This window comes from Camellia sinensis, chromosome 8, assembly GCF_055761805.1.
Source record: "Camellia sinensis isolate YWXY chromosome 8, ASM5576180v1, whole genome shotgun sequence".
Classification (NCBI taxonomy): domain Eukaryota; kingdom Viridiplantae; phylum Streptophyta; class Magnoliopsida; order Ericales; family Theaceae; genus Camellia; species Camellia sinensis.
Genome location: NC_138968.1, coordinates 160659568 through 160731307, shown reverse-complemented (window position 1 = coordinate 160731307; position 71740 = coordinate 160659568). Strand labels below are relative to the sequence as shown.

Genomic DNA, 71740 nt, shown 5'->3' with positions numbered 1-71740 from the left:
ACTTTAAATGCTAAAGGTCTTCTCCTTTGATCTGCATAGCTTTTCTGCCTACTCTGAGCGGTCTCAAGCCTTTGCCTAATTAGTTTCACCTTCTTGGTAGTTTCTTGAACTAACTCTGGCCCTAAAAGAGGTGCTTCTCCGACTTCTGTCCAACATATTGGTGATCAGCAAGGCCGTCCGTACAAAGCTTCATACGATGCCATACCAATACTTGCTTGAAAACTGTTATTGTAAGAGAATTCGACTAGTGGTAAATATTTCTCCCAACTACCTTTAAAGTCCATCACACAAGCTCGAAGTATGTCTTATACAGTCTGAATTGTTCTTTCTGATTGACCGTCAGTTTGAGGGTGAAAAGCTGTACTAAAACACAACTCTGTACCTAAGGCCTTTTGCAGACTTTGCCAGAACTGTGACGTAAAACGAGAATCACGATCTGACACTATTGAGACTGGTACTCCATGCAATCTAATGATTTCTCGAATAAATAATCGGCTTAAAGATTCGAGTGTGCCTGCTGGTCCTATTGGTAGGAAATGTGCCGTCTTAGTTAATCGATCAACCACCACCCAAATGGCATCATGGCCTTGCGGCGACCGGGGTAATCTCGTTACAAAATCCATTGTTATGTGTTCCCATTTCCACTTAGGTATTGGTAAAGGTTGGAGTTTCCCTGCCGGTCATTGATGTTTTGTCTTTACTTGCTGACACGTCAAACACTTAGATACGAATTGAGCAACATCCTTCTTCATTCCACTCCACCAATACTGTCGCTTAAGATCCTGGTACATCTTATTTCCTCCCGGATGAACCGCAAAAATCGAATGGTAAAATTCTTTAAGTACTTCCTCTCTTAATTGTTCGATGTTTGGCACAAAAATTCTACCTAAATACCTTAAACTACCATCTTGATGGAGTGTCCAATCCGGTGAAGATTCCTCGGTCACTAATCGGGCCTTGATGAAATCGGTCTCTTGATCAAATCTTTGGGCTTCCAACACTTTGGTAAGAAGTTGGGGTGTTGTAAATTGTAAACAACTTACCCTTCCCATTCTGAGTCTCTGGTTGTAACTTAAACCCATTCACAGTGCTTACCATTTCCCATTCTTTAATTGATATGTTGGCTACAATCTCCCTTGTCTTTCGACTTAGTGCATCTGCTACAATATTAGCCTTTCCGGGATGATAAGACAAGGTAAATTGGTAATCTTCAAGGTACTCCATCCAGCGTCTCTGCCTCATGTTCAAATCTCTTTGTGTGAACAAGTACTTCAAGCTTTTGTGATCGGTAAATATCTCAAATTTTTCGCCATAAAGGTAATGTCGCCAAGTCTTAAGTGCATAGACCATAGCTGCCAACTCCAGATCGTGAGTAGGATAATTTTTCTCATGATTCTTCAATTGTCTTGATCCGTAAGCCGCTACCTTCCCGTTTTGCATTAACACACTACCTAACCCTTCTTTAGAGGCATCACAGTAAACAGTGTACCCAACGTCGCGTTCGGGTATGATTAATATTGGAGCGCTTGTCAGTCTCTTCTTGAGTTCTTGAAATGACTGCTCACACGCTTCGTTCCATTCAAACTTTACTCCTTTTTGCGTTAGGCGTGTCATTGGCTTGGCTAATTTGGAGAAATCCTGAATGAATCTCCTATAATAACCTGCTAATCCCAAGAAACTACGAATCTCAAACGTATTCTTAGGTTGTTTCCACCCCATTACTGCTTCTACTTTAGCAGGATCCACTGATATCCCTGATTCAGACACAACATGACCTAAGAACGTTACTTCCTTCAACCAAAATTCACATTTGCTAGCTTTAGCATACAATTGGTTTTCTCTTAGAATTTGCAAAACGGTTCTCAGATGTTGCTCGTGGTCTTCCTCCGATCGTGAGTATATCAAAATATCATCAATGAATACTACCACAAATTGGTCTAAATAGGGGGTAAAAATTTTGTTCATTAAACTCATGAATACCCCAGGAGCATTTATCAAACCAAATGGCATTACCACAAACTCATAGTGGCCATAACGGGCTCGAAACGCAATTTTGGGTATATCTTCTCCTCTGACACGAAGTTGGTGATATCCCGACCTAAGGTCAATTTTGGAAAAACATTTTGAACCTCTTAATTGATCGAACAAGTCATCAATTCTGGGTAAAGGATATCGATTTTTAATGGTGGCTCGATTTAGTTGTCGATAATCGATGCACAATCTTAAGGTTCCATCCTTCTTCTTCGCGAATAATGCTGGCGCTCCCCAAGTAGACGTACTTGGTCTGATGAACTTTTTATTCAACAGTTCTTGCAACTGCTCCTTCAATTCTCGAAGTTCATCTGGCGCCATACGATGTGGTGCTATTGAAATCGGCGAAGTCCCAGGTTGAAGCTCAATCGTGAAATCTACATCTCGTTTTGGGGGTAATCCCGGCAATTCATCAGGGAAAACGTCAACGTACTCGCACACCACATGGGGTAATTCTGGATCCTCTCGATTTTCGTCTTCCAAAATTAGGCTCGCCAACCATCCGGTTAGTTGATCATGCCATCGCGACTTGCGACACGTTGGAGTTAGAGAATCTTGTCTATCCCCTTTAAATTGAACTTTCGTGCCGTTAAGGGAGGATGCTGTCACGGTCTTACAGTAACAATCAATAATGGCTCGATGAACTGACAACCAGTCCATTCCTAGGATGACGTCAAAATCAGACATATCCATAACTCTTAGATCACAGATCAAATGTGAACCGGAGATTTCTAGCTCACAAGATTTACATACTAGATTTACTCGGGTTTGACCTCCTAAGGGTGAAGCGACACTCATAGCTATCTCTAACGCTTCTAGTTCTAAACCCAAACTTGTCGCACATGCAGTGGATATAAAAGAATGCGAAGCTCCAGAATCAAACAATACTTTAACCCAAGAATTCATAAGGATTAACATACCTTGAATTACTGATGGGTTATTAACATCTTCTTCTTCTTGGAGAGCATACATTCTCCCTACTGCCTGTTGGTTAGTCTCTCTTGGTTTCTTTCCATTTCCAGCTCCTTGTGGTTGTGTTCTTGGTCGGCTTGCATTCTTAGAGGCTTGTGCCTGCCCCTTGTTGGTCTGAGTAGTTTGAGTAGGCTTAGAACCTTGCCCAGGTTGGCATCTGCTGTATTGTTGTGCCCCTCGCTGATCCATAAAATACTCTCCACCTTGAGGACACTCACTTCGACGATGCCCCTGTTGACCACATCTGAAACATCTTCCTTTCCACTCATTTACAAAGTTTCCTCCTTGCTGGTTTCCTCGATTCTGCCTTTGTTGCTGTTGCATTCCTCCGGCATAGGGTGCTGGCGCAGGATGGTTTCTAGTGTTGCGGACTGGGCCTCCTCCGCGTGGTTGGTTGTTGTTCCTTGATCGCTGATTTCGAGTGCGTTCGGAATCTGCTAACTCTCATTCCACAATTAAAGCTCGATCCACCATCTGGGCATAGGTGGAGAGTTGCACTACGATCAATCTTCCTCTAATGTCTGTGTCCAAGCCCCATTCAAATCGCCTAACCTTATCCTCTTCATTTGCTACTATGGCTGAAGCGTACCGTGAAAGAGCTTCAAAATGGTTCGCATATTGAGCGACTGACATTTTTCCTTGTTTCAGTTGGAGGAACTCTTGAATCATTTCTTGTTTTAGCGAGTTAGGAAAATACTTTTCCATGAACAGGTCTTCGAACTGTCTCCAAGTTAATGTCTCTACTTGTCGAGTACTTTTGATCATTTCCCACCAATGATCTGCTTCCCCTTCAATTTGAAATGCCGCCATGGTCACTCTATCTTGTTCATTTCGGATGTCGGAAGTATCTAGCAACTTCTTAATTTGTCTTAACCAAGCTTTAGCTTCATGGGGGTTTGATCCACCAAGGAATTTGTGGGGACGCAGCTTTTCAAATTTTGTTATCATCTCCGATTTGTTTTGATCTTGGTTTCGGGGTGGTATATTGCCTACCCTATCAGTAATCGCGCGTATAATTCGAGCAACCTCGCCATCAGGCACTCCATCACCATTACCGTTGTTATTATTTCTTGTTCGTCTAGCCATTTTGCATGATGGGATTTTCTTGTGATTTATTCATTTATTTATTATCATATTATTATTATTATTATATTTATGTGCAAGGATAGTTAAAAAAAAGACTTCATTAATTAGATTAGGTAAGCTACAATTAGCAAAATACAAATAAAACAAAGGAAAAGATTAAATAACATACTACGGGCAAGAGATAGCCCCTACAATTCGAGTTAACTCCTACACTCACAATTCTAAACTAGGCAATTTTTTTTTTTTTACATGTGAGCATACAAAACAATCAGTTAGCCTAGTTTATAGTTCCCTTAAAACCCCTTAAAATAGCCAAGGAAAGTCTCTCCATACCAGGGCTTCCAGCTCCCATGTGGCTTGGAAAAGTCCCATGAATCGCCACAGCACCCTTACGAAGATAGCAGTTTCGCACACACGATGCCCTAGCATCAGCACTGGCTCCTCCCAATAAGTCCTCCAGTCCCTGAAGTTCACTGACCCATCTCTCCTCACAATTCTGCTTGGGTCGGGCATGATACAATGAAGGCTCAAAAAGTCAAAAAGGTCACCCACCCTATCAGTGAAACCATCCGGGAAAGGGCCTAATTGATATACCCAGGGAGTCTTTTGTCCTAGAATCTGGACAGGTCCGATATAGGTACCCACCTAACTCTCAGCTTTCCAAGCACAACCTCCTAGGAGATAAAGTCTGACATATACAAAAGAGCCAATCTGCAACCCGTTTCGCACATCCCAACCCTCAAACGTGGCTCCTATATCTCCAGTGTTCTCCTCGGTATTGCCTTCCATAGACTCATCTTCAGTGTCTGACTCAATCACAATAACCTCCGGGGGGTTGTATATTGGTACAACTTCTTCAACTTCATCAGACTCAGACTCAGGCTCAAGTCCAGGATCAGGTTCAGGGTCAAGCTCAAGCTCAATTTCATAGTCTTCTATAGGCATCTCCACTTCTTCACTTGGGTCAGATTCTATGTCATAGTTTTCCACCGAATTTTCCTCGTTAGAGTTAATGTCTGATGACCCTGGCATCCTACAAACAAAAAGGTTCTAACTTAGCCAAGTCACCTCAAAATACAAATTAACGTAAGGTTTTCTTAAAAACAAACTTCTACCCATGGCCCAAAGGTTTAAACCTAGGCTCTGATACCAAGCTGTGACACCCCAAAATTTTTTTTTTGAAACGTCATAAGATTTAAATGACGATAACTTGCTAGATAAAGTTTTAACTACTAATTAGGAACTTTTAAGTTCTTACATAGTCAAAGTCCAACGAAAAAATAAAACTACAAGTTCACACACAACGTCACAACATAGTTAAATTCTAATACAAGGGATAACAGGATTTTATTTTGATAAAATCTTGACTCTAAGTCAGCCAAGGTTCGATATTGGCAGCAGCTCCAATTTCAGCCTCAGTCCCTTCTTCGACATAATCTGGCATGAAATGCCAGGGCAACAAAAGATATGCCATGAGTTTTGCAACACAGTAAGAAAACGTAACCAACCTACCATTCTTTTTAAGAAAAAAATAATAATATTCTAAACATGAGATAACAATATAATTATACACAGAATTTACAATCATTAGAATAATTTCAGTAATTTTTATAAATTAGGTGACACTCGAAATCTCACCAAAGAGATTTAACTTACCAACTACTAAGCATGGCAACGGTTAATTTGAAACCCTCCCTTGATCAAATATTTAAGTGTTACCAACCGTAACTACCAGGGATGCCCACGTTCGGAGTTATATACCCAAGTAGTGGCATCCGCGGTCTGCCCCAAGGAAACGGTCTGCCAGGGGTAAGTAACCTCCTTGTGTGCCACCTACACATTCATCCTTATTCCAAAACCGAATACCGAAAAGGGTTCAAATAAGTCCCGTGCCATCTTAGAGTTTCGCAACACAATTTACGTGAGAATTCTCAAAACCAGGGCTCACCCTGAACAACCGGTGTTAACCGTCAACCCTTAATTCCGTACAGTCTTTAAACCAAGGCTCACCCCGAACAACTGGTATTAACCGTCAATTGTTAACTTTGTATATGCCGTTAATCATTTCAGTTAATTTTGATATTAATCACAAATAATTCCAAATTTTTAATCACAAGTAATGCTATACCAACTCATTAAAATTCCCAATCATAAAATATTGCATGTGTCACACAATACTAAATAAAAGTACAGAATTTAAATAAACAATTTATTTAAACCATGGTATGAAATAATAACTTAGATACAAGAATTAAACCATAAATACACACATGCACAAATTTTTGATTTACAAAATTAGACTAGCATAATATTAAAGTGGTGATTTTATCCTGTCTAGAAAAACTTTCAGAGTATATATCTTGCAAATAAAATTATAAATACATTACTTATACAACTCTAAAATTCATATCAATCTACAGGATACTCAATAAACATGTTATGGTTATTTTTCAGAAAGTATTTTCCAAAAATAACTTATAAATAATTCTAAACAAATTCCAAGGGTGTTTATGACACAGATTTGTCACATTTCCTTACATTAATTCCATGCTTAAATTTATAGATCAAACCCATAATCTAAAACTTTATCATGAAACTAGACTTCTCAAATTTCATATTTTAGTTAGAAATCACCAGATTTGGCTTAGTATAGAATTTTAAATAAATTTTCAAATACATGGTAAAATGTGTCTCACAGTTTCAGATTTAGTTAGAAATTTGTATAAATTCGTAGAAAGCTCAAAAATTGTTACCAAAATTCCTGGACGAACTAGACATCATTATCAACAATATTGTAGAAGAAATCATCTCAAAATTTTGAGTATAAAAGTGTCTAAAAATTCGAGTGACATTCTGGCAGATTCAAAATAGACTATTTTCATCACAGTTTCAGATTTAGTTAAAATTTTGTATAAATTCGTAGAAAGCTCAAAAATTGTTACCAAAATTTTCTAGATAAACTAGACATCATTATCAATAACTTTGTAGAAGAAATCATCTCGAAATTTTGAGTATAAAATTATCTAAAAATTCAGGTAACATGCTGACAGATTCAAAACAGATTATCCTCAACACAGTTTAGACAATGTATCATATGTATACAATCTGAAAATTTCAATTATGTAAAAAAAATGATAGGATTGAGAGGGTCTTCTTACCTAGTAGTAGGATTGAAATGGGTGATGAAATGATAGAAGAATTTGCTTCCTAAACCTTCTTCTCTTCTTCTCCTTCTGCTGAATTCTTCTTCCCTATTTCTTCCTCACCCGTCAAAAGGAATACATGCATGCAAACACTGAAACCTACCCTTCTATGCATGACTATTATCTGCATTATATAGACCTCCGAGGCTAGCTCCCTCTCTCTCTCTCTCTCTCCCCCTTTCTCTCTCTCTCTCTGCCATTACCTTTCTCCAAGTTCTAAGAATAAGCTTTCCCTAAATTTTATGGTTTCCTAATTTCTAAGAGATGGTGGGTTTGGTAGGAACTGTGGGTTGTTTGCCCACAGTTTGTCTGTTTGTATACATACATACATATATATATATATTATTTTATTTTATTTATTTATTTGTTTATTTATTTATTTATTTATTTATTTATTTTTTAACAATAATTATTGAACATGCACAACATTTTTATTCTTAATAGGGTCTTTGTTAGCGATAGAATTGAGTTAATTTAAAAAAACTAATAATTTAATTAATTTATTTATTTATTTTCTTTCAAGAATAATTTAAATATGGATTTTCACAGTACCCTCGGGTGGCGAACCACCACTGGAGTCTTCTCTTTCTGTTGCAGGTTAGTCAGGTGCCATTTATTCTGCCGGTGCTCTCCAGCTGGATACTAAGATTGCAGTGTGGTCAGATTTTCACCCACACAATTTGGCGTCGTTTGTGGGAACGAAAGGAGAATAGATGGCCAACGACAGACCGAAAGAGAAGGTTGGGGACAACACCCCTACTGAGAGTGGGAACATATTGACCTTGGCATCGAAGAAAACAACTACAACGAAGAAACTCGTGATAAGAATCACGGAGAAGAGGACGTCGGCCAGGAGGGCGACGTGCCGAAGAAATCAAACCGAAGCAAGTATTATAACGAGGACGACCTCCAAGAATGGAAAGAAAGATACTTATGAAGGGATGACGAGATGAAAGAAATGGCGAACAAATTGGCGAACCTGCAAACGGTTGTCAATTTCATGATACAGAACAACGTCATGCAGCCATCGTTCCCGTCACAAGATACGCCAATTCCAGCAGCCAAGAAAGATGCCCAGGTAGGGGGCAAAAGACAACTCTTACGACTCCTCAGCACGATAGGACCAAGGAACACTCTCACTGGCCTTCAAGAGAGGTCGGACGAGGAGAATCAAGAAGGGGAGATTCACAGAGGACACATCGCACCAAGGAAACTGACTCCAAAGAACATCGGCATGTTCATGGGGAAGGACCTCTATTTCGACACGACCAATGGAGGGAGGTCCAAAAGGACTCGCAATGACACAGGAAGTAGTGTACCAAAGAGGCTGAAATCCGGAGATAGCCGAGCTCCTGGACGAACCAAGGAGGATCTGAGGGATTATCTCTAGAGAAAGCGACAAGATGCCGAGGTGACCTCACCTGTCAAGCCGAGATAACACTGGATATAAGAAGACAAGAGCTCAGCCCAAGTAAGCCGATCCCGGATTCCAGATCTCGAATCCCAGATCCCAGAAGACAAGATCTCGGCCTAAGATAATTAAGTCCGAGAAGAGAAGAGCTTGTCGAGATTATGTTTAACATTTGTTGAAATTTGTAGCAATTTACAAGTTGAAGTTAAACCGAGATTATATTTAACACTTGTTGAAATTTGTAGCAATTTACAAGTTGAAGTTAAACCGAGATTATATTTAACACTTGTTAAAATTTGTAGCAATTTACAAGTTGAAGTTAAACCGAAATCATTGTTTAACACTTGTTGAAATTTGTGGGCAATTTACAAGTTGAAGTTAAACCGAGATTATTGTTTAACACTTGTTGAAATTTGTAGCAATTTACAAGTTGAAGTTAAACCGAGATTATTGTTTAACACTTATTAAAATTTGTAGCAATTTACAAGTTGAAATTAAACCGAGATCATTGTTTAACACTTGTTGAAACTTGAGAAAAGTTTACAAGTTGAAGTTAAACCGAGATTATGTTTAACACTTGTTGAAACTTGAGAAAAGTTTACAAGTTGAAGTTAAACCGGGGTCATGATTAAGGAAGGAATGATGTAGGTTCCATCACCTCAGGATGCCGAGGTAATAGAACCTAGGGGGCAGTTATGGGGACATATTTTTTGAATGATGACACGTGGCCGAGGTGTCACCGGAGTGCCAGCCGAGGTTCCACGTGTCATGGCCATGATGCCGAGATGATCTTGGCTACGCCGAGGTTATCTCCGAAGATGTCGGAATCCGAGATAAGCGAATAAGGGACAAGAGTCCTAGAATGGGATGAGACTTCAGTTTGGGTAAAGATGAAACTCTTAGAGAGCTTATCCTGATCCTATTGGGAATCCAAGATTAGCAGTAATCCTGAGTCCATTGGAGTTAGGCTTTCATTGGGACTATGATTGAGTTGGCTATAAAAGAGAGGCACCCCCATGGGTCTAAGGTATGTCTTTTTATGCTCAAGCTAGTGAGTTTAGCATTATTGGTTATCTTTGAGAGATATTGAGTACTGACTTGATTGTTGGAGTACCCCTGGGTGGACGAACCACCGCCGGAGTCTCTTCTTTCTGTTGCAGGTCAGCCAGGTGTCATCTATTCTGCCAGTGCTTTCCAGTTGAAAACTGAGTTGGCAGTGTAGTCGAAAATCAACACCCACAATTTGGCGCTGTCTGCGGGAATGAAAGGAGAATAGATGGCCAACGACAGACCGAAAGAGAAGGTTGGGGACGACACCCCTACTGAGAGTGGGAAACATATTGACCTTGGCGTCGAAGACGACAACTACAACGAAGAAACTCGTGATAAGAATCACGGAGAAGAGGACTTCAGCCAAGAGGGCGACGTGCCGAAAAAATCAGACCGAAGCGAGCATTATAAACGAGGACGACTTCCAGGTATAGAAAGAAAGATGCTTATGAACGGACGACGAGATGAAGGAAATGACGCACAAATTGGCGGACCTGCAAACGGTTGTCAATTTCATGATACAGAACAACGTCATGTAGCCACCATTCCCGTTACAAGATACGCCGATTCCAACAGCCAAGAAAGATGCCCAGGCAGGGGGGCAGAAAACGGTTCTTGTAGTCCCTCAACATGGCGGGACCAAGGGACATTCTCACCGGCCTTCGCGGGAGGTCGGGCATGGAGAATCCCAGAAGACACAATCTCGGCCTAGATGATTAGGTCCGAGAAGAGAAGAGCCCAGCCTAAAGTGAGCAAATCCCAGATTCCAGAAGACAAGATCTCGACCTAGATGATTAGGTCCGAGAAGAGAAGAGCTCAGCCTAAAGTGAGCAGATCCCAGATTCCAACAAACAAGAGACCGAAATCATTGTTTAACACTTGTTGAAATTTGTGGACAATTTACAAGTTGAAGTTAAACCGAAATCATTGTTTAACACTTGTTGAAATTTGTGGACAATTTACAAGTTGAAGTTAAACCGATATCATTGTTTAACACTTGTTGAAATTTGTGGACAATTTACAAGTTGAAGTTAAACCGAAATCATTATTTAACACTTGTTGAAATTTGTGGACAATTTACAAGTTGAAGTTAAACCGAGAGCATTGTTTAACACTTGTTGAAATTTGTGGACAATTTATAAGTAGAAGTTAAACCGAAAGCATTGTTTAACACTTGTTGAAATTTGTGGACAATTTACAAATTGAAGTTAAACCGAAAGCATTTTTTAACACTTGTTGAAATTTGTGTGAACAATTTACAAGTTGAAGTTAAACCGAAATCATTGTTTAACACTTGTTGAAATTTGTGGACAATTTACAAGTTGAAGTTAAACCGAGATCATTATTTAACACTGATTGAAACTTGAGAAAAGTTTACAAGTTGAAGTAAGACAAAGGATATGTCTTGTACTTGTTGAAATTTGTGATAAATTTACAAGTCAGGGCTAAGGTTATATCAAATTAAGTACTTGGGTACTTGCCGAGGTAAAACATCAGTTTGTATAACCGAGATGTATCACCCTGAGATGGTTGCAAAGAAGGACGGTTTCGGCTGAGAAACTTGAACGAACTTGGTCGTTGGTTCTAATGCATTGATGAAAGCAGACTATAGGTCTTGGTCATATTGAGCCGACGTGTTCTGACTTCGGCAATAGATGATGAAGCGAGTTTAGCCGACGTACTAAATGGAAGAAATGATATAGGTTCCATCACCTCAGAATGCCAAGGTAATAGAACCTATAGGGTAGTTGTGGGGATATATTTTCTGAGTACCAACACGTGGCCAGGGTGACGCCGACGTGTCAGCCGAGGTGCCACGTGTCCTGGTCATGACGCCGAGGTGATCTCGGCAAGGCCGAGATTATCTCCAAAGATACCGGAATCCGAGATAAGCGGATAAGGGACAAAGTCCTAGAATGAGAGAAGACTTCAGTATTGGGTAAAGACGAGACTCTTAGAGAGTTTATCCTAGTTCTACTGGGCGTCCAAGATTAGCAGTAATCCTAAGTCCATTAGAGCTAGGCTTCTATTGGGACTAGGATTGTGTTGGCTATAAAAGGGAGGCACCCCCATGGGTCTAAGGTATGCTTTTGATATTCTGTCTAGTGAGTTAAGCACTATTAGTTATCTTTGAGAGATATTGAGTACTGACTTGATGTCGGAGTGCCCCCAGGTGGACGAACCACCGCCGGGATCTTCTCTTTCTGTTGTAGGTCAGTCAAGTGCCATCTATTCTGCCAGTGCTCTTTAGCTGGGTACCTGGTTGGCAGTGTGGTCGGAAATTGACACACACATTACTCATATCTCTTTTCTGTTTTCTTATCAAATATTTATTATTTAGGGGAAAAAAAGATAAAATACTTATAAAATGGGTTTAAAATATAAATTATTTTTATAATTTTAAAAATTATGAATAATTTATAAATTTTTTATTTAATAGGATTAATAAAAAATAATATTTTTAACTGTTTATATTTATAATAATAAAATAAAGGAAAAATTAGTCTAAGATCCCTCTCCCATTTTTAGTAATGGAAGAGACCCACAATATTATTTTATGATATCTAAGGTCCCTCAACTCCCACACCCATATATCACAGAGAAATTTGACTGAAATCAAACCTCAGTTTCCCACTTCTCTCTCTCTCTCTCTAGAATACATACACAAATATATATATATATATATATAGCTTCAATGGCAGTGGAGCTGGATTGAAAAACATGAAATTTGTACTCCGCCATTATCCCCGCCGTCGCCTTTCGCAAGATGGCTGCGCAGCTCGAGAACTTCGTCGACAACGTCTCCTGGCTCCTCCTCGTCTCTGCCTCCGATAACGCTCTTCATCTATTGCATGTTGAAAAAGGAAACATAAAGACTAGAATAAGAGCCGAAGTTTTTGCATGCACAATCGGACTTATTGATGATAAGAAATTATCAAACCTTCAATTGAAACATTATTTCAGCAACACTGTCTTTTGATGTTGCTTCTGCGATAGTTGTTTTCAATTTTGCCGTTTCTTGGAAGTCTTCCCTCTTAATTGCATATTCTAGTTGAAACTGTAAGAGCATAGAAACGAATCAGAAACATTCAATAAACTTAGAGAAAACTTTGTCATCTTTTCTTGTTAAACTACATGCAACGAAGGAGGACAAACTCAGGTATGGACATCCAAGAAACTATGAACCCATGGTTGCATTACTTGCGCATTTTATACAAAATCAAAGGAAAACATCCTTTGAACTGAAATTTCTCTGGGTTGGTCCAGAAAAATTCTCTGATTTGGATTGAAATTTTCTCTAGATTGGTCCTTGGTATTAAGATTTTTCAGCATAGAGTTTGTCATTTATCTTATTTCCATCGTCAACCTCTATGTCATGGAACTGTGTTTTGTTGGATTTGCGAATCCACGAAGCTCCTGAATATGGACGAATCTGCAATGCTTTGTCCTTGTTTTACTTGATTCTCCCCATCATCATACAAGCATTCAGTCTTTGTATTTTCCCACCTTGCCATAAAACATCAATATCGTTTCAGAGAAATTCAAAATTTCTTTGGAGTTAAATTTAGAATTTCTTTGGAGATAAGTTTACTTAGGAGTGTTTATTTTCTCTTCCTTTCTCAAATCAGAGAAATTTAAAAGTAGCTGGACTAATTTTCTCTGGATCAACTTGAGGAACCTTACACATTATGAAAATATTGAGTGTCCTTTATGCTGTAAAATCTTAATACCAGGGATCTTAAAAAAAATTCTCCTAAAATAAATGTCAATTAACTTAATAATTTATTAATGAAATAAAATAATTTATTATAAAATTATAAACTTAAAAAAAGGATGAAATTTTAAGAATCCACTCGGATGTATTTGTAATTTCTTTATAGAGAAAAATTAATAATTGGGCCACCATAACAAGTCCAAACCCAAGCTCGTTCTATTTTGGGCCCACCCATAAAACAGGAAGAGTTTCAGGGCTCGGGCGTAGAACAGAGTGGTGTAATTGGGCTGAGTTAGGATTTGAAATCCGTTAAACCTGAGTAACATTGGGGTCTGGAGCCAACCGGGCAAAAATCTATCTCAAGTGGATTCGGGCCGGTTGAAGGATCTGTTAGGCCTCGTTTGGCATGAGTTATTTTAGTTAAATTAGGTAATAAAGACAAAATATGTTAAAATAGTCAATAAGAATATCAATTTCAACCGATAATCATTTCACTTTCGACAATGCTAGAGACATTAAAAGTTTTATCAAATTTACTACCAAATGTCTTTTATGGGAGTAGGACCCACATAACCCACGTGTGAGATATTTGGTAAAAATTTTGAGATCTCTAATATTTTTTTTAATTTTTTTTTACAATTACAAAAAAAATTAAAAAATAAAATAAAATTAGCTCATTCCAAACGAGGGCTTAGATTAAAAAGATCTATCCAAACCTAATTTTAAACCCTGACTTTTTGTCTAAATTTATTGTTTAAGTCTGAGCACGAGTTTAATTCAAAGAATTGGGACAGGCTTGAGTTGTTGAGTTGCCCAAATTTGAAATAATTTTTTTTTAAAATTTTTTTTATGTTATATAGGATTTTCTGGACCAACTTACGGGTACCAGACTAAGTTCATACAACCCGAACAACTCTTTTGAAACAAGACTTACAAAACAATATAATATATTACATAACAATATAATTTAATCAAATGGTGTGAAAATAATATTTAACTTATCATATTTCATGTTTATTATACATAATTTATATATATTAACAATGGAATTTGGGTTATTTAGTTTGACAAATTTTAGTTTTGGTCCTGTCAAGTTTGAAGTTATATTGCCTAAGCTTTATAAGTTGACAATTTAACAATAGAATTCAGGTTTTTTAAGTTGACAAATTTTAGTTTTGGCCCTCCTCAAGTTTGAAATTATATTGCCTAAGGTTTATAATTTTTTAGGTTGACAAATTTAACAATAGAATTCAGGTTGTTTAGGTTGACAAATTTTAGTTTTGGCCCTCATCAAGTTCAAAATTATACTGCCTAAGTTTTGTAATTTTTTGAGTTGGGCTTGGATTGTTTGAATTAAACCCACCCAAGTTTCATTATTAATCTCAAAACATATCGAATAGAATCATCATACTGATCACAAAAAAAATAAAAGATATAATGTGGTTATATTATGAAGTTCTTTATAAAGTAAATTTATATTAGTACATACGGACAAATAATTTAGCTAATTTTTACAAAACTAAAGTACAATAATAAAATAATCTTTAATATTGAATTATTCAAGTAGCATGTTAAATTCAACTTTTGACAATGTTAAAATGCCGGACAATATTTTAATAGTTTAGCATGTTTGACCAACACACAGTATGACTTACACATCTAGTGAGATTTACGAAGGGATATTTCGGTAATTAAAAAAAAAGTCAATTTGTTGGCATAGTTGAATTACATCATCCTTCTATTTGGTCCCACGTTAGCCTCACATCTATATGAGACATTTAGGGTTAGTTTGGCATGTACTAAATAAGTTAAAAAGTCAAAAAATTACTATCTTATTTTAGTCACATCATCTTATTTAAATCACATCAAACCCAACCCAAACCCACCAATAAGTCAAAAAGTGCACTTTTTTAGGACATCCCAAACCAACCCTCAGTAAATATTTGGTAAAGCATTTGAGATCCCTAACATTACTTCTTCTTCTTTTTTCTTTTTAAGTTTTTAAAAAAAAAAACTAAAAAAACTAAAAAAATTAGGTATCATTTGGTAGAGTTTTAGAATTATGATTTGATAATAGAGTTGTATTTTGAATTTATAAGTATTGGAATTATAATTTGAAAAGAGAAAATTTATTTGATTATGAATTTTGAACAGAGTTTTGAATTTTTGATGTGACACATAAAATGAGAAAATTGTTTGGTTATAAGTTTTGAAAAGAATTTTTAAAACTTAATTAAAAAACTTATTACTTATAATCAAACACACAACTCAAAACTCTATTGAAAATTTTATTCAAAACTTATAACCAAACTTTTTTTAAAATTCAACTCAAAAAATAATGTCATTTTGATCAAAAAATAATTTCTATATTTAAAAAATATCAAAAACAAATATTATTTTTTTTTCCAAATAACAAGTGGCAATTGGCAATTGAAAAAAAAAAAAAAAAGTACTGTTCCAGTTAACCAGCCGGATGACCGAGTAGACCAAAAATTCCAGAACTCTTTGGTTTACCAAACATGTTTTCAAAATGTGTTTTGAAATTAAGTTAGAATCATAATTTGAAAACTCATTTCAAATATTACATTAAAATATAGGAATAGGGTCCCTGCTGTACTCAAAGCACAGCACTGATTGTGGTGCCTCCGTTTGAGGTGTATTATGGTCTTATTTTTATAATCTAAACCGTTCATGTTGTAGGGTTTGTTAAGTAATTCATGCCTACCAAAAATCATATTAATCGGATATCAATAATTATATGATCGAATCGCATATTGTTTATACTATTTCTCAAAAGAAAAACTTATTATTTATTTTTTTTGGTTATCGATCATATAGTTGTTGATATCCGATTAATATGATTTTTTGATAGACATGAAGTACTCAACAAACCCTACAAAATCAACGGTTTGGATCATAAAAACAAGGTCATAATACACCTCAAATAAAGATACCACGGTCACTGCTGTGCTCAAAGAAATAGGCCTCCCAATTGATCAAATCATGTGAACTCGGAAAAAAACTCTTCCATATTTCCATAGATTTAGAGGTGACGGTTAGGTTACGTTTGGAACCTGAAACTATCCCATGCTTCCTACTTTGAGTTTCTCTTTTCGGTTTTAGCTTCGTACCTATGTAAACTGCCAAAAGTAATCTCTCTCTCTCTCTCCCCTCACTTTGTCACTCTCTCTCACTACAAAAAAAATAAAATAAAATAAAATTTAGAGACTAAAATTCAGTGATAAAATTATTTTTTAGGGATCAAATATTTTTATTATGAAAAGTGTTATTATAATTTTAGCAACAAAAATTGAGCATGTATTATTATCCTATTGAGACCAAATTTTTTATCTAAAAAAATAAATTATTTTGAGATCAAATTCTTTTGTCGCTGAAAGTTTTATTTTTGACTTTTTGAGATGACTTTTTAACTATTATCCTTAAGACGATAGAAATTAATCTTTAAATATTTTTTATAATAAAATTTTTATTTTTAAAGATTAAAAATTTTAATATCTAAAACTCTTATATATTGTAAGGCGTGCACAAACTCATCTTAACTTTCCCAAGCAAAGGCAACAAGCCCAAGTTCTAAAAGCAGGAAAAAGACAAACACATGAGGCCTCTCATTTATTCATTTTGAACCTTATTTGTAAGCACCTATCCTCTCTAGCTTCCGTTACAAGCCCCACACATGAAACACACCAGGTAACCCCCCCTCCTCTTCAAAGTTCCACACATTGCATGTGTTGTCAATACGTACACATACATACATTAGAGAGAGAGAGAGAGCTAATTCATGGAGAACAAAGGAGAGAAGGGTATGAAAATGGAGATGCTCATGAAGTATTGGAGAAAGTTAAAGAAGTTGTTAACATTCCCCGATAGAAGTGCTTCGATTTTGCCATCTCGTGCTGTTAGCTGTGACGAGCTCTTCATTCCATCAGGAGCAAAAAAGAGTCATCCCAGAAATGATATCGATATTGATCCCTTCATTGCTGCTCATATCGCTGCCCCAAATCACTTCAGCTTGAGGCCTAACCTCTATATTTGAGATAAAGACTCAGAAAGATGTTTATGCTCTTGCATGTGGTCTTCCGGTAAATTTCGTGTATGCTATAAAATCTCAAAAATAGTACAACTTTTTCTCCTCCTTGTTCAGTTGTTCTAGTTCTTATGTCCATTGTAGAGTACTTCAACATCTCTATGCAGCCAAATTAAAATTTATCCTGGAGCCAGGATATATAGTAGATATCTAAGTGTAGAACAGTGCTTCTCTGTGGGTGTGATTGGAGAAGGGAAAATATATTCTTTACCTTCATCACGTTATAGAAAAATAATTAAGGGTTTCACTTAAAATAATCTTTTTTTGTCAAGTATACACAAATTGGCAACAAACAAGTTTATTTAATTCATCCAATACTAGACCATATTAACCATACATAATATACTTTACAAAATTATTGGTCATGCTTTTTAATTTGGCAGTACAAATTTTCTCAGTGGAGCTTGAAGAATGCCATGAGAGGATCGTACACAAGTTTATTAGCGTTAACACCAAAAACAAAATCAGAGTGTGCATAGTCCTTCCTGTACTGCACCACAAGTTTATTGGCACGATGACCTTTGAGAGTGGCTAGAAGTGTCTTGACATCCTTGACATCAGAAAGCAAGTCCTGGCCTCCATGGCTAAGGAACAGAGGAAGGTCCTTTGGGATGCTTGCCATGTTGTAAACTGGAGGAGTCGGTTTCCCATAGTGCTGGTTGTTCTCGAACTTACTCCCATAGTCATACATTGCTATGGTACCCCATCTAATCACTGTTCCAAAACCACAATCCAGAAAAAGTAGTAATAATAATAATAATAATAATAATAATAATAATAATAATAATACAAATTAAAAAATTAAAAGAAAACACTAGAGAATAAATCCTTTCATGCATTATTTTGTTTGCTTGTGCTTGTGTTTACTTAGATGTTTCCTTAAGAAAACACTAGAGAATAAACTCATTTTCTTACATACAGGAAATGATACAAACTTTGATTAGTGTCATGATTCATTGTTCACGTATTTGAGTTGAATAGATGTACAAAAACGACAATAGTGTAATTATTTGTTACAGTAAGTGTTATTTCCAGAGAAGTTTTTTTTGTTGCTTCCATGATGTTTCATTTCAGGTGGAGAACCTTTACTACAAGTAGTAAAAGTACAAAGACAGTACTTACTCTGAGATAGGTGGATCATGGTCTTTGTTGCTGTTGGCTGGGGTTCATGTTCAAGAAAAGTGCCCGTCTTGGAATTATTGACGCAGCAATTCTTCCCTATTTTTAGCAGCACACACAAGTTGGTTAGTGGTTGAGAAAATTAACTTTTCCAATTCTGCCCAGGGGGAGGAAGAAACATCAATCAATATTACCAGTAAAAGCAGTAACCAAGTCGGCACAGTTACTGTGTGTTTTATCACAGATAACCTTCAGAAGTTTCGCGGCAGCATCCCTATTCACGTAATAAAGAAATGAGATTATCCCAAATTTGAGTTAACAGAATACGAGAGATTAAATAGTACACAACATCAAATGTACTGTCTGCAGGTTTATAAGTTTTGCAGTTATAAGTAGCGAATACCAAGATTTTTAATCACAGTCAAAATCGTTTAATTGTATAGCCAGAAAATTCTGATGACGTCAAATAGATCAATTAACAGTCTGTTTGGATTGAGCAATTTAATGAGAAATGATAAGAAAGAGAACTCAAAACTAAAACTGTAAGATTGCTTTCTCACCCTTCTGGAATGAGCAATTTGATGAGAAATGATAAGAAAGAGAACTCAAAAGTAGATCTGTAAGATTGCTTTCTCACCCTTCTGGAATGAATTCACTGATCCCCAACCAGTACGAGTACTGTTAAAAAATCAGATTAAACAAAATTAACTATAATCAGAGCAAATTTTATGGCAAGTTGGAATCGAATTAAAAATATGAGACATTTATTATTATTAATATTACTTCGGCTAGAAAAGCATCAGCTGCAGCCCTTGTAAGTAGCGAAGACATCTGACCGAGGTAAGCAATGGGGCTGAGCATAGCAGCCGACCTTAACATGTTCACTAGCTTCTTTTGTGAAAAAGCAGCTAAGGCAATCAAAGTTCCCTACATATCAGTAAAGAGAAATCACTCTTAGTACCTTAATTTTGCGTCAAAACAAATTCATATAGTAGTTTGTAAATTTTAAAACAAGTGATAGCAAAGTGTAAAAAGATACTTGCCAAGGAATGTCCAACATAGTGCATGTTCTGCCCTGTCTGAGCATGAACATAGTTGAATGTAGCAGGAAGATCATAAGCAACTAGTTCATCCCATGACCAATCCCAATAAGCCTACAAAATGTGCAAAAGAAAATCAAAAGAAGTTAAAGATGTTGTTACGTCTTGTATTGAATGATATAAAGGCGTGTTTGGCAATTGCTTTTTTAGTAGCTTTTTTGCTTAAATAAAAAAGCTCATGTGTTTGGGAATTACTTAAAAAGTTGTTTTTTTTGCTTTGGAGAAAAATTTATGAGTCATGTAGCGCCTTTGCTTTTTGTGCTTAAATTACCATATTACCCTCCAAATGGTGCGGAGTCCTTGTTAACAACCAAAAGCAAGCGCACAAAGGATGGTAACATATATTTTTTTTGGAAAGATTCTAAACACAATAGTTTTTTTCAAAAAAATGCTTGGTACTCCCTTTTTTTAAGAGACCGCCACAATCCCCTTTGAATCTCAACCATGTATTTGTGGGACCCACTCATGTATGTGGGGCCCACACCATCAATGGTTGAGATCCAAATGGGTTCTGGGAGTCTCCAAAAAAAGGGTCTCAATCATTGTTGTTTTTTTTTATATGTAAGCTGCTTTTAGCCTTCCCGAAACAAGTTTTGGCTTATGCCTTTTTTTAGCCAAAATGCTTCTTATTTGGGAGATCCCAAGTAGAGTGAAGAGAACCGCGTCATTGGGACTAAGTGATGTGTGTCCGAGGCTAGAAATGGTGCCGCGGGTGTTGGCAATCCAAACATCAAACCCATTGTCAGCCAAGACGAATGCTAAAGATTCGTCCGGGGAATTCAGCAGCCATGTTACAGAATCCTGTTGTAACATAATAACTTGTCTCATTCATCTATATCATTTGTCTATCAATCTGAATTGCAAAAAAATAAAAAATAAAATAAATTATGGAGGGTGCAAAGATACAAACCACCAAGAGCCCATGTTGTAGAAGAACAGGCGGCTTGTCAGGTTTCTTTCCAGAGCGCCCCACCGGAATCCTCTGCACGCCAAGAATATAACCATCCTTTGTTGTTACCTGAAAACTCACTCAAGTCACCTCATCCATCAGTTACTCTGATAATTCAGACAACATGAACAGTACATTAAATAGTGCTAAAAACATCATACTTTATGGTGTTCACAAACATAGCCTTGTGACTCCACCATTGATTGGCAAATACCATCACTGGCCGCCAAGCTTGGATGCAGTTTTGTTCTTGCTCCATCTGCTGACTGACTCAATAGAATTACAAGAAGTAAAGTTGGTAGGGTGTTAGCCATTGACTGATACATATTTGCTTATTTTGTTCCCACAACAAAAACCAATTGATTTTGTAGCATTTATAGCAGAAGAAATGCATATCAAGACAAACTTTTTAGAACAGTTTGAGCAAAGTCTCAAATAGGGTCCATGTTATAAACAGCTGCAGCAGAGCTGGTATTCTTGTTCTTCTGTTTATCTATTTTAGCTGGGAAGGGAAAACAAAGAAAAACAGAGTTGCTGGAAGAGAGTTAGGAACAGGGAAATCAAAAATGGGAAACCCAATCCTCCAATATCACACAAGTGTGGAATAAAATTCTGGATGATATTTTAAACTCTGATGGGTACACTAAATAGGAATAAAGTGAACCACTCTGCTAAAGTTTAGCAGCCAATATCACACTAAAATAGGAACAAACCCACTATCTCACTAAACTAGGAACAACCCAACAAAATAGGAACAACCTAATAGAAATCTGATGAACATGAATATGAAATTTAAATTCTCCTAATATCAAGTAAAGACTTATTCAACCGATTTATTGCAACTAAAGTACTGCTCCAATAGAAACATGACATTCCTTCCCCCTAAACAATACCCTTGTCCTCAAGAGTAGCTTCAGGAAATCGCAGATGGTGCTCAGCAAGATTTTCCCATGTGGCGTCGTCAGTGACAATCCTTGCCAATGAACCAAATCTTCTTCTCTGTTTTTCTTCTTTCATTGATCGAGGATGGCTTGAGGCAAAGGAACAATTGAATTACAATTTATCCTAGAGCCAGGATATATAATAGATATCTATGTGTAGAACAGGGTTTCTCTGTGGGTGTGATTGGAGTGGGAAAATATATTATTTACCTTCATTCCATTATCATAGAAAAATTTAAGGGTTCACTTAAAATGATCATCCTTTTTTTGTCTTCCTTCACATTACAAGCTGGTCAAGTATACACAAATTGGCAGCAAACAAGTTTATTTAATTCATCCAATACTAGACCATATTAGTCGTACATAATATAAGTTACAAACTTATTGGTCATGCTTTTTAATTTGACAGCATAAATTTGCTCAATGGAGCTTGAAGAAGGCCATGAGAGGATCGTACACAACTTGCTTAGCATTAACACCAAAAACAAAATCAGCGTGTGCATAGTCCTCCCTGTACTGTACCACAAGTTTATCGGCATGATGACCTTTGAGAGTGGCTAGAAGGGTCTTGACATCCTTGACATCAGAAAGCAAGTCCTGGCCTCCATAGCTAAGGAACAGAGGAAGGTCATTTGGGATGCTTGCCATGTTGTACACTGGAGGAATCGGCTGCCCATAGTGTTGGTTGTTCTCAACCTCACTCCCATAGTCATACATTGCTATGGTCCCCTGTCTAACCACTGTTCCAAAACCACAATCCAGGGGAAAAAAAATATTAATAATAAAAATTAAAAAATTAAAAGAAAAGACTAGAGAATTACTTAGATGTTACCTTAAGAAAACACTAGAGAATAAACTCATTTTCATACATATGGTAAATGATATAAACTTTGATTAGTGTCATTGTTCATGTATTTGAGTTGAATAGATGCACAAAAGCAACAGTAGTGCTTCTATTTGTTTGTAGCAAGTGTTATTTCCAGAGATGTGTTTGTTTCATTTCAGGTGGAGAACCTTTACTACTTGTAGTAAAAAGAAACTTACTCTGAGCTATGTGGATCATGTTCTTTGTTGCTGTTGGCTGAGGTTCATGTTCAAGAAAAGTGTCTGTCTTGGAGGAATTGAAGCAGCAATTCTTCCCTATTTTTAGCAGCAAACACAAGCCGGTCAGTGAGGGAGAAAATTTTAACTTTTTTTTTTTCAATTCTGAGCAGGGGAAGGAACGTCAATCAATATTACCAGTAAAAGCAGTCATCAAATCAGCACAGTTACTGTGCGTTGCATCACAGATATCCTTCAGAAGTTTTGCGGCAGCGTCCCTATTCACATAATGATGAACTGAGATTATCCCAAATTTTAGTTATTAGAATACGAGAGATTAAATAGTACACATCATCGAATGTACCATCTGCAGATTTATAAGCTTTTGCAGTTATAAGTACGATATTAAGATTTGTAACCGTGATCAAAATCACTGGAACTGTTTAACCAGAAAATTCCGATGACATCAAATAGATGGAATAACTTTTGGATCGAGTGATTTGATGAGAAATGATAAGAAAGATAACTCAAAAGTAGAACTGTAAGATTGCTTTCTCACCCTCCTGGAATGAATTCATTGAGCCCCAACCAATACAAGTCCTGTCAAAAAACCAGATTAAAAAACAAAAAGGACTGTAACTAAAAGTAAATGCTACGACAAATTGGAATTGGATTAAAAACTTGAGACGTTTATTATTATTGCTATTACTTCGGCTATAAAAGCATCAGCTGCAGCCTTTGCAAGTGGCGAAGACATCTGACTGAGGTAAGCGATAGGGCTGAGCAAAGCAGCCGACCTTAACATGTTCACTAGCTTCTTTTGTGAAAAGGCGGCAAAGGCAATCAAAGTTCCCTACATATTAGTAGATAGAAATCACTCGTAGTACCTCAATTTTGTGTCAGAACAAATTCATAGTAGTTTGTAAATTTTAAAACGAGTGATCGCAAAGTGTGGAAAGATACTTGCCAAGGAATGTCCAACGTAGTGCATGTTCTGCCCTGTCTGAGCACTAACATAGTTGAATGTAGCAGGAAGATCATAAGCAACTAGCTCATCCCATGACCAATCCCAATAAGCCTACAAAATATGTGTGCAAAAGAAAATCAAAAGAAGTTGAAGATGTTACATCTTGTATTGTACGATATGAAGGCATGTTTGACAATTGCTTTTTTAGTAGCTTTTTTGCTTGAATATAAAAGTTCATGTGTTTGGGAATTACTAAAAAAGTTGCTTTTTTTAGTTTTGGAGAAAAATTTATGAGTCATGTCAAATGTTTGCTTTTTGTGCTTAAATTACCGCATTACCCTCCAAACGGTGCGGAGTCCTTGTTAACAACCAAAAGTAAGCGCACAAAGGATGGTAATATAGTTTTTTTTATGAAAGATTCTAAACACAATAGTTTTTTTTATGTATAAGCTGCTTTTAGCCTTCCCTAAAGAAGTTTTGGCTTATGCATTGTTTTAGCCAAAATGGTTCTTGTTTAGAAGATCCCAAATAGAGTGAAGAGAACCGCGTCATTGGGACTAAGTGATGTGTGTCCAAGGCTAGAAATGGTGCCGCGGGTGTTGGCAATCCAAACATCGAACCCATTGTCAGCCAAGATGAATGCTAAAGATTCGTCCGGGGAATTCAGCAGCCATGTTATAGAATCCTGTCATAACATAATAACTTGTCTCATTCACCTATATCATTTGTCTATCAATCTGAATTGCAAAAAAATAAAAATAAAATAAATTATGGAGAGTGCAAAGATACAGACCACCAAGAGCCCATGTTGTAGAAGAACAGGCGGCTTGTCAGGTTTCTTTCCAGAGCGCCCCACTGGAATCCTCTGCATGCCAAGAATATAACCATCCTTTGTTGTTACCTGAAAACTCATTCAAGTCACCTCATCCATCAGTTACTCTTCATAATTCTGACAACATAAACAGTACATTAAATAGTGCTAAAAAAATCATACTTTATGGTGTTCGCAAACATAGCCTTGTGACTCCACCATTGATTTGCAAATACCATCACCGGCCACCAAGTTTGGATGCAGTTTTGTTCTTGCTCCATCTGCTGACAGACTCAATGGAATTACAAGAAGTAAAGTTAGTAGAGTGTTAGCCATTGACTGATATGTATTTTCTTATGTTGTTCCCACAACAAAAATCAATTGATTTTGTTGCATTTATAGCAGAAGAAATGCATATCAAAACAAACTATTGTATTAGAATAGTTTGAGCAAAGTCTCAATAGGGTCCCTGTCAGTATGATCTCTAAGATATCGTTGCAGCTACGACATTTAAATAATAAAAAAATGTTCTTAGTTTACATGTTCACACTTCACACTTCACACTGAGTGAAAAGAACATTGCATTTTGTTGGTGCATTTTAATATTAAAATGTGTATACATTATTTTTATGAGGAGCTTTCATACATATACTGTATACATACTCTTAAACTATGAATGTAACCATTCATGTTCCACTCATGGATTTTAATATATAAATCTTCATCAACTTCAACTATTACTCTAATTAATTAATGAACCACAGCTATTACCCATCTACCTTAGCTCCTAACATGCCAGACATTGTTGTGAATCATGGATAACTTTTCAGTGTTACATAGAAGAGTGGGCTGCTTTTTAGAATTTTTTTCTATAACAGTTTGCTAAACTTTTTTTTTTAAATTAAAAAAAAAAAAAAAAAACAAAAACAAAAATGATACCAAACATTTACGTGCTAGTCTCATCTTGTAAGTACCTTGTTGCAAACATTTTTGCACCAGTGTGAACAACATAAATAACCATATCTTAGATATCGTTTTTTTTTTTCCCAATGCTTTGGAATTTAAAGATAATAGAGTTTTAAAAATTTGTTAGATATTGTACGTACCGGATTCCGCACTAGATGAAAGTGGATCGGGGCTTCGCACTCGGTTGGACTATCCAAGGACTGAGGTTCCTACCACAGGAAACACCGTTAGAGCTGCCCGGCCGGGGTTGGCCGGATAACCCCTCCGGTGTGGGAATTAGCAATCGGAGAAAAAATGTATCGAGAGTTGAGTTTGTATCTAAGTGTGATTTTGCTTGGAATTGTTCAGTTACCTTCAATGTGAAGTTCATGTTGTATATATAGTGTTCCTTGCTTGCTTCTCAAGGTGGGTTCATGGAGTTTGGATGCTGCCAGGTGTCCTTTTAGCATTGCTCAAGGCGGGGGACCACTTGGTAGTTGTCATTGAATGCATATACTCATTGAAGTCATGCTGATAACAAACCACATTCCTTTGATTCAACAACTTCCGTGATTCTAGGTGTAGGGGACCAGCCGAGGTGGCAACTTGCACATGCACACATTCACAACTTCCACGTTTCCTTGCGAGGTTTCCTCAGCTCGGTACCATTGTGCCTTAGCTCGGCATCATTATGCCTTGTCTCGGCCTTTTACAAGATCATTCATGGAGATGAGCTTATCCATTCGGATATCTTTGTATGGGCTCGGCCCATTTTCTGCTCGGCCCATAGGTTCAGTCTCGGCCCATAGGTTCAGTCTCGCAGCTCAGCCCAGCCCAGCCCAGCCCAGTACCACGGTTGGACTAGCCTTTCCACTGCGGGTTGGGCCCAAGTGCTTGAGGATCTGGGTGGACTGTTGATCATGAAGTTGGGCTCAATTGGTTTGCCCATATACTCATCCAACCCACTTGGATTCGGACTTCAGTGGATTGGGCTGGCCCAAGGCTTGGACCCGACCCATTTCACATTTAGCCCCTTCAGATATCAATTTGAAAGCATTGCTATCATGGATAAAAATATCGGGCCACGATCCTCTCCAGTTGGGATCACAAGCTCCATCTTGATGATTTGAATAGCTCGTAGAGTACATTATTTATGCAAAAAATTTGGTTTATCAGACAACCATAGCCATTTGATCAATTCACATTTATTTTAAATAAATAGATAGTCAATTCTTCAAACCATACTCGTCGTCCATTTTTTTGAAGGCAAATCTTGTTTGATCCTATCGCTACTATTACCCGATCAACTTGATTTTTACATGAATGATCTACTCGGAGGGCCTTATGAGATGAACAATTCGGATCATCGATGTGGAGCTGTGATTGGACCCACGAAGCCCAACAACACCTTTCAGTTGGAGATGCCCAGATAGAGGGAAACCTGACTAAAAAATATCATCTCAATCTCAATGTCTTGTATTCTAAAATCTAATCAGGATAGAGTCCCATGATAGCAGGAGGTTTCTATTCTAAGCATTCACGTCTCTCTCAACAAAATAATATTACACCAAAAATTTCCTGCATTTTTAATTAAGAATTTACTTACGCAAATGAGACAAACACTTTCCAATTATAAGGTCTGATAAGATCCGTTCAATATAGTAATATTGGATAAAAATATACCTATCCTCCCTAAAATGTGTTTCAGTGTCACTTTAGTCCTTCAAATTTCAAAATTTTCGCTAAAATTTTCAATTTGGGTTAAGTAACTTCAATTTCAAATGGATCATCTAATTCATTAGTGCAATATTACATTGTACTAAAAGCCCAAAATACCATTCTGTTAATGATTTAGACTCCTAATTTGTCATAGTTGTGGTTGAAGTGTAAAGTTAGGATTGTCAAGTGGTTGCCTACAAGTTTATCCAAAGTAGTCTTAGTACTAAAAAAAGGAAGAGCTTAGTTTAAGTTTGTTTTGATGAAATTGGTCATAAGTAGTTCAAATGTATTGAGTCAAGCTTGAACTACATTAGTGAAAGTAACTTCAATTTTGTCGTCTTGTGCTACTCACTCTGATGAGCTCTTCATTCAATAAATAAAAAAACAAAGAAAATAAAAGAGCCGCAAATGATGTTGATCCATTCAATGCTGCTCATGAAATTCATACAATGTATTTTTCTCATCATGCTGCCCAAAAATTTACAAAAATACTGGTCATACTTCACAATTTTACAGTACAAATTTTCTCAGTGGAGCCTGAAGAAGGCCACAAGAGGATCATACACAGCTTGCTTAGCATTAAAACCAAAAATGAAATCATAATGTGCATAATTTTCCTTGTACTGTACCACAAGTTTGTAGGCATCATGATCTTTGAGGGTATCTAGCAGTGTCTGCACACCATTCACATCAGAAAGCAGGTCCTGCCCTCCATAGCTGAGGAACAGAGGAAGGTCATTTGGGATGCTTGCCGTGTTGTACACGGGAGGAGCAGGCTGCCCGTAGTGTATGTTGTTCTCATCCTCGTTGCCATAATCATACATTGCTAGGGTCCCTTGTCGAATCACTGTTGCAAAACCACAATCCAAAAAAAAAAAAAAAAAAAAAAAAGAAGAGGAAGAAGAAAGGGATAAAACGGGAAAAATAATTGCAAATCAATAAGGCGAAATTTTCAATTATTTTTCCGGTTTTCAATTTTATCCGATATTCCCCTCAAAAAACTTGGCCAATATTCTTGGAAGCACCCATAGATCAATCCATACAATAGTCTTTACCCTTGTATTGAATAGGTTGACTTAGATGTTTCCTCAAGAAAACACTTTGAGAAAAACCTTCAAATTTTTCATGAATTTTAACGAGAACAATAATAGACCAAGTTTTACTATTTGCCTCAGAAAATGTTGTTGCCAGAGATGTTTTGGTTGCTTCCATTGTGTTTCATTTCAGGTGGAGATGTAAAAAGAAGATTGAAGAAAATTACTCTGGGCTAGGTGGATGAGATTCTTTGTTGCGGATGACTGAGGTTCATTTTCGAGAAAAATGTCTGTCCTGGAAGCATTCAAGCAGCAATTCTTTCCTATTTTTATCAGTCAAACAATGTCGTCAGTGATGGAGAACTAATGAGAAGAGCAGAAACATAAATATTACCCGTAACAGCAGTCATCAAGTCGGCACAGTCACTTTGCCTTATATCGCAGATAAACTTCAAAAGTCTAGCAGCAGCCTCCCTATTTGCATAAAGAAATGACATTATGCAAAATGAACATGTTCATCGAATGTATTTAACGCATATTTAAAAGTTTTTGTAGTTAAATAAAACTCAAATATCAAGATTTCCAATCATGATAACAATCACTTCCTGTTGTATCTTTTGGATTTCCTTCTAATGCTTTGTACTAGTGAAAGTAGAATTTTAAAATTGTTTTCTCACCCTCCAGGAGCGAATTCAACAAACCCCAACAAGTAAAAGTCCTGTCAAAAATGAGATTAAGAAACCAAAAGGACTGTAACCAAACAGTTCTACTTCAAATTCGAATAAAATTGAAACCGAAGAGTTACTATTACTTCAGCTATAAAACCATCGGCTATAACTCTTGCAAATGGGGAAGGCATCTGACCAAGGTAAGCAAGGGGGGCAAGCAAAGCTGCTGACCTTAACATGGTCAATAAATTCATTTGGGAAAAGCAGCCAAGGCAGTCAGAGTTCCCTAAGAATTATCAGTAAAAAGAAATCACTCTTAGCACCTCCTTTGTGTCGAACAAAATTCCAGTACTTTGATAATTGTAAGTTTTAAAACAAGTGATAACACAATCCAAGCATATAGTGCAGGTTCTGCCCCGTCTGATCATGAACATACTGGAATGAAGCAGGAAGATCATAAGCAGCTAATTCATCCCATGACCAATCCCAATAAGCCTAAAAATCATACATATGCAAAAGAAAATCAGAAGTTGAAGATATCACATTTTGTATGTGTTGGCTACATATTTTGTAAAAGCCAGTTACAGTTCGACACGTGGCAGAGTAAGGGTAATAAAGGAAGGTTATTCAAGCCTTTAATCCTGATCGTACACGTGGCAATAAATATTGGTCCTCACATGATCTGAGTAACACTAGATCAATAACGGGATGCAAGATGACATATCTTCAACGGTTACTCATATTCAAATTCAAGTACAAGAGGGAAGCTCAACTGCCAGTAATGGCATAATGGAGCTACTTGTAAGGAAGCATGATCAGCGATCATGGAGGAGCAGTTCGACGGTTCGAAGTGCAGTTCGAAGGTCATCACTGACGAGTATAAATAGCAGGGCAGCCCCCAGAAAAAAAGACGGACTCAGATCATACAAATCAGTCATTTACTTCATATATTTTCATTTCCAGTCTTTAAATACCTGTTCTTTAAATACCTGCACTTTAAATACCCGCACTGCACTTCGATTCATAGGAGTAGCTTCAAGTAGATTCAAGTAGATTGCTGTTGTAGACCTCTCCGAGGCTGAGTTCGGACCATTGTAAGTGTTCATTTTTATGAAATACTTCAATTGTTCTTCATATTACTGTTATTTCTCTTAATTTCTCCTAAGTCAAGCCACCAGTAAAAGTCCTCTTCATTGAGGCTGAAAAGAACTAAAACACAATCGTCTGATAATTGGTTGGCAATCACAATTTCTGTAAGGACTGATTGATCCTTGCTGGCACGCTCACATTTACAAAAATACCCTTCGAAAAGCCAAAAAGCCAACATATATTTTTGGCACGCCCAGTGGGACCTAATTAAAAATGGCTAGAAGAAGACGACAAGGAGAAAATGAACGCTTCGAAGAAGGCGTGGAAGGAGAGGTAGAAATACCAGATCCAGAGGATAATGTGGTAACACATCCTGTGGAAACTCCTATATTGTCAGAACTTATGGTCGAACAAACCAGTACCTCTGGACAAGAACCATATGTTCATATTACTGGACGAAACCAAGGAATTGGACCATCCACTGTGCCATTTACTCAACCAGCAAATCCATGGGATGGTTTAGTAGATGCCATGGGACAACAATTAATGAACACAATGGAAAGGTGGGCAACATCCTTTTTGGATCGAATGAATAACCACCAACCAACAAACACAAGACACACGGAGGAAGTTGTAAATGTCCCCCAACAAAGATTGGCTAGAGAAAAATAGCCTATGCAAGTTAATGGACATTCTAATGGTCAAACTAGTACCCAAAACTTTGAAAGACCAGCACCTCAGTCTTGGTATGAACCCATTTCAAGGCCTATAGCAGGCCAAAATGCCTCAGTACTTAATAATGAAGCCACACAAGTTGGTGGATCTGGCCAAGTACAAGAAACTGGCATAAGAATGGTTACAAATCCCATGTTCGAAGCCATACCTGGCACAAGGGGGTACACTAATCCCTTATTCGAATTTACACCCGGGGGGTTGGAGGTTTTTTTTACAAATGGCAGAGACACAACACCTGTTCCAGCACCTTTTGCAGGTTCTTTCGTAGGTCATGCTCAAAGAGGTCACCCATACCCTCAACAGCAACCTGCACTACAAGGACAACCAGCTCCAAATTTACCACCTTATGGACCAAGAGGACCACAAGCACAAGTTTGTCTACCAAATCCTGTGTTTGCCCCTCCAGTAGTGGTTCAGCAGGCACAAAATATGGTCCCTAGAGACCAGATTGCTGATATTGTTAGGGAGATATGTGGACCAATGGCTCGGGGGGTCCAGACTCCTATATACAGAAAACCATACCCAGAATGGGTAGATAGGGTACATGAATACCCAAGAGGATTCAGAATACCAGATTTTACTCTATTTTATGGAACTGGAAATCAGTCAACCGTAGAGCATATTGCTAGATTTGCTGCTCAATGCGGTGAATTCACTAACCATGATTATATGAAACTGAGATTATTTCCAAATTCTCTGACTGGAGGAGCATTCGTATGGTACATCAACCTTACACCTGGGTCCATTCAAAATTGGCAACAGATGGAAGAGGCATTCCATGCCCAATTCTTCCAATCAGAGCCAGAAGTTTCCATGGCAGACTTGGCTAGATTGAGTCAAAGGCCTGAGGAAAAGGCTACTCAGTTTATTGCCAGATTTAAAAGGGCACGGAATAAATGTAGAGTCATTCTCCCAGAGCCAGAGTTTGTCAGATTGGCTCAAAATGGTTTAGAATTCAGGCTTCGAAAGAAGTTTGATTCAACCGAATTCAGAGATTTGGTCGAACTGACCTATAAGGTGTCTCGATATGAAGCATTATTAGAAGAGGAACAAGATCGAAATAATGCATCATATAAGACATATTATAGAGATCCTAATTATGAAATAGATGCAGCAGAGATTATAGGCAAAGAACCTGTAATCTGTGAAGCATTAATTCATAAGGATACAACTATAGACCAGCAGTTTAAAAAGAAAGACTTTCACAGAAAATACTCTTTCGATTTAACAAAAGCAGATGACATCTTTGATCATTTGCTCGCGGCCAATTTCCTTAAGTTACCAAAGGGAGTAAAACTGCCATCTCCAGATGAACTTAAAGGAAAAATATATTGTAAATGGCATAACTCTTGGTCTCACTCGACTAAAAACTGCATTGTTTTTCGAGACAGGATCCAGGAGCAGATTCGGAAAGGAAGTCTGAAATTCCCAACCAAAACAGAAAAGATCATGGGGATTGATAGTAACCCGTTTCCAGAAGTTGGAGAAGGCACAGCTAATGTGGTTGTACCAAACTTCCAGAATCTATCTCTGCAGGAGTTAGAAGAAGTCAACGTGCAAATGCATACTGCCAACCAAACAACTGCTAAGAAGGAGACTAGAAACCCACCAGCTATTGGACGAGGTTTCTCACATCAGAAGGAGCAATCTGACGAAGAAGCACTAGATGACAATTCCTTGGAAGCAGCTGTAATGCAGAGGATGTGTCCCAGGTGCAGACTGAGTCATAAATGGTTGAGGGGGCTTCTAATTGATGGAAAGCAATACTACAGAGATGTTCAAAGACATTCTAAGCCAACCAATGCTTATAACAAAAGGCCGTATCCAGGTAGTGATAGGCAGCGACCATCAATGGTTGAACCTGCAGTGGACAGAATGCATGCTAAAGGCAAGAGGTCCTTGTATGAGTCTAGACCACCTAACTATTACAGAGTAGAAAACAACCATTCTGAAAAGAGGTTGGGGAAGAGTTCAGGTTACGGGATTAAAGCCAGGGATTGGCCTCCTAGACTAACCTCACGCAGAACTGAAAGTGGCCACTTTCATCAAAGGCCAGAAACAGACTCGAGACATGAAGTCAGGAACAAGCATCTACCTTCACAGCCAGTTTCGAAGGCGGTTTCGAAGGTAGAAAGAAACAGTTCCACATCTGGATCTGTAGGATCGTGGGTGCCTGGAGTCCCAGACTGGTTTGTAATGCAAAACAAACCTAGGGAAGTGCTTGCTTATGGAGATGCTGTAAACCAAGGCAGGATGATCAAGCCTCCTATGGTGGCTCCGAATAACTGGGTGCTGCTTAAACACCCAAAGACGAGGGAACCAGACATGGTCCCAGTCATCTCAAGATCACAGAGGAGAAAAATTCAGCGCAGGTACACCCAGTACCAAAAAGATCTGAAGGGAGGTGGAGAAAATTCTTCATCAGTCAAAACGGAAGGAAGGAAGAACCCAAAGTCAGACCATGCTCCAAAGCCGGTTCCACAGAGCAAAGTGGTCTGCAGCCGAGAACAATTGGCTAAGGTTCATGCTGAACTAACAGCCAGAGAGAAGGCTAGTTTAGCTGGATTGGAGAAGACTCTGATGAAGAGTGATAGTGAGACAGAAGAAGAGATTGGCACAAGCCAAAAGAAAGAAATGATGGAAGAAGAGATGTTCGAAGCCTTCATGGCTGAACAAACGTTTCTGACTGAAGAGCCAGTTGAGAAAGATCCTTCGAAGGGATCAGTTAGCAATGAAATACCAGAATGCATCATGCAGGATGTTTCTGAGGAAGTCAACCAAAGTGACCAAGAAGGGAAACAGGTATAGCCAACCATCCAATTTGGCTCGTTTCCCCCAGTATCAGTGAACATGGTACATGTCACGACCCAAACCCAGCCCTATGGGTTTAGCACCGTAACCGGCCAGTAATCCGGGATTACCGAAGGCCTGCAGAACAGTAATACAGTGAAACAGAGTACAGGGCCTAGCGGAAGCCAATACAGTAAGAAAATAGTGTCCATTGAGCTGTGACAGTCTGTATGCCAAAAAGATTTTTCATGCATTCACATACAACAGTACAGTCTATACAAAATTTACAGTCACACAGTACGGGGGCCTAATCCCCTGATAACAGTACGGTAAGCATTCAGTCTATACAGAACAGTTAGACAGTATGAAGACAGGCAGGGGGAAACAAACAAAACACCCCTCAAGCCATAGCATGGCAACTCGGAACCTCGCAGTGAGGCACAAAGGCTGGCTTGACAAAACTGGAGTTACCCTGACGCTCCTAGCTCCGATCTGGTGCCTGTACACCTACATATATATACGAGCAGTGAGCTAAAGCCCAGTGAATAACATAAAGCGTAAAGGGGTTTAGAATGAATGTCCTTACAGTAATGAAAACAGTTCAATTCAATCAGTATTTCAGTTGTTCAGTACAGTAAACAGTCATATGTGGTACATCCATTAGCATAACAGTGACAGTAGGTCTTAAAAGACCGAACAGTAATGATGGCCATCAGTCAGTAAACAGTAGTGGTTCCAACAAGGGAACCGACAGAGATCTCTGTAACAGTAACAGTAACAGTAAACAGTAGGTACTAAGGATGCCACAGTACAGTTCAGAAATAAAGGACAAACATTTGTTCAGTAATACCAGTTCAGTAAACAGTTCAGTTCAGTATTCAAAAGATATCAGTTGAACATATCTTTACACAATTGTTACTCACAGAGTTCTGGGCTACAGTATGCTAGAGCGTGTCTCCCCAGTTGCCAACCCTACACAGTTCACAGGTTGAACACACACTAAGCTACACAGTTGGGAAATATCATAACTTAATCCCTAATTTGCCTTGGTGTGTTCTACAACGATACCCTCATCAAGATGTCTTAAACTAGGCCTAAGAATGCCTGGGATGGGATGAGGATGCAAAAATACACTTAGAAAACATTTTGCAAACTTGCTGAAAATAGGAGCCTCGCTCGAGCGAGACTTTCTTCGCTCGAGCGTAAGTCCAAAATCAAAGGCTTCGCTCGAGCGAGGAATCCTTCGCTCGAGCGGTCTGCAAAACAGTAAAAATACTGGATGCTGTGATTTTTCGCGCGATGGTCGCTCGATGGTCGCTCGAGCGGAGCCCTGGACAAAGGGGCTCGCTCGAGCGGAGAATCCTTCGCTCGAGCGAGGAAGCCAAATCTGGAATTTCCAGATCTGCCTCCCAAGCTCAAACCAAGCATTCTACCACTCCGAACTCGACCTCTTGGGCCCAAATTCTGAAAAACATAGCTAAATTCAATATATAACAAGTTTCAAAGCTCAATTTATGAATTCAAGCCCCAAAGGTGAGTCAATTAAAACCACATTCAAACCCATTTTCAAGAATATGAAGAACATGCAAACATGCATGAATTCAAATCAATTCAAAGCTTCAATTTGATGCTCTAAGGAGCCAAATCTTTCAAAACATGATGAGTTCATGGTCTCTTGTAAAAATATGAGCATGCATGTAACATTTTTGCCATGAAAACAACTCAAAACTCAACCAAGAACACATGCAAGCATGGAATGAGCTTCAATTCAACATGTATGCACCAAAACATGGCTTAACTCTACAATTAAAGCATGAATTGTGCAAGAATGGATTCCAAGACAACAACAAGAAGATGAATGTCCTACCTTAGTCTTGTGTTCAAGGTCTAGGGGCTCAAAGTAGCAATCAACACTTCAATTCCAAGCAAGATCAAGCAAATCTCTCAAGAACAACTCAACTCTCTCTCACTCTCTAACTTGGGTCGGTTGAGGCAAGAAGAGGAGAAGAAAATGTTTGTTTGATCAATACGTGGAGTGTATACAAGGTTCAAGAGATAGTGGTCCACTAAGTGGCGGAACGGTAATTAAATCAAACTATGCGATTAATCGATATTTAATCTAATTTAATCATACCTAATCAATTTTCAGATAATTACACTATAAAATCACATTAATTCTAAGGATCATAGAACACTAATCGGTTTCGGATTCGGCCGCCGATAAGGCCTTCAATTAGCAGTTTAAACATATGAACATGAACAGATAATCATACTGTCAACAGATAAAATGCAATTAACTAACATGTACTCAGTCAATTCGGTTTTCAATTTCAGTCAGTCAGTTCAGTACTTATAATCAGTTCAATTATCAGTAATCAATGTTTAACGGTAATCAGTGGTGAGGGTTATTACAGTACACATACTACCACAGGAATTTCAAGCTGGAGATGAGAATCAAGAGGGGCAGGAAGCTGATCCAGTTCAGATCTCTGGTGAAGACTCACAAGCAAGTATGGTGCAAGATAATTTCAAAATGGTTACCCCGATGGAAGATGAATATGAGAGCGAGGAAGTGGTAAGCATCAACCTATCGTATCCATTCGAGTATCCCTCGAATTCCATGACACAACATGTTAAGCCTTTGTACATCAAGGCTTTCTTCGATGGGGTACAACTGAATCGAGTCCTAATAGACAATGGAGTAGCAGTAAACTTGTTGCCAAAATCTTCTTTGAAGAAAATAGGGAAAAGGAATCCCAGGTTGATCCCAACCAGCACAACCATCACTGGTTTTGCTGGAGATAAGCAAATGGCTCAGGGGATTCTACCCATTAATTTAAGTGTGGGAACCAGGGATTGCATGACAGCATTCTTCGTAATCGACAGTAATGCTAAATATAATGCTTTACTTGGAAGGGACTGGATCCACACTAACAAATGTGTGCCTTCTTCCTTGCATCAGAAAATCATGATGGCTTTAGGCAATAGAGAGACAGAGGAAATCGATGCAGATCCTCAACCCTTCATAGCCTGTGCAGACTTTGCGGAGGCTAAATTGTATATTGAGGGAGTGTCACCGCTCAGTATACTGATGAAAGATGACGATTCAGCCGAAGTGACGGCTGATGAGGAAGTGGCACATTTGAAGCACTTAGTCCAAGATAGTGCTGATGAAGAGGTCGTTCTAAAGGATGACAATGATGCCTGGTTATAGGCAAAGAAGTGAAAAGCAAGAAGCCACATCCTTGGCTCTGATTAAATTCTCAACATTGGATGTAGAAGCTATAGTCCAGAGAGTACAGGAGCAAGAAAGGGAGGCCATGATACTCGGCTGTAAGCAGAAACAGCAACAGGTCAGAATTTTGACCCTTGGGAAATATTGTGCATTGGACATCGAGACAAAAGTCCAGGAGATACAGGAGGAGGATGCCTTATGGACAGATTTTGTCTATGAGGAAGAGGGCAAGGATGTTGAACTAAAGAACCTAGGAGCAGAACAAAGCAAGAGGGCTACTTCGAAGGTTGAAGGAATCAAGGAAGAAGCTTTGGTAAGTCCTCAGGCACAAGACCCTTTAGAAGAAGTAAATCTAGGGGAAGGTTCTATACAACAGCCCACTTATATAAGTGCTTGTTTGAATGCTCTGGACAGAAACCAGCTATTGGTTGTTCTGAAGAAATACAAAGATTGCTTTGCATGGTCTTATAATGAACTACCAGGATTGGATAAGTCATCAGTGGAACATAGGCTTCCCATCAAGCCTAATTTCAAGCCTTACAAGCAGAAACCAAGGAGGATGAGTCCAGAAGTAATTCAGAAGGTCAAGGAAGAGATCCTTAGACTCCTCAAGGCAGGTTTTATTAGAACAGCCAGGTATGTCGAGTGGCTATCTAATATTGTGCCTGTAGTCAAGAAGAATGGCAAAATGAGGGTATGTATCGATTTCAGAAATTTAAATCTGGCAACTCCCAAAGATGAGTACCCTATGCCTATAGTGGACTTGCTGGTGGACAGTTCAGCAGGTCACCAAGTCTTGTCAATGATGGATGGGCATTCTGGCTATAACCAAATCTGCATCGCAGAGGAAGATATCCACAAGACAGCATTCAGATGTCCTGGGAATATTGGCACCTTTGAATGGGTTAAAATGCCATTTGGTCTAAAGAATGCTGGAGCTACATATCAAAGAGCCATGAACACTATCTTTCATGATCTTATTGGAGGATATTTGGAATGTTATATTGATGACATTGTGGTTAAATCCCAATCCATGGAAGAGCACCTGTTTCACTTAGAAGCAGCTTTTGAAAGGATGAAGAAGTTCAAGTTAAAGCTCAATCTTCTTAAATGTGCTTTTGGTGTATCATCTGGAAATTTCTTGGGCTATGTTGTTCACAAGAAAGGAATACAGATTGATCAGAATAAAGCCAAAGCAATCATTGAAGCCAAACCCCCATCAAGTAAGAAAGAATTACAAAGGTTCCTTGGCAGGTTAACTTTCTTCGAAGGTTCATTTCTAACACTGCAGGGAAAACTAAAGTATTTTCTTCCTTGTTAAGGCTGAAAGATGAAGAGGAATTTGTGTGGACAGCAGAGCATCAAATTGCTTTCGAAGGTATCAAGGCCTACTTGGCTAACCCTCCAGTGCTGATGCCACCAAAGGGGAACAAGCCCTTGAAGTTGTACATAGCCGCAGCAGAGGATTCATTGGGAGCTTTCTTAGCCCAAGACAATGAAGGAGGCAAGGAGCAAGCTATTTATTACCTTAGTAGGTTTTTAAATTCTTGTGAATGTAAATATTCAGCTGTTGAAAAGTTGTGTCTTGCTTTGTACTTTGCTGCAATAAAATTAAGATATTATCTTTTGCCTACAACTGTCTTGGTAATTGCAACCACAGATTTGGTTAAATATATGTTATCTAGACCAATGTTGAGGGGAAGAATGGGCAAATGGATACTTGCCTTATCAGAATTTCATCTAGAATATGTCCCTCAAAGGGCAGTAAAAGGACAGGTTTTAGCCAATTTCTTGGCAGATCATCCATCTCAAACAGAGAGCCAGGAGATAATGGAACTTGGTATGGCCAGTGTTGAGCCATGGCAAATGTGGTTCGATGGGTCGAAAGCAAATGGGTTAATTGGAATTGGTATTGTAATCAAGTCTCCACAGGGGACAGAAACTACCCATGGTTTTAGAGTGGATGAAGCTACCTGTTCCAATAACCAGGCTGAATATGAAGCCTTAATTGTGGGACTAGAGATTCTTATTGGATTACAAGTACATGCAATTGACATATTTGGAGATTCTCAATTGGTGGTTAACCAAGTGAAAGGAATTTTCAAGTGTCAAAGCATAAGTATCCTGCCATATTATGTTGTTGCATTACATTTGCTTTCTCAGTTTCAAATAGCAAATGTAACCCATGTTCCAAGATTCTTGAACAATAGAGCCAATGATATGGCTCAAAAGGCTTCAAACTTCAAGAGAAGGGATAATACCCAAAGGGACATAAGCCAAACAACATATCAGAGATTAATACAACATTTGAATAAAAGGAACGTGATCTTGGAAGTCAATCATAATGACTTACAAGAACAAGATTGGAGGCATCCAATAATGCAGTACTTGGCTGGTCCATCTTCAAAGGCCAGTAGAAAAGTTAAATTGTAGTCTATGCAATATATGATATATGGTAATGCTCTCTACAAAAGGGGGGGAGATGGCTTATTGTTAGAATGTCTAGGCCCGAAAGAAGCATTAACAGCCATGGCTGAGGTTCATGAAGGCATCTGTGGTGCTCATCAACCTGGTGTAAAAATGAGGTGGTTGCTTCGAAGGCATTCCTATTATTGGCCAACCATCCTTAAAGACTGCATAGAATATGCAAAGGGGTGTCAGGCATGTCAAAAGCATGGCACAATAAGGCACGTGCCCATAACTGACCTACATGCAGTAGTGAAGCCTTGGTCATTCAGAGGGTGGGCCATGGATATGATGGGAAAAATACACCCACCTTCTTCGAAACATCATTGTTTCATTCTAGTGGCCACTGACTACTTCACTAAATGGGTCGAAGCTAAGCCATACAAGGCTGTAGACCAAACAGAGGTTATTGGTTTTATTAAAGATTTGATCCATAGATTTGGCATCCCGCAAACCATAACAGTTGATAATGGAACTGTGTTTGATGGGAAGATGGTAAAGGCTTTTGTGGCAGAATTTGGAATTAGCCTTGTTAATTCCACACCATATTATGCACAAGCTAATGGTCAAGCTGAGTCATCCAATAAGTCCTTGAAAAAAGGAATACAAAAGGTTGTGGATGACAATCCCAGGGATTGGCATAACCTATTATTGGATGTTCTGTGGGCATATAGAACCTCACCAAGGTCAAGCACAGGAGTCACTCCCTATGCCTTGGTGTATGGACATGATGCAGTCTTACCAGTAGAGATTAATGTTAAATCTTTGAGAGTAAGATGTCAAGATCAATTGAATCCTGAACAATACCATCAAAGTATGTGCTTAGAATTAGAAGGCATAGATGAAGCCAGAATTTTGGCATTAAATAGCATTCTTTTCCAAAAGAAGAAAGCAGCCAAGAATTATAATAAGAAAGTCAAACACATTGGCTTTGATGAAGGTGATTTGGTATGGAAGACAATACTCCCAATTGGGATAAAAAGCCATAAGTTTGGCAAATGGTCACCTAACTGGGAAGGACCATATCAAATTCATAGGGTTCTGCCTTTTGGAGCATACCATTTAAGAAATTTGAATGGTTATGTACATCCCAAAAGGATTAATCGCAGATATTTAAAACCTTATTTTCCAACCATTTGGGAAACACAAGGGATAGAGTGAACACCATATGCAAAAACACAAGCTTGCTCAAATGATATACAAAATATTGTGCTTTCATAAAGAATCAAGTACATTGTGCCACAAATTGGCCCAAAAATCATTACAATGCTTTAATTGTTTTTGTACAATAGCTTTCCTATTGCTAAGGGAAGGAAATAATTGAATAGCTACAGCCATGTCTTCTTTTCGATCAGCCAGCCCTTGATTGGTGATATGCAGTTTCTTATCAGTTCGAACCAAGGCTTGGTTTATTGCGGCTAACTCCTCTTCAAGCTGAGCTTTCTTCTCCAGAAGTTGGACTCGAAAGTGGGAGGCAAAAGAGTGTTGTTCTTTCAGAGTTGATACTTCAGTATGCACTTGAGAAACAAAACTCTGGTCCTTAGCCAGCTTCTCATCCGCAGTCTTAGCAGCATGGCAAATGTTGAGATAAAAATCAATAGTAGCTGCAGCCTGAGATAGATGACTTGAGACACTCATGGCAGACTGCTCAGCAATGTTACAGCATTGAAGGAACCCATTCCTGATGATAGGCCTTTGTAGAGCCTCGAAGGGGATCCTTGAAAAAGAAGTCAACAGTTGCAAGCATGTGTCCAAATCTACTGAAGGTGCAAAAGGCTTGTTGCTGGAAGAAGGAGAACTCTTGAAAATTTCCAGTAGGGAGTCAGCCAAGGCTAATGGCTCAGCTTCAGCAGTAGAGGTGGGAGAGGTAGAAGGTATGTCAAAGAGACTAGCTAGTCTTCCTTCAAAGATGTCTACCTCGTCCCTTGACATGAAGGGCACAGAGAGTGTTGTGATGGAAGACACAAAGGGCTGCATAGGGATGGGAGAAACGGATGGAGCATCTTTGGCAGCCTCTATGGTCTTGGCCACCAGCAAATCAAGTGAAGAGGGGCTGGAAGTGGGCATTGGTGATGAGCCATGAATTGAAGAGCTACCAATGTCCTATGTGGAAGAATCAACTGCCCCTGGGAATGGAGCAGCAGTTGGAGTTTCTGTAGAGGACGGAAAAAGAGCAAGGCTCGAAGGAAAAGTAGACTGAGGTAGGTCACGAGCCAAAAAAGGGAGGTAGGGCTTTAGTCCAAGAGGAAGAGATGCAGGAATACTGGGACTTAAGAAAGGTACGTCAAATATAGGCTTTGGAAGTGGAAGTTCGATTCGAACAACCCTGACATTCTGCATTTGATCAACCTCAACCGAAATTGAGGAAGGCTTCATTGGAAAGGTGAGTGCAGTAGTTGTCGCTGCAAAAGGAAGAAATGCAGAACAATGTTAAACTTCAATACCACAAGCTGAAAAGTAAAATAGTAGAGGTATGAAAGAAGTTACTTGTTCCAGAGGCACTGGTACTGATGGGAGAGCTGCGGAGAGAATAGTGTCCAGCAGTCCGTTGTTTTCTCGCTAGTTCCCTTTGCAATGCATCAGCAGCAGCAGCTCTCTCTCTTAAAATTTGTTGCTGCCGTCTTTTCTCAGCCCTTTCAAAGACGACTATGGCTTTGGAATGTTTTTGTTCCACGACCTTGGCGGCTGCCTCATGGAGAGGATCTTCAATCAAGGCAGTAGTTGAAGTAGTCATTTTCCTTCTCTTTCCTATTGCTTGGGCAATTGTCTCAAAATCAGAATCCTCATCAAAGTTGGAAGGGGAGATATTAAACTCAGAAGAAGAGACAGTAATCTTTCTTCTCTTTTTTCTTTGAATTGGCATTGTCTGTTCCTCAACTGTTTTCTCAGCTCTTTTAGCCTGAGGTTCGGATTCCTTAAAAATAACCTCCTCCTCTACTTCCCTAGTGGTTGTCTCTTCTTGGGACAAATCAATCACCCTTTTTCTCCTTATCAAGGGTGACTCATGCTCTTGATCTTTTGCATCTTCTTTTTCTTCTTCTTGCACCTTAATTGTTTTCTTCTCAGGCTCAAGCAGTTTCCGCTTCTTTTGTTTCTGATCACCTTCAACTAAATAAACTTCCATATTACTCACCCACCAACTCTGATATCTCTTCAAAAAGGTGCCTTGAGGTATGAAAGGGATGTACTCAAAAGTGGCCAGATCATCCATAAACTTGAAGGTTGCCTCTTCTAGCCTTGATTTTCGAACCTTCAAATCTCTCTTGGTCAGAGTTAGGTTGGTGTTGCTGCAGAGAGGTATTGGAACTCCTTGTGTGAGGCCAAATTGTCTAGAAAATTGAGCAGGACAATAAGGCTCAGCTATGCATTTATAGGCTCTGGGGTTGGTGGTCCCAATAAACAGTTCTCTAGGGATCAGTAGGGAAGCCCACATATCTTTGTGAATAGGCAAGGCACAGAGCCTGTCACTGAGGAAGTGATTCAACCAGGCTGGGCCTATGCTAGCTTCGAAGGGACGGAAACGGTGATCAAGAAGAGCAGCTGGTAGTTGATGAAAGAAGGAGAAATAAAAGGCAAAAGTAGCTGGATAAAGTGAAGCATTGGCTAGTTTTATGCCATGAGTGAGAGAGTGTAGCCCAGAAAATTTAAGGCATTTGGATTGTAGTTCAGTAAAATAGGCAAAGAGCCAAAGCTGAAGGATCCAAAATGGTCCCCCTTGACTAGCATCTAAGGGTTTCTCACAAAAGAGGGAACAAACTCTATATACATGACCCAGAATGTATGGGGCTAAGGCTACTCTTTTCTGCAAAACCAAGGCTTTGGCAAGAGGGGCAAATTCAGGCATGATTCCTTGGGAGGAGGTGCAGAAAAGAAATTTGCAAAGCCAATATAATAAAAAGGAAAAGAATTCCCTATCAGTTACTGGACCCACTCTTTTGTTCTCGGCTCTAACAAAATCACTGTAAGATGAATTAAGAGAGGGGAGGGAGAAAGGGACTGCTAAGTCAGGAAAATCTGGTGTGATGGGGGTACCAATGGGGGATACTCCTAATAGATGGCAAATATCAAGAACAGTGGGGGCCATCATCCCACATCTGAATTGAAAGAAATTGAAGACAGGGTTCCAAAAGCACAAAGCAGTAGGAACTAGGAAAGGGTCCTCTGAGATAGTTACCCTAGATAGTCGAAGGGCATCGAGGAGGCAGAGCTCTTGGAGATCCAGTGTCTTAGCAGGAATGATCCGATCATACCATTCTTGCCATTCCGGTCTTATCGTGGGCCAGCATCGATGAGGACGATTGCTTTTCCAGTTCTTCCAGTCAAGGCCACCTTCATAAAGGAGACGTTAGTCCACCAGACGCGGATAAAAGGTTGGAAGCTCAGTAAGGACTTCCTTGAAAATTGGTCCGAGCACGTAGTTCTGCTGCTCATGATGACGAGGGACGAAGATACGCCCATCGATAGCACTTTTCTCTCCAGCCTTGTACTTCTCACATTCTGCGTCAATAAGCCTCTTCAAAGCTAAAGATGAGCCTACGCGTTCTGGGGCTGGCACTTTTTGTGAAGAAGAAGCCATTGATGATACACTTTTCAGAAGATGAAGACCGAAGCAAAAAGGAACCAGTAGAGAGAAGGGTTTGTAAAAGGCACGAGATTTCGGAACACGAAGCGAGAGGGTTTTAAAATTTGTGTGTCCGAAATTATACCCCGCGAGTCGTTAAGTATTAAAAGTACGAATGCGAGGAATCTCATCCAATATTGATAGTTTTGGAGGGAAAAGCTTATTCCGGGATTGGGGCCAGCTTCGAAATGAAATATTTGGCTTCGAAGACAAGATGTTGGCGCCAAAAAATCAAACAACAACGGCTTCGAAATACATAAGCCGGCTTCGAAGCCCATGATATGTGTAAAGGTGCTAAATTGCTTGATTATTGGTCTATTTCAAAGGGTTTAAAGACCTGTTTAGGGATTATGAATCAAAGTAACGACCTTCGGAGCAAACCCTAGTATTCTCTGAGTATGAGAAACACTGTTCAAAGCATCAAAATCAATTGTTGGTTTTTTATACATATTACTCTTCGAAAGAAAAAAGATGGTCAATTTGAAATTGATTGATTATATTAACCATGACCATATGTTGGTCGTAAATTGGCTTTGAGGGGTAATATTGTTAAAATTTAAAGCATTAATTCCAGACGATATCGGCCAGAATTGTCAATTTTACTCCAAAAATTAGAATAAGACATGTTGGTTCTTTTAGTATTTCATTAAACAATTGACTCGAAGGATGAGATTGTTCAATTCGAAGTTATGAGTTAGCTTTTAGAGATGAAAGGAAACAGAGTTAAACAGTGTTAAGTACAGAAAGACTTTGTTTATATTAAAGCCAAGATGATTACATTAAGTAACCCTATCTGGATACAAATTCAAGCTCATAAAAATAAGGAATAGAATAAATAACAAGGTCATGAAATTTTGTCCAGCAATGGTCAATAAATTTCTGTTCTTTCTTTATTATTTCTTCTATCTCTTCTAAAGTTGGTTGCATAAGCTGATGAGCTCTCACTTCATAATAGAGTTCTTCAGCCTTTGTTTCGAAAGCCTCTTCCCTCGATTTTTGTTCCAATTCATCTATAACCAAATCATCCCAGTACGCAGAATCTTTATTCCTGAAGTCATCGAACTCTTCGATAAAATTCTCTGCTTCATACTGGGCATGAATTCGGAGAGATAAAAGTTGATCCAGATTTTGGATGGTGATCTTAGAATTCCGATGCCAGTAGAGGAGCACTGGGAGTTGGTCCAAAAACAAATGAAGCTCTGCTTGGGCAAGAGGGTTGAGGACATGACCCCTAGTCAGGACGTCACAAGCCCATTGAAAGTTCTTAAGAGGAATGTCATCCTCAAGAACATTGAAGGGCAGGTGGGAGAAAGCCGCGAGCAAAAGTTGAGCTTGCTTTCGCTCGGCTGGAGAAGGGGGTGACGGAGGTTGGTAAGGTGGAAAAACTTTGTCCATTGGAAGGGCAAGTCTTAGTTTCTCTGTCCAGGAAAGAATGGGAGAAGGAGAAGGAGAAGATGATCCTGCTTCGGAAGATGGGAAGAGAGTAGATGGCTCTGCTTCAGAAGACAAAGGGGAGGGAGTAGATGTTTCTATCTCAGAAGATGCAGAAGAGGGTGTGGATGCCTCTATCATGGGAGATGGCACGGGAGCAGAAGGAACAAAGGCATTAATGTAATCAAGCCAATCAGAAGAACAAATCTTCGTCTTCTTGGCTAAGAATGAAGGGGTGTGCCCTTGTGCTTGTTCTGGACGCCGGGCAGGGTGCATTATCTTTGTAGGCATGGAAGAAGTATACCAAGCCACAAGCAGAGTCTCTTCCAAGCTACGTCGAAGGTCAATGGGCACGTAAAGGTAGACCACTGAGCTTCGAGCGTAGGAGGGAAACTCCAAGGGGTCAGTGAACTCAACAAAATGGTGATTGATTCGCTCCCTTAAATCATAAGTCTCAGGAGTTGACCAGCTTGTCCAGCCAGAAGCCCCAGAGGGTGAAGAGGTTACAGTGCATCCCATGCAGAGGTCTGTGAAGAAGAGTTTCCTAAGTCCATATTTGCAACTTGTTGAAGCAAAGGCTTGAGAGTAGTTCGGTCAAAATGCAAAGGGAGCTTAGGGGAAGAACTCTTTGTATCTGTAAGTTTGTAAACCAAGGGATTAAAGGCAATGTGTTCGTAGTCCAAAGGTTTATAATCTGCAAAAGCCTCCATTACCTGAATAGAGAAGGGCGGGTAAAGGTGGCTAATGAATGCGTGGAGGTTCTTTCGAGGGGGAATAACATCACTCAAAGGCTCTTCATATGCTTGATCAGTAGTAAGGGAAGTTGATGCAGCCATAGCCGGTTCGAATACTAAGGTATTGGGATGTTCGACGAGTTAATGCAAATGATCACCAAATGGATGACGGTTGTGTTTCCAGAATTTGGACTCCATACACGTTCTAGAGGCGCGGGAAAACTGTAATCCACTAATATCACCAAGTATTGAGTATATTAGTGCGAGGGGTAATGTTGGCTACATATTTTGTAAAAGCCAGTTACAGTTCGACACGTGGCAGAGTAAGGGTAATAAAGGAAGGTTATTCAAGCCTTTAATCCTGATCGTACACGTGGCAATAAATATTGGTCCTCACATGATCTGAGTAACACTAGATCAATAACGGGATGCAAGATGACATATCTTCAACGGTTACTCATATTCAAATTCAAGTACAAGAGGGAAGCTCAACTGCCAGTAATGGCATAATGGAGCTACTTGTAAGGAAGCATGATCAGCGATCATGGAGGAGCAGTTCGACGGTTCGAAGTGCAGTTCGAAGGTCATCACTGACGAGTATAAATAGCAGGGCAGCCCCCAGAAAAAAGGACGGACTCAGATCATACAAATCAGTCATTTACTTCATATATTTTCTTTTCCAGTCTTTTACATTTCCAGTCTTTAAATACCTGTTCTTTAAATACCTGCACTTTAAATACCCGCACTGCACTTCGATTCATAGGAGTAGCTTCAAGTAGATTCAAGTAGATTGCTGTTGTAGACCTCTCCGAGGCTGAGTTCGGACCATTGTAAGTGTTCATTTTTATGAAATACTTCAATTGTTCTTCATATTACTGTTATTTCTCTTAATTTCTCCTAAGTCAAGCCACCAGTAAAAGTCCTCTTCATTGAGGCTGAAAAGAACTAAAACACAATCGTCTGATAATTGGTTGGCAATCACAATTTCTGTAAGGACTGATTGATCCTTGCTGGCACGCTCACATTTACAAAAATACCCTTCGAAAAGCCAAAAAGCCAACAGTATGATATAAAGAGATGCACTAAAATGAAGAGAACCGCATCACTGGGACTAAGCAATTTGTGTCCACGGCTAGATTTGGTGCCACGGGTGTTGGCAGGCCAAACATCAAATCCATTGTCTGCCAAGATGAATCCTAAAGACTCGCAGGAGGATTCAACAGCCATGTTATGGCATCCTGCCATAACAACATAATTTGTCTCGTTCATGATATCTTTTGTCTATCAATCTGTATCGCAAAAAAAATAATATAATAATAACATGAAAAAAATAATATAACCACCAAGAGCCCGTGTTGTAGAAGAACAGGCGGCCTGTCAGGTTTCTTGCCAGAGTGGCCCACCGGAATCCTCAGGCGGCCTGTCAGGTTTCTTGCCAGAGCGGCCCACCGGAATCCTCTGCATGCCAAGAATATAACCGTCCTTCTTTGTTACCTGAAAACTCATTCAAGTCGCTTAATCCATCAGTAAATACATAATTCAGAGGACATAGTACATTAAATAGTGCATAAAAAATCATACTTAATGGTCTTCACAAAAACATAGCCTTGTGACACCACCATTGACTGGCAAATACCATCATCGGCCACCAAGGGCAACACACAGAAGAGAATTACTAAAACTGAAGTGGCTAGAGCGTTAGCCATTGACTGACATATGGCTCTTTTTGTTCCCACAACAAGATTACGTTGCTGCCACGACATTTAAATAAAAAATATAATATATATATTTTTCTTAGTTTAGATGTTTATATTGAGTGAAAAGAACATTGCATTGGATGATTTTGAGGAATAGAATTACACATATCACCAGTGTGGACAATATAAATATCTGTCTCTTAGATATCAATTTGCAAGAATTGCTACCATTGTTAAAAATATCATCTAGAAAATCTTGTCCACATGGTAGCAGCTAGAGGTTTCTATTCCAACCATTCATGTCTCTCTCAAAAGGTACTACTATACATTGCCAGTAATACCAATACAAGATTTCATTGTTGCCACGACATTCAAATAAAATAAAAAATTCTTAGTTTAGATGTTTATGCTGAGTGAAAAGAACATTGCATTGGATGATTTAGAGGAATAGAATTACACATATCACCAGTGTGGACAACTGTCTCTTAGACATCAATTTGAAGGAATTGCTATCATTGTTAAAAATTTCATCTAAAAGATCTTGTCCACATGGTAGCAGCTAGAGGTTTCTATTCCAACCATTCATGTCTCTCTCAAAAGGTACTATACATTGCCAATAATACCAATACAATGACAAAATAATATTCTCCAAAAGATATATCTATTTTCTAATGAACAACTCGAAGCCTGGAATTTAATTAAGAACTTACTTATGCAAATGAGAGAAGTGCTTAATTCTAATAATGTGTTTCACTCAAGGTCTGATTCCAAGATCCAGTTTTATATAGTAGTACTCCTAGAGCAAGATGATGGGGCATAGTATTAACTCAAGAAGTGAAATTAAATTCATCATCACCTCAGAAAAATACTGCATTCCATAAATTAACACAAGGTAAATGTATATTTTCCACATTTACCCCAAAAACTTAACAATACCGGTAATTAAGGATAAAAATCCTGATATAACTGTTGCAATTGGACACCAAAAGAAGTGGTTCTATTCATAATTTACAAAAAGCATTTGTAATACAATTTTTCATTTTATGTTACACATGTTGTCAGTGGAGCTTGAAGAAGGCCATGAGAGGATCATAAACAACTTGGTTTGCATTTACGCCTAAGACAAAATCAGCATGTGCATACTCTTCCCTGTAGAGTGTTACAAGCTTATCAGCATCATGGTTTTTTAGAGTGCCTAGCAGTTTCTTCACATCCTTCACATCGGCAAGGTCATCTTGTCCTCCATAGCCTATGAAAAGAGGAACGTCGTTTGGGATGCTTGCCATGTCGTACACAGGAGGAGTGGGCTGCCCATAGTGTTTGTTGTTGTCATCTTCATTCCCATAATCATACATTGTTATGCTCCCATGTCGAACCACTACATAAGAACAAGATATTTTTATACATTTTCGTGCACTTTCATCTATTTTCTTAAGGAAAATTTTATTGCCAAATATGTTTTGGTTTCTGAAATGGTCTTTCATTTCAGGTGATCTTCAAGAAACTTATGCCGAGCTAGACGAGAGAAACTTACTCTGTGCTAGATGGATAAGGTTCCTCGTGGCCGTTGGCTGAGGTTCATACTCAAGAAGAACATCTATTATGGAAGAATTTACACAACAAGTCTGGCCTGTTTTTAGCAAAATGCAAAAAGTCGGGTTAGAAGAAGTAGAAAAAATTATCTTTCCGAGTTCAGATTAGAAGATTAATATTACCAGTCAAGGCAACCATTAAGTTGGAACAATTACTGTGCGTTTTGTTGCAAATTTCTTCCACTAGGTTGGCAACAGCCTCCCTGTTTATATTTTGAAAAAAATTAGATTATTTAAAATACTACAGATTAACACTCAACCTCTGCGTTTCTTTCGAAATGATCAAAAAGATGTTAAAATTAAACAAATGTAGAAATTGTACATGTACGTCAAATTTACCACTTTCGCATTTTTTAAGGTTTAAGGTTTTTAATCATGGCCACATAAGTTGTTAAACCTAAAAAATTTACTGTGATTTTGTATTGTATCGTTTGGATTTGGTTCTATTTTCTATTAAGCATCAATAAGAACAAATCAAAAGAACCATGAATTTGATTGAATATGTGATGCTTTGTAGTAGTTAAAATAAAATTGTCCTTTCTCACCCTCCTGGAATAAATTCATGGAGGCCCAACCAGTAGTACAAGTCCTGCCAAAAAAAACTATATAAAAAAAGGGGCAACGAGATTAAAAAAACAGAAGAAGAAAGGGGAAAATCATGAGCAAACTTTACTTCAATTTGAAGTCAAACAAAAGAGAAAAATTTATCGTTACTTCAGCGATAAAAGAATCAGCAGCAGCTCTTGTAAGTTGTGCAGGAATCTGACCCAAGTAAGCAATGGGGCATAGCAAAGCAGCCGACCTTAACATGTTCACTAAATTGTGTTGGGAAAATGCAGCAAGAGCCATCAAAGTTCCCTATGAAGTAGAATCAAAAAGAAAAGTCACGCTTAGTAGCTTCTTTATGTCAAACAAAATCATAAAACTTAGTTCATAAATCCACTATTAAAGTGAAATAAAAGGTATCTCCAAAAGCAAGTGATTGCAAAAACATGGAAACTTACCAAGGAGTGTCCAACATAGTGCAGATTCTGCCGTGTCTGGTCATGAACATACTGGAATGAAGCAGGAAGATCATAAGCGGCTAATTCATCCCACGACCAATCCCAGTAAGCCTACCAAGCATAGAATATTGTTGAGGATCGGGGCACACCAGGAACTCAAACAAGCAATAACACACTTTGTTTAACGTGGTTCGGCAAGTCGCCTACGTCCACGGGCAGCAGATTCACTATATTGAACAAAATGGTAAGAATTACAACACTACCTGTAATTCTCTCTCTTTGCTCTCTAAGCTCACACCCCTCAGCTGTACTTACAACTCTCCTTAGCTTCTCTATATATAGAGATTACCAATGCTAGAGAAATTGAGCTGGCTGCCAGCCCATTTCGATGGCTTTCTAGATTGAGGCTTCATGGCCTCATGGCCTCATGGCCAACTCACATGGCCTCATGGCTTCCCCACCATGTAGCTGGCTGCTACTTTCCTTCACATGGCCAGAATCTGTAGCCAACTCAACAAATCTCCACCTTGGCGAGGATTCTCTTATCCAACATAGTGATCGATCAATACTGCCATGCACCCGAAGGTGCTCAGTTCCGAGAGATGTTGACCAAGTCCAAACAATGTTGGAACTTGATCCCAGAAACTACCTTTGTGAGCATATCGGCCGGATTATCTGCAGTACCAATCTTTTGAAGCAGAATATCCCCTTCATTCACAATTTCTCGGATGAAATGGAAACGGACATCAATGTGCTTGGTGCGGGCATGATGAACCTGGTTCTTTGCCAAACAAATGGCACTCTGACTGTCACAAAACACCTCAACGTGCTTTTGAACAATTCCCAAGTCTTCAATCAACCCATGTAGCCAAATAGCTTCTTTAAAGGCTTCCGTCACTGCCATGTACTCTGCCTCTGTAGTAGACAAAGCCACCGTTGACTGAAGCGTTGACCTCCAACTTACCAGCCCTTTAGCAAGCGTAAATAAATACCCTGTTGTTGACCGGCGTTTGTCTAAGTCACCAGCATAATCTGAGTCCACATATCCTTCCAAATTCTGCCCGAGTCGGTTATCTCTCTTGAACTTCAATCTCAGATTGACCGTGCCATGTATGTACCTTAGGATCCATTTCACTGCCTGCCAGTGATCTTTTCCTGGATCATGCATATACCTGCTTACCATACTCACAGCATGCGAGATGTCAGGCCGTGTACAAACCATAGCATACATTAATGCACCAACTGCATTTGCATATGGAACCTGTGCCATATGCTTCCGTTCTTCTTCTGTGCGTGGAGACAACGAAGCACTAAGCTTGAAATGAGGGGCCAATGGTGTACTTACAGCTTTGGTTTTTCCATTGATGCCAATCTGTCTAACACCTTTTTCAGATACTGGGTTTGTGTCAGACAAACCGTGCCCTTCTTCCTGTCTCTCTTGATCTCCATGCCAAGAACTTTCTTTGCTTCTCCCAAATCCTTCATTTCAAACTCCCTTGCTAACTGTGCCTTGAGTTTGTCAATCTCCACCTTGCTCGTAGATGCAATCAGCATATCATCTACATATAAGAGCAAATAGATGAAGGAACCGTCGGGAAGCTTACGGAAATATACACAATGATCAAATTGACTTCTTGTGTATTCTGTCTTCATCATGAACCGATCAAATCGCTTGTACCACTGTCTCGGGGATTGCTTCAATCCGTACAACGATTTGTTCAGCTTACAGGCCCAATTCTCTTTTCCAGCAATTTTGAAACCATCTGGCTGGGACATGTATATCTCCTCTTCAAGATCTCCATGTAAGAAGGCAGTTTTGACGTCGAGTTGGGCGAGCTCGAGATCAAACTGTGCAACCAAAGCTAACAAGATGCGAATAGACGCGTGCTTCACAACAGGTGAGAATACCTCATTGTAGTCTATTCCTTCCTTCTGAGCATAGCCTTTAGCTACCAATCTAGCTTTGAATTTGATGTTGTCTCTTCCTGGAATGCCTTCCTTCTTAGTGTAAACCCACTTACACCCAATTGCTTTCTTGCCTTTTGGAAGTTGCACCAACTCCCAAGTCTGGTTCTTGTGAAGTGACCCGATCTCATCATCCATAGCCTCCTTCCATTTGACACTTTCTGCATTATGCACGGCTTCTTTGAAAGTGCAAGGAATATTGTCTTCAATGATTGGAAGTGCATAGGCTACCATATCGGTCATCCAACTGGGTTGCTTAGTAACCCTTTTTCCTTTCCTGATTGCAATGGGTTCTGATTGTTGCAGAGCCTCTGGATCTTCATTTTCATCTGAACTCTCTTCAGAGCTATCCTCTGAGACTTCTTCAGGATGGTTGATTGGCTGACTAGTCTTTGCTGGAGTCTCAAACTCCACCTGCACTGACTTCTTCAATGCTTCCTCATTCTGTTGAGGATCTGGTTGCTTCAGCATTGCAGACTCATCAAAGGTAACGTCTCTTCTGATGAGAACTTTCTTTGATTCAGGGCACCACAGTCTGTATCCCTTGACACCGTCACCGAAGCCCAAGAAGATGGCTTTCTTGGCTCTTGGATCCAACTTAGATTCTATAACATGAAAATATGCTGGACATCCAAAGATACGTAACTGATCATAATCAGTAACTGGGACTCCTGACCATACCTCCATGGGAGTCTTCCCATCTAATGCTGTAGTAGGTAGTCTGTTGACAAGATAACGAGCATAGTTCAATGCATCGCCCCAAAATACCTTGCTCAATCCAGACTGTGACAGCATACACCGGACTTTCTCCACCAAAGTGCGGTTCATGCGTTCTGCAACTCCATTCTGCTGCGGTGTTCCAGGAACTGTGAAATGTCTCACTTTCCCTGCATTCTGGCAAACCTCAAAGAAGGGATTTGATGTATATTCTCCACCATTGTCAGATCTGAGCTTCTTGATCCGTCTGCCTGTCTAGGTCTCAATCATCTTCTTCCACGTAAGAAAGATGTCTAAGACTTCATCTTTGTGTTTCATTGTATAAATCCAAACTCTTCTAGAGAAATCATCAATGAACGACACAAAGTAGTGTTTACCTCCCAACGAAGCATTCTTGGAAGGACCCCATACGTCGGTGTGGACGTAGTCTAGAATCCCTTTGGTACGGTGAATTGCAGTACCAAACTTGATTCTTGTTTGCTTGCCCAATACACAATGCTCGCAGAACTCAAGCTTCCCCGTCTTGGCGCCTTTCAACAGGCCTTGCTTTACCAACCCTTGTAAAGCCTTCTCACCGACATGCCCTAGGCGCATGTGCCAAAGTTTGGAAGTGTCTGATGCATCATCTTTTGAGCTGGAACTGGTGGAGACAGCCACTCTTCCTGTGACTGTAGAGCCATCTAGGAAATATAAATTTCCCTGTCTAGTACCCTTCATTGCAACCAATGCTCCTCGAATAACTTTAAGGACTCCACCTTCCATGGTTACTCTGTAACCTTTGGAGTCTAAAACTCCCACTGAGATGAGATTCTTGGTTAGATCTGGTACATACCGTACATCTTCAAGAATTCTGATTGTTCCATCATGGATCTTCAGTTTAATTGTTCCAATCCCCTTTGTCTGGCAAGCTTGGTCGTTGCCCATCAGCACAACTCCTCCATCGAACTCTCGTAAGCTCGAGAACCACTGCTTGTTAGGACACATATGGAATGAACATCCGGAATCTATTATCCATTCATCCGACTGGCCATATGATGAAACTGTGAAGGCTCCTCCTTCATCATTATCTCCATCTCGTGCAATATTCACATTCTCTTCTGTCTTGTCTTTATTTGGACAATCTTTTGCCCAATGTCCCTTCTCGTGACAAGCTGCACACTCGTCTTTTGCAAGACGTCTTTTGTCTGAAGGTTTCCCCCCTAGATTTTGAGCGAGACTTTCCTCGCCTTGTATTTCTTCTGTTATTTGTTCTGCCTCTGACTGTTAATGCCTCGGATGTTGAGTCCCTGTTTGCAGACTTATCTTTCCTTCTGAACTCATTGTTCACCAAGGCGTTTGCAACATCAATATACTTGATCTTCTCTTTACCGTACAGTAAAGTAGTAGTGAGATGATCATACGAGTCAGGCAAGGAATTTAACAATAACAGTGCTTTGTCTTCATCACCAACGTCATCATCCAAATTCTTCAAATCGGTAATAATTTTGTTGAAGTTATTTAGGTGTTCGTTCATCGAAATACATTTAATGTAGTCGAAACGAAACAACCTCTTCCTCAAGTAGAACCGGTTCTCAATGCTCTTTGTCATGAACTTATCTTCCAGCGCCTTCCAAAGCTTCTTCGCAATATCATATTCTGTAAAGGCATACTTCTCCTCTTTTGCAAGGCAAAGTCGGATGGAACTGCAGGCCAGGAGATTCACCCTCTCCCATTCTATCTCGTCCAGGTCATCTGGTTTGTCTCCCAGAGTGAAGTGCAGGTTCATTTGGACAAGCATATCCTTAACTTCGCATCTCCACATGCTGAAGTTGCTGCTTCCATCGAACTTCTCTACCTCGAACTTGGCATGGGACACCGGGGTCCAATGCCTAGAAGTGCTTGTACTGGCTGAATTACTTACGGACTCGGTTGATCTAGAGTCTGCCATTTTTTTTTAGAAACTTTAATTCAAAAAACTGACCGTACAGATGTGTCCGGAACACTCCAAATAGTTGGGAAGTACTATTGGATCGTCAAAAACGGACTCCAAATGGCTCCGATCTGGCAAAAACACTTTGGACGGGTCAGATCTGAAGAATCTGGTGCGCTGAGATGCACCGGATACTTTCTCCGGTCAACGGCTGGTCAACGGCTCGGTCAACGGCACATGCGGCGCGGTCAACACGGCTTGACGGCTGGTCAACGCAGCTTGGTCAGCGGCTCAGGCTGACTGGGCTGACACGTGGCGCTGACGTGGCGGATGACGTGGCGCTGACGTGGCGATGGCGTGGCGCCACGTGGCTCGTCTTCTTCTTGGAGACGCGCGTGTGGCGCGTGGGTGAGACTGGGACCACGCGCCGGGTGCCTGAACGGCGCGTGTAGGCGCGTGCCGAGACTGTGGCTGACACGCGTTTTTCAAGGAGCGCGTGAGAGCGCGTGTGGAGGCTTCTGGGCTCTGTTTTTGCTGTTCTGGACTCCTCTCGGGGAGTTCTTCCTCCTGGTATTGTCAAAAGTGGATTTTGAGCACTTCGAAATCTGGGCACTTTCAGGAAAAATTCAATTTTTCGCAACCCGAGCTCTGATACCAATTGTTGAGGATCGGGGGCACACCAGGGAACTCAAACAAGCAATAACACACTTTGTTTAACGTGGTTCGGCAAGTCGCCTACGTCCACGGGCAGCGGATTCACTATATTGAACAAAATGGTAAGAATTACAACACTCTCTGTAATTCTCTCTCTCTTTGCTCTCTAAGCTCACACCCCTCAGCTGTACTTACAACTCTCCTTAGCTTCTCTATATATAGATATTACCAATGCTAGAGAAATTGAGCTGGCTGCCAGCCCATTTCGGTGGCTTTCTAGATTGAGGCTTCATGGCCTCATGGCCAACTCACATGGCCTCATGGCTTCCCCACCATGTAGCTGGCTGCTACTTTCCTTCACATGGCCAGAATCTGTAGCCAACTCAACAAATATATGCAAAAGAATATCACAAAAATGTTCAACAAGTGTCTTGTATCGTGTGTGCTTAAGACAATCGATCAAAAGAAGAGAAACCGAATCACTGGGACTAAGTGATGTGTGTCCGCTGCTATATTTAGTCCCACGGGTGCTGGAAAGCCAAACATCAAAACCCTCGTCAGCCAATATGAATGGCAAAGATTCATCTGGAGAGTTCAACAGCCATGATGTAGCATCCTGCATTGCCACAAAACCACAAGTTAATGTTAATTTCTTCGGTGATTTCTTTGTCAATGTGATTCGCAAACATTCAACAGATGTAGAAGACATTGCAGACTGCAAATGTCAAGTTGGTTTGGAGTTACAAGATTGGATTACATATTTTACAAAATCTCTTATTCATTGTTTGTAGATTATTGTGGCTTATGTATTTGGGAAACCATATTTTTAGCCAAAAAGTCACTACAAGACTCTCTACTTTTCAATACAATTCTTTTTTTAAATTTCAAAAAAAAAATATAATTAAGATCGTCAATTTCCAAATGGGTAAGTAAATAAACATATGATAAAAATGTACTCACAATCATGATCCCATGTTGAAGAAGAACAGGTGGTTTGTTTGATTTGATTCCAGACTTCCCCATTGGAATCCTCTGCAAGCTAAGAATATAACCGTCTTTTGTTGTCACCTGAAACAAATTAAAAAATGCCCATGACAACATTGTAAGGCTATGCTCAGTTTGTTTTGTAAAAAAAATGATTTAGTTTTTATTTCTTGACATTTAAATGTCAAAAAATAAAAATTACTAAGTCGCCATTGGTTATTTTTTTAGTTAATTTTAGTGAGTTGAGACTTTTTTAGCTTGGGACTAAAATGTTCGTTTGATTTGATTTTTTTTTTACTTTTGTGAGAAAAAAAAATGATTATACTTTAGATGTGACATTTACACCTTATTGATTTATTTAATCTATTTTATCTTTTGTAATTTTTTTAGCCCAACTAAGTTAGCCAAACGATTGGGTGTCTATTTCCCCTGGTTCTCTGGCGGCTCTGTTGGAGGATAGTTAGTTTTGTGATCTCTGGTTCTTGTTGTCTTTCCAATTTACATGTTCAAAAAAAAAAAAAAAAAGAGAGAAAAAAAAAGAAGAAGAAATAGTTAACCAAACGAAGGCTAAAACATTGTGGTGGGGTTGTTTTTATCTTAACAACAAAATAATAGGGTGCCTCTATTTACACACCATCTTTCATCTTAAGGCACATCATTAATTAATTTATTTTTTATTACAATATTAACCTAATGTAAAATGACCACAAAGGATAAAGGGTTATGATACACACCTTACGTAATACACACCAATTACTCATTGCACACCACATCCAATTTTGATTTTTTATTTTTCACTCAATACACACTATCAATTTTCAAATATTCCCAAAATATCCTCATAACCATAACTATAACCCTAACCCTAACTATACCCCGCAGCCGCTGCCATCAACTGTTACCGTTAGCCATCCTACCTTTTTCTGCCGCCGCTACCTTCCAACCGACACCATCCCCTTTTCTGTTTCCATCCTTAATCCATTTGCGCCCCTGCCATGGTAGCAGCTCGCACTACCATTTCCTTCACTACTGACATTGCAACTCGTATCTCTCTCACCCCCGTCACCCCTCTCCAGTCCCGTTGGCCAACTTCTACCATTTTCCATCATCTAGATCCCCTCCACAGTGTGACTCAGTTCCTCCACTCCATCACTCGATTTGCAGTTACGAGAGAGAGAGAGAGAGAGAGAGAGAGAGAGAGATAGATTTGGGTTTCCAGATCCAGGGTTTGAAGAAAAGATGAAGAAAAAGAAGAAGAAAGGGCTATGAGTGGAAATAAGAGGAGAGAGGAGCTGCAAGTGGAGCGGGGATTTGTAGAGAAGAGGCGCTGACTGAAGGGGATTCAGAAGGGCAACGCTGGTGGCAGTAGTGAGGAGATGTTAGGGTTTAGGATTAAAGTTGGGATAGGAGAGATAGGGATAGCAAAGGGTGGCTTATCAGAGCTAGGAATGGTGGAGGAGGTGCGGTCGAAGCTGGTAATGGCTGTGACGGCGACGGGCGGCAAGCGGGCAGCGACGATGGCAGTTAAGGTTAGGGTTAGGACTAGTAGGGGTGGGTTGTGTAGATTGAGAAATTTGTGTGAAGGTTAAAATTGTAATTAACTAGAAGGATAAAGATGTAATAAATTTTTTTAAGGAAATGAAAGATTTAAGATTGTGGGTGGGATGTGTGAGTAAGGGTAAAGATGGAAGATTGTGGTATGTATTGAGCAAATTTCTTATTTATCAAATTATTAAAAGTGTGCCTTGAGTAATGATGTGCCTTGAGATGAAATGTGGTGTGTAAATAGAAGCATCCAAAATAATAATGTAAAATTAAAATTAAAAAGACATTTTTATCCTCTTCATCTTCGACTATCTCTAATTCTTTTAAATTCTAACCCTAATCGTTATTTCGACCCCCGCCATTGCCTTCACTGTACTTCCTGACCACCATGGTCACTTATACTTACATCCTTGACGCAGCGCCCCCCCCTCACTTTCGGACCACCACCCACCACCACTGCCGCCTTTCCAGTTTCGGATCATTATTGCAGAGTTTTGCGATTATGCTATTGCAAGGCGCTAAGGTTCTATAGGGACCTAGGGTTGCTGTTGTGAGCCCATGAGGGCTTTTTCTGAGTCTTTTTTGATGATCTGAACCATTCATATTGTAGGGTTTGTCGAGTATATCATCCATACAAAAAATTAAACTAATTAGAAATCCGTAACCCTATGATCAGATTCAAATTGTTTTACAAAAATTATCAAGATAATGTTAACCGTTTATTTTTTTAAAAACAAATGTACTCTTGTTATAGTGTTATAGATTTTCAATCAATTTGATTTTTTGCATAGATAATTTATTTAACAAACCCTACAATATAAACGGTTCAGATTATCAAAAAAAACTCAAAAAAATCCTCCATAAAAGCACAACAAATTGCTGCTGTGACTAAGGGTTGGTTTGGGATGTCCTAAAAAAGTGCACTTTTTGACTTATTGGTGGGTTTGGGTTGGGTTTGGGTTGGGTTTGATGTGATGTGTTAGAGAGGTGATGTGATTTAAATAAGATAATGTGACTTAAATAAGATAGTAACTTTTTGACTTTTTAACTTATTTAGTACATGCCAAACTAGCCCTAAGTCAGAGCAGCACCCCCAGGTTCTTCATATTGACGCCTACGCGTTAAACGGAGCATAAATGGTAACTATTACATGCACCCAAAACAATTTGTGATCTTATAATTTAATTTAATTTAATTAATTAATTAATTTATTTTTTGAGAAATATATAACTTGAAACTTAAAATTAATCCTTGTCAAGCATTAACTTGGTAATACTGTGCGCATATATATATATATATATATATTAGTGGGTGATATACGTAATATGTGCAGTTCAAATAAGTAAATATAAAATAAAATATTTATTAAATATTGGCGGTGTTTGGCAACCTAACTTTAAGGCTAAAATAGTCTCAAAAACAAAAAACAAAAAAAAACCTAATAGCCCCTAAATCAATGGTTTTAAAAAAAATTAAATAAATAAAAAATAGCTCGGCCGTGGGGCTGTCACGGAGTGACAGGTTGGTAAATTACAATTTTGCCCCTTTAGATTAATTTTGAGAAATTTGAGGTTAGGAACAAATTTGTCATTTTAATTTCAAATATCATTTCAACACATTTTTCAATATACCAACTCAAATAAAAATCTATCCAATCTTTCCAAACACAAAAACTAAAATAACCTATTAAAATAGTTAAAAAGTCAAAAAAATCTTTAAAATAGCCACTTCTTAAACACCCACATCGTTACCTTTACCACCACCACTGTCACTTTACCACACCAACACATTAATTTTAAAATTACAATTACACCGAAAAATATTCATGCGGTAGATAAAATTCGTAAAAAATTATTTAGTATTTTTTTTTAATAAATATTTATAGTCGAAACAGAGGGGAGGCAAATGTTACAGATGGTATCATACATTGTGCTCTTCACAAACATAGCCTTGAGTGTCCACCAGTGATTTGCAGATACCATCATCAGCAACCAAGGATGATAGAGACCTGCCACCTCGACCGTTGATCAAGTATGGTAATGTTCTTGCTCGTCCATCTGCAGACAGACACAACAGAATAACTGAAACTAAAGTGATTGTTATATCAGCCATTGTGTGTCTTTTTTTTCTTTTCTGTTATTGTTGTTGTTGTTCCTAGTAATCTTGGTGCATATATAGTAGAATAAATTCATATAAAAACAGGGCATAAGGTACATGTATTCTTACCATTAATGTTTAAAACAGAGCATCCAGTGGGACCCATGCTTTTCCATCTTGGGATTTCGTCGATGCCACGATATTTAAAAACATAAAATTCTTACTTTCATTTTTGAGTGACAAGAACATTGGTTTGGATGGTTCGAAGAGTTACAAGAGCTGGTACACAAATGTGTGTTTGGATTTATTATCAAAAAGGAAAATGAAAATGAAAATAAAATAAATATATGTAACCTTTTTTTTACCTTATTCTTTTCTTTCCTTTGTTTTTTTTTCTTAATTTTTTTTAATTTTATTTTGTTTTGTTTTGTTTCGGGTTGAATAACTTTTCTTATTTTTCCTTTCGCATAAGCCCAACAAAATATTTTTTTTAATGATTGGGAAGAAGTAGAAAAGATCTCCTTATACCTATTGATGGCATTTACCGTGAATATCTAAAATTGAGTCCAACACCGGCCGTACTTCAATAATTTATCTTGTAGGGCATTTTAAGGTTGAGTAATGTGAGGGGGATATTTAGGGCTATTTTGGGAAGTTGGCTAAAAGTTACTTTTTTGGTTTGTAGCAAAAGTTAAAAGTTGGCTTTTTTGTCTTTTTTTTCATTTGGGAAGTTGGTTTTTAGCCAACGGTGAAATTACAATTTTACCCTCATGGGTCAAAATGTGTTACATAGGTGAAGTCGTAAATATTTTACATAAATGGGGGTAGTTTGGTCATTTTATTATGATTTGACATCATAAACAAACATTAATCAAAAAAGTCAAAAGTCACTTTTTACCAACTTCCCAAATTATTTGTCTAAAAAAGCCAAAAGCTTGGTTAAAAGCCAAAAAGTCACTTTTTACCATCTTCCCAAAAGTCTAACACTTTTCTCTAATTTGTGATAATGCGAGAGATTCATAATATTATTTGACATGAGTGAGCCCATAAAGGATATGGCCTACCACTTAAGGCTCAATCCATGATTCAAATATTAAAGCCCAATATTCTTGGAACCCAACGTTACACCAACCACCAATGATATCTAAACACTTGGCAAGTGAAGAACCAGTCACATCAGCAAACAAAAATCCTGCAGAGTGTGCAGATCTCATTCTTGAATTTTCAAGAATAAAGAGAAAAACACTCAATCGCAAAAAAAAAGATTTCATGGTGGTTGTTCAATTTTCTTTGATTTGATAAAAAACACATAAAAAATTATAAGTAAATTAAAGAAAATTGATCAAAACACAGAAATTTGTAAGTAAACTAGAGAAATTTCAACCCATAAAAATTTAAAAACATAGAAAAAACCAGAGGAATTGAGCAAATCAAAGAAATTTCAAAAACAAAGAAATTTGTCTATGTTTTGAAAAAAAATTTCCTATACTAGGGATCATGTAAAAAAAAATCAAGAAATGTTTCATAAAGATTCTCCACCCTTAGATTACACGTACAATAAAATTCCACACTCTAATTAAAGGATACAAAATTTTCATAAAATATTTCATAATCTTTTTTTCATAATTCTTGACATTACTCAAATAAAAAATAAATATTTTATTTTTAAAATCATATTTATTGTTCATTATTTTAAAAATAAAAATAATAGACTCGTCTCACTATAGTTAGTTGATCAATAGGCAGGATGAGTGGCGGATCTGTTTAGTGGTGTCGCTGGACTACCAAATTTTGTTAGAATATAAGCCAAATTTTGTACAAAAATTTTTAGTTTTAATAAAATGACCCTGGTGAATCTAAGAACAAAATATTAAAATTTGAAGTTTAAAAAATGACCCAATCGATTTTTTTTTTTTTTAAATTATGCAAAATTTCAAGCTTTTAGAAGGAAAATGTCATACATATTTTTAAATTTTTTGCTAACAAATGTGTAAAGCATTGATAAAACTTTGAAAATTAAAATATAACATACTTCAATAATATAATATGTATCATATCAGCAAGTCAAGTTTTTTATAAAATTTTATTAGTTCGTATAACATTATTTATTTTTGAAACAATTTTATCTGTTCATTTATTCTCTTTTCAATTTTATTTCAACCACAACAGATACAATTTTAATGACTTACTGAATGACTCTGCTGAGTGAAAATTCTGACTGCACTATTGTGTGCCAAGAAAGTTCCATGCTATGAATTAATAAAGTTTAAGAGGATAGAAAATAATATATACAAAAAGACAAATGATTTGAATTCATTTTTGTTGCCTCAATGCACATTCTTCACTCTTCTTGCAAGGCGGTTCACTGGGTTTGTCAAAACGAAATTTTTGTTTTTTTTTTCTTTTTTTTATTCTTTCTTTCTTTTCTTTCTTTCTTTCTTATATTATATATATATATATATATATTATATATTATATATATATAATAAAAATTTAATTGGAAACTCTCTTTTAAGGGTCTCCTCTTGTGAGGAATCCCATTGAGAGCTTGAAATTATTGTGAAAGCCTCTATCTATTTATAAGAAAAAAATTCTTCCAAAAAACCTCAAGAAATCTATGTGGGATTCAATCAAATCTATTGGAGGGAAACTTAAAGTTTTGATATCCCTCCAAAATTTTTGCTCTTCTTTCAATCAAATTATTTGAATTAAAATCATATGGAGGGAATATTGAATATTGAATATTTGATTTCTTCTTCCAAAATTAAAATTAATAATATTTTTAAATATATTTTTATATTTTTTAATAAAAAAAATATTAAGAGAAATATTTAAGATTATTAAAATTTTTAATTTATAATTTTATTACTTATATTTTTATTTAAATATAATTTTAATATATTTATGACGTCACGGTTCGATTCCGGTTCAACCCGACGGTTGAACCGGTGACCCGTCCACCCGATCATTTTTCCGGTTCACTCACCGGTCCGGTTTTTAAAACATTGGTGGTGATTGCTTGACGCGGAAAAAAATATATTATTCTACGAGAGTTGAAGACCACACCGCCCCAGCTCGTACGGCAATCCGGGTCCATAAAAATGATAAGGCCCACACCATGCTGGGCCGGATTGGGGAACAAAAAAGGTGTCTAAGCCCACTCACTAGCTAAGCTCATCGGGATTTTTTGTGAGTCGAGTCAGGCCGATTTGTGGGCCAAAACTTGAAACCCAAACCCGTCTCTCATAGGCAAACAGACGGGTCCAACCCGCAAGCTTGGTCTATCTGGTAGAGAATCAAGCATACAATTTCATATTTAATTTTTGTTTTTTTTTTTTATATATATTTTCTGTCTGGCTTGTTGGCCGATCTGGTAAATGAGTAGACGGGATATCTCTCATAGGCCAATGGGGTATAAACATCGGTCGGATAATATTTTAAATTTAGGAGAATATTTTAAATTTCAAAATAATAAATTGAAAAAATTAGTAGATGAGAAAATGTTAGTGTGGGGATATATTTTTGAGTATCAACATGTGGCAAGGTGACACCGACGTGTCAGCCGACGTGCCACGTGTCCAGGTCATGACGTCGAGGTAATCTCGGTTAAGCCGAGGTTATCTCTGAAGATATCGGAGTCCGAGAAAAGCGGATAAGAGATAAGGGACAAGAGTCTTAGAATAAAAAAGTAACTTAGCCAAGATAAGGATAAAGCTCTTAGGGAGTTTATCTTTATCTTTTAAGGAGTCTAAATATCCAGGCGAGCCCGCACTCCTTGTTTCCGAGCTCCGATTCTATCCGATCACCTGCGTGCACAACAACAATGAGCTACCCGGCGGTGTGTGGCTGGAAAACCCCTCCGACGATCAAGTTAGAACACACACACAGGGGATAGGTAGAGAGAAGGGAGAGTGTTGAGTGTTTAGTGTATGTCTCACCAAATGTTCATCTGTCACAGCATGGGGGGCGCAGACTTACTTATATACCCTCTGCGTGCCAAATCCACTCTCATTCGTCTCTCGACACGTGGTGCTACTATTCCATTTGTTAGCACAAATCTTACTGAACATCACCTAACCCGACTGCCAGCCCACTCTTCTGGGAGCTCGGCAGCCGGGCTGTAACTTCTCGGCTGTAGATGGCCGTGTTGTATAGCTGGCCAGAGCGCTCCGCTCGCCGCGCACCGCTTCGACCGAGCTCGGTCATATCCCAGCATCACCGAGCTCGGGTCGACTACCCTTGTTTGCCGTGGGCCTTACTGCCGAGCAAACACATGTAGCTCGGTCCAACCTTATCTTTCCGGGCGCCAGACAACCCATTTGACAGGCTTCGATACCAAGAAGCTATGTAGCTCGGTTGAACCACACCTTGCATTAACCGAGCAGGATCTTTCAAGACATGGCCGTACTACCTCGGCCCAACCCTTGTTCGGCCCAAACCCGTCCGGCCCAATTCCAGATCATAAATCTCCCTCTCAATTGCCTCTTAATTCCGTCCGCGCAAGCGTGACTGGGATTACCCGTTCTGACCGGGGTTACCTCTCCCCGTTCCTCGGTTCAACAGTTGATGACCGGGCTAGCTGGCATGCCTGTCATCAACATATTATCTCTTGACTTGCTCGGTCGTCGCCTCATCTGACCTTCCTGTCTGTTCAACTCTGACGCTGCCATTAATGTGGACACGTGTCAACCTCCCATTAGTCCTCGAGCGGCCAACCCAGCCGCCTGTAGGCATTCAAATTTTTGGCGGTTTTTTGTTCCTTATCTGCATGTCCAACTTCCTTCATTTCATTCCTCTTGCTTCTCATTTCTCTTCGACGACCCAGAGCTTGTGCCATTCCTCCCTCGCCATTCCTCAGCTTGTGTTCAAAGAAGCAGCCACTACCCTTCAAAGGTATGTCCCCCAACTCCTCTTTTGCTGTTATTTCACTTAGAATTTCACACATTAGGGCACTAAACACGCAGTCTTTAGGACATAGGTACCCAAAATCGTCCCAAACCCTTAACTATTCATGGTGTTCTTCACTTTCTCTGATGAACATTGAAGATCTGGGGCGGACCGAGCTCCAAGTCTTCTTTTAATCCGAAAAATCACTCCGACCGAACAAATAGCTTGTTTGCCTCAACCTTCATAGAAACTGGGGTAGCAGAAGGACTTGGCCGCTCGACCGGGCCATTCTCTGGTTCGCTTGAGCGACCGAGCTCCTTAGCTAGCTTTTACGATCGAGGTGGTTTGGCACAATCCATGACCGAGCTCTAGTCCAGCTCGTTTTGCGCGACTGCGCTCCCACTTACAATTACCCTCTGTTTTCCTGCAGAGTCCAAGGGGACCAAAGACCAATCCTGAGGCTCTCAAGGACCGAGCAGCCATTAATTCCCAGCCTGTGCCAAACCACCTCAGCCGAGCTAGATTAGTCAGTCGAACATGGGGAAATTCCACTTCCTTGTGGACACCCCTGCTGCCATGGCTGCCTTCAGGGAAGAATACGGCATCCCGGCAAACGTCCACATAGAGCTCGCCGAGATGGAAACAACCCCTTGGGGCAGGCTTGGCCAATGCCCCTTCACCGTGCTGTCAGTAATTGAAGGAGGCCTCCGCTTCCCGGTCAACCCTCTGATAACCAAATTTCTGCGCCGCATCGGGCTAGCACCCACCCAGGTTTCGACCAACACCTACTGAATAATCAATGGCGTGCACGAGTTAAACAACCGGCTAGGAACAAACTTAGGTTTAGCCGAGATACTTAGACAATACACACTTGGGCACACCGGCGATGGCCTGGCCTACTATTTAAAAATTAGACGGGGCAAAGAGAAAATAGTGACCGGCACCCCAGACAAAGATTTACATGATGACGACTTCTTCTGGGTGTCTGGCAACTATGAAACAGCCGACGTACCGGGCTGATTCATTAGCAAGAGCTTTGGTTCCACATGTAAGCCGCGCTAATTTGCTCGGTTAAGTCCTTGCCTTTAACATTTTTTACTTACTATTTTTCCTGTTTCTTTTGCAGCAATTCAAGCCTTGCAATCCAACTACCGATATCCCAACGTTGAAGCCATCCGAACCGTGCTCCGTTACAGCCACCGGGATTGTAACGAGTTTCTTGGCTACACACCAACCTACAGATACTCAGCTCCACGCCGGAGTAAAGTTACAGACTTTCTTCGTGCTCCAACGCCTTCTCCAGACCCAACTTTACCGGGCGTGCCCCTAATCCAGCTGACCAAAGAACAAGAGATGGCAAAAAGGAGCCGTATCAAGAACCTCTTAACAGCCACCTCAGTCGAAATACTGAGCATCACCACACACTCCCCAGCTGCCGGACAATCCAGCGGCCCCGTGGTCGCTTTGGCATCTCTAGGTGCCGGGAAATCCAGACCAGAAGCTCACCGGGCTAGCAAAAGGCCACGTGCAGACCCATCCGCCGAGCTAAGCACCAAGCAACCCACTGTCATTGTCGACCCAATACCCAAGTGGCGACCGCAGCTGAAGCACCGGTGAAAGGACATCCCAGCTAATGCTTCCATCAAGGGCGACAAGGAGCACTTGCTCGCCTTCGATCTTTCAAAAGCCCTTCTACTGCCGAACGACGTGGTTGGCAGCGACCACGTCCCCGACACCCGGTTGGTGAAATCAGCCGTGAAGTCCATGACCAGGGTAAGAATCTTAATCTTCTACTGAAATTTTATAAGTGTTTGCACGGTCTCTCCTCTGATCAGACTTTCTTTTTGAAGGCCATTCAGAAACAACACTTGGTCATGGAGCGAATCCATTGGCTGCGGCAGAAGACAAATGACACTGCCGGCCAAGTCCAAGGTCTGCAGACCGAGCTCGGCCGAGCAAAGTCCTCACTTCAAATGGCCAATGCTGACAACAATAGGTTGCTCGGCCAGCTTGAGGAGGCCGAGAAGAAGAGAGAGGAGCTCTAGGCCGAGCTGGACGCACTCAAGGCGTCCATGGAGAAGGACTGCGAAGACGCCAACAATGCCGGTTTCCAGGAAGCCGAGGACAGCTACAAGAAGCAGGTCTTCGCAACTCAAGACATTTATTTCAAAGCGGGCTGGAAGTCAGCCTGCGAACATCTCGGTCAAGGTTCCGACACCGACGTGTTTGCTACTCCCCCGGTTGCCTTCCTACTGGTCTACCTTGTACTATATGCCAACGATGTCTTCAGCGCGTTGCAAGCTGAGGCCGAGGAAGAGCTTGCTAAAGAAACCGAGGTCAATGCTGAGGAGCGAAGCGGCCAGGAGCAGCCCGGAGAAACCGAGGCCAGTGTCCAAGAGCGAACTACGGTCGACTTGGAAGCAGCTGATGACGAGTTCTCCGGTCTTTTCCCCCTTGTGTAGTTTTATTTCATTTTTTGCTTTGTAAATGTAACCGGGCTCTCTGCCCCCCCTTTTTGTACTACTTTTACATCAATGAAAAAACTTTAATTTCATCAAGTGTTTGTGCGGTTTTTAAGCCTCATAACTTCAGCTGAACAAGATATCTCGGCGGGCAAACCACTTTAATTAACTGACCTAACCGGAATAAACATCTCGGCTACTTTCAACCGGAATAAACATCTCGGTTGAGAAGAACGGAGTTGAGCAAACCATCAACTCTTTCAACCGGAAAAAACATCTCGGTTGAGAAGAACGGAGTTGAACAAACCATCAACTCTTTCAACCGGAATAAACATCTCGGTTGAGAAGAACAGAGTTGAGCAAACCATCAACTCTTTTAACCGGAATAAACATCTCGGTTGAGAAGAACGGAGTTGAACAAACCATCAACTCTTTCAACTGGAATAAACATCTCGGTTAAGAAGAACGGAGTTGAACAAACCATCAACTCTTTCAACCGGAATAAACATCTCGGTTGAGAAGAACAAAGTTGAGCAAACCATCAACTCTTTCAACCGGAATAAACATCTCGGTTGAGAATCTCAAAACTTAAAGCAACATTAAAAAATGCCAAGGCAAAGATGAGTTCCATATATTTGACACAAATGAATATTACATATAAGGCAAAAAATTCCTTTGCTAAAAAAGAAAGCTAAAGCTTTACACAAAAAAGAGAGCTAAAGCTAGAAATAATACAGCTTGAGGTTGGCTGCATTCCATGGCCGGGGTATTCTTCTACCATCCAAGTCCTCCAGGTGATATGCCCCCTTGCCCGCCAGACTAGTGATCTTGTAGGGTCCTTCCCAATTTGCCCCTAGTTTGCCTTCACCTGGCACCAGGGTATTGCCCATGACCTTCCTCAAGACCCAATCGCCTACTTTAAATGGTTTGGGGTGCACTGTTTTATTATATTTCCTTGAGAGCTCTTGTTGGCAGGCAGCCACATAGATGAGAGCCTTTTCCCAACGCTTTTCCACTAGATCTAGTTCAAGAGCAATGGCTTCGACGTTCAGCTCGGGTTCAAAACCTTCACGTCTGAGGGTGGGCATGCCGACTTCCAAAGGTATGACTGCCTCCATGCCATAAGCCAAAGCGAATGGAGTTTCCCCGGTAGATCGCCGCGGGGTTGTCCGGTACGCCCAAAGGACGCTGAGGAGCTCCTCAGCCCACTTTCCCTTGGCTTTTTCCAGCCGTTTCTTCAACCCATCAAGTATGATTTTGTTCGACGCCTGGGCTTGTCCATTGGACTGTGGGTAAGCCGAAGTAGAGTTGTAGAATTCGATCTTTAGATCTTCACAGAACCCTCTAAACAGGCGGCCGTCAAATTGAGTGCCGTTATCAGAGATCGGAATTTTGGGGACGTCAAACCGCGTGACCACATTCTGCCAGACAAACCGCTTTACGTCTTTCTCCTTGATTGTTGCCAAGGGGTCCGCTTCAATCCATTTGGTGAAGTAGTCCGTGGCCGCGATGAAGAACTTCCTGTTGCCTGGTGCGGTTGGTAGCGGCCCCACTATATCTAGCCCCCACATCGCGAAGGGCCAAGGGCTGGTGAGGGGAAAAAGTTCCCTGGCCGGCTGGCGTATCTGGTGGGCAAACTTCTGGCATTTCTCACACTTGCGAATATATTTCTGGGCGTCGGCTTGCATGCACGGCCACCAATAACCCTGAGAAATAGCTCGGTAGGCCAAGGACCTGCCCCCTATATGACTGCCACAGATGCCTTCGTGAATCTCGTAAAGGAAAGCTTCCACACTGCTCGGGTGCACGCACTTCAGGTAGGGACCGGAGAAAGACTTCTTGTATAAAGCGCCGGATGGAGAGAGCCAAAACTGCTCAGACTTCACCTGCACTTTATGTGCTTCCTTCTTGTCGGTTGGAAGGGTCCGTTCTCTGAGAAAGAGGATTATGGGGTCCATCCAAGAAGGACCTAGCTCGGCGCAGAGTACTTCTGTCTGCCCGGCACCCTCAATGCTAGGCCGCGGAAGGAATTCGATCAGAAAAGGGTTGGGAGATGTGCTGTCGACCATAGAAGCAAGGCCGGCCAACTCATCTGCTCGGCCGTTGTCTTCTCGGCCAATCTGTTAGACCCTGATCGCCTGAAATCGCTTGATGAGGCCTCTGACCAGAGCTTGGGACTTCATCATTCTATCATCCTTTGCCTCGTAAACCCCAGAAACTTGGTTAACCACAAGCTGGGAGTCACTGTAAACCATTAGTTCGGATGCTTGCATCTGAAGCGCGCTCTTGAGATCGGCTAATAGCGCCTCGTACTCGGCCTCATTGTTGGATGCTGGGAAGCCAAGGGTGATAGAATGTTCAATAGTCAGTCCGTTGGGAGAAATCAGGACTATACCCAGCCCGGCACCGTGATGGTTCGAGGTTCCATCAACAAAAAGTTTCCACATTTCACCAACAAAGAGCTTCCAACACTCTGAGGGGTCCTGATAAGCTTGAAGGTTGATGGGATCACGGTTGCTCGACTGTTCGACTTCCAGTCCCGTGCTGAGCGGTTCCACTTCAGCCCCCCTTGGTGATTCGACGCCGGACTCGGCATGTTGCTCCATAGTGCTTAAGTCCGTAGGCGAATCGCCAGGTTGCGGTATTATGCCAGCCGCAGGCTCTGTGCTGAGTGGTGCCATTTCGATCCTCCTCGGTGATGGGGTGTCGGACAAAGCGGATTGGTCGATAATAGCCAACTCGGCCATCGCATCAACGGGTTGTAGTACCGTATTAACTGAAGGGGCTTTGGCGGGGCGCGCAAGCTCCGCGTCGCCAATGCTACCAAGCTGTGGTATTTCGGTTGATCTTACATGCATTTCTTCATCTGCCACGGCAATATCGACCGGGCAAGCCGGATGAGTTCCAAGTGAGAACTCAGCAACGAAATCGGCCAGAGTCTAGGCTTTTATGGCTGTGCGCGGCTGGAACTTCACATTAAACTGTCCTAATTCGACCGCCCACTTAAGAATCCGACCGGAGAAGTCTGCCCGTTCGAACAAAGCTTTGAGAGGGAACTCGGTCAAGACGATGATGGTGTGGGCATGGAAATAGTGTGCCAACTTCCTTAAAGCCATCATCAATGCCAACGCAAGTTTTTCCAGCGGCAAGTACCTCGACTCTGCCGGTAGCAAGGTTTTGCTGACGAAGAAGATGGGTAGATGTTTGATTCCTTCCGACCGGACAAGCACGGTACTAACTGCATGCTGCGATACAGCCAAATAAAGGTAAAGTTCTTCTCCGAATTTTGGTGTGACCAACAACGGCGCGGAAGACAAATACTCCTTGAGCTCGGCCAAAGCCCGATCACACTCTGCATCCCATGTGAACTTTGATTTCAAGGCTTGAAAAAAAGGGCGGTAGCGATCTGATGACCGGCTTATAAATCGGTTAAGCGCGGCGGCCATTCCGGCCAGATGCCGCACATCCTTAGCCGAGCTAGGCTGTTTCAATTCTTGCACGGCTCGGATTTGTGTAGGGTTTGCTTCGATACCTCGGTTCGTGACTAGGAAACCCAAAAATTTTCTGAATCCCACGCCGAAGGCACACTTAGACGCATTCAAGCGTAGCTTGTGTTTTTTGAGAATGGCGAACATCTCGGCCAAATCGAACAAATGGTCTGCTTGATGCCGTGTCACGACCCAAACCCGGCCCTATGGGTTTAGCACCGTAACCGGCCAGTAATCCGAGATTACCGAAGGCCTACTTAACAGTAGTACAGTAAAACAGAGTACAGGGCCTGGCGGAAGCCAATACAGTAAATGAATAATGTCCATTGAGCTGTGACAGTCTGCATGCCAAAAAGATTTTTCATGCATTCACATATACAAACAGTACAGTCTATACAAAATTTACAGTCACACAGTACAGGGACCTAATCCCTTGATAGCAGTACGGTAAACATTCAGTCTATACAGAATAGTAGACGGTACAGAAGGGGGAATTGTAAAACACCCCTAAGCCTTAACACGATAGGCTCGGAACCTCGCAGTGAGGCACATAGGCTGGCTTGACAAAACTGGAGTCTAACCCACGCTCCTAGCTCCGGTCTGGTGGCTGAGCACCTACATATATATATAAACAGTGAGCTAAAGCCCAGTGAATAACATAATGCGTAAAGAGGTTATGAATGAAATGTTCTTACAGTAATGAAATCAGTTCATTAAACAATACTTCAGTCTTTCAGTCAGAACAGTTATTCAGTCATATGTGGTACATCC

General features: G+C 39.7%; 4 protein-coding genes and 1 long non-coding RNA gene across 12 annotated transcripts; 1 reads left to right on the top strand and 4 right to left on the bottom strand.

Annotated features, from left to right (window-relative positions):
- Positions 1 to 3447: 3447 nt before the first annotated feature.
- On the bottom strand, positions 3448 to 4089 carry LOC145798228 (uncharacterized). Its single transcript, XM_082885733.1, has one exon. It carries the CDS (start codon positions 4087 to 4089, stop codon positions 3448 to 3450), a length of 642 nt encoding a protein of 213 aa, XP_082741859.1.
- A 13756-nt stretch (positions 4090 to 17845) lies between these two features.
- Positions 17846 to 27935, bottom strand: LOC114302997 (triacylglycerol lipase 2-like). Of its 8 annotated transcripts, none has more exons than XM_082883967.1 (19): positions 27795 to 27935; positions 24685 to 24785; positions 24484 to 24591; positions 24235 to 24375; positions 23691 to 23801; positions 23433 to 23576; positions 23283 to 23323; positions 22922 to 23001; positions 22727 to 22822; positions 22205 to 22422; positions 20903 to 21007; positions 20703 to 20810; positions 20453 to 20593; positions 19736 to 19846; positions 19476 to 19619; positions 19330 to 19370; positions 18887 to 18966; positions 18696 to 18791; positions 17846 to 18287 (listed from the first exon to the last, which is right to left on the bottom strand). In XM_082883967.1, exons 2-19 carry the CDS (start codon positions 24721 to 24723, stop codon positions 17968 to 17970), a joined length of 2124 nt encoding a protein of 707 aa, XP_082740093.1. In that variant the 5' UTR covers positions 24724 to 24785; positions 27795 to 27935; the 3' UTR covers positions 17846 to 17967. The 8 variants fall into 8 exon arrangements, with proteins under 8 accessions (XP_082740093.1, XP_082740096.1, XP_082740095.1 ...); XM_082883970.1 differs by having other exon boundaries at positions 24685 to 24782; positions 27795 to 27934; XM_082883969.1 differs by lacking the exon at positions 27795 to 27935 and adding an exon at positions 25608 to 27425 and having other exon boundaries at positions 24685 to 24793.
- Positions 27566 to 48126, bottom strand: LOC114279753 (triacylglycerol lipase 2). The gene is given in 12 exon segments (XM_082883973.1): positions 27566 to 28012; positions 28427 to 28522; positions 28594 to 28673; positions 28877 to 28917; positions 29011 to 29182; positions 29265 to 29362; positions 47067 to 47176; positions 47179 to 47206; positions 47309 to 47342; positions 47389 to 47462; positions 47550 to 47564; positions 47567 to 48126. Coding segments are annotated over 12 exon segments (1233 nt in total). The 5' UTR covers positions 47732 to 48126; the 3' UTR covers positions 27566 to 27692.
- Positions 47078 to 47469, top strand: LOC114279754 (uncharacterized). Its single transcript, XR_003635384.2, has 2 exons — positions 47078 to 47349; positions 47396 to 47469. It is a non-coding gene; the product is annotated as an uncharacterized LOC114279754 (long non-coding RNA).
- A 458-nt stretch (positions 48127 to 48584) lies between the features above and the next one.
- On the bottom strand, positions 48585 to 57531 carry LOC114279755 (triacylglycerol lipase 2). The gene is made up of 9 exons (XM_082883972.1): positions 57225 to 57531; positions 56467 to 56574; positions 55982 to 56122; positions 50262 to 50372; positions 49972 to 50115; positions 49803 to 49846; positions 49381 to 49460; positions 49200 to 49295; positions 48585 to 49043 (listed from the first exon to the last, which is right to left on the bottom strand). Exons 1-9 carry the CDS (start codon positions 57261 to 57263, stop codon positions 48724 to 48726), a joined length of 1083 nt encoding a protein of 360 aa, XP_082740098.1. The 5' UTR covers positions 57264 to 57531; the 3' UTR covers positions 48585 to 48723.
- Positions 57532 to 71740: the final 14209 nt, after the last annotated feature.

What these genes read in the sequence shown, in the direction of transcription:
- LOC145798228 (XM_082885733.1), bottom strand. Translation starts at nt 4,089, where the DNA reads ATGGCTAGACGAACAAGAAATAATAACAACGGTAATGGTGATGGAGTG.
- LOC114279755 (XM_082883972.1), bottom strand. Translation starts at nt 57,263, where the DNA reads ATGTGGTGTGCAATGAGTAATTGGTGTGTATTACGTAAG. An exon ending in TTCAACATGGGATCATGATT is followed by an intron (nt 56,123 to 56,466) that starts GTGAGTACATTT and finishes GTGGCAATGCAG; the next exon opens with GATGCTACATCATGGCTGTT. An exon ending in CATGAATTTATTCCAGGAGG is followed by an intron (nt 49,461 to 49,802) that starts GTGAGAAAGGAC and finishes AAATATAAACAG; the next exon opens with GGAGGCTGTTGCCAACCTAG.
- LOC114302997 (XM_082883963.1), bottom strand. Translation starts at nt 24,837, where the DNA reads ATGGCTAACACTCTACTAACTTTACTTCTTGTAATTCCATTGAGTCTG. An exon ending in CTGATGCTTTTCTAGCCGAA is followed by an intron (nt 19,371 to 19,475) that starts GTAATATTAATA and finishes ATTTTTTAACAG; the next exon opens with TACTCGTACTGGTTGGGGAT. An exon ending in AGTGAATTCATTCCAGAAGG is followed by an intron (nt 18,967 to 19,329) that starts GTGAGAAAGCAA and finishes TTACGTGAATAG; the next exon opens with GGATGCTGCCGCGAAACTTC.